This window comes from Peromyscus maniculatus, chromosome 3, assembly GCF_049852395.1.
Source record: "Peromyscus maniculatus bairdii isolate BWxNUB_F1_BW_parent chromosome 3, HU_Pman_BW_mat_3.1, whole genome shotgun sequence".
Classification (NCBI taxonomy): Eukaryota; Metazoa; Chordata; class Mammalia; order Rodentia; family Cricetidae; genus Peromyscus; species Peromyscus maniculatus.
Window position 1 is genome coordinate 168,380,300 of NC_134854.1, and position 72,089 is coordinate 168,452,388.

Genomic DNA, 72,089 nt, shown 5'->3' on the forward strand with positions numbered 1-72,089 from the left:
GATAGAGATAAAGATATAGAGAGGAACAGATACAGAGATAGAGATGTAGAGAGACAGATTCAGAGAGAGAGACAGTCAGAGAGGAGAGAGATAGAGATGAGAGACAGACAGACAGAGACAGACACAGAGATAGATTTCTTTTTGTTGTTTTAAACTTAGTTGTGTGTTTAAAATAAATTATGGACCTGATCCAGAATTTGGGTATCTGTCATAAGTTGATGTTCAAGTTGTCATCTGATCCACAACGTTGCTAAGACTGGAAATTCTTCAGCTGCTTCATGGTAGCTCAAGTACTGGAGGAAATGAAGATGTATTGAGCAATGGAAGACCCTTCTACAGTTGTGAGCATGCTGGCCCCTCTTCCCTTTTTTCATGAAGGGCCCACTTGGTGCCTGATACTGGCCCTGACAGAACTTTCCCATAAGTTACCATTTTTACTTCTTTTGCATTTAGCCATGAAATGATACCTTCCCCAAAGCTTCAAAGAAGTATATTCTCCTACTAAGAGAGAGAGGAAAAAAAAAAAGCAAAGTATGGTTGAATACATCTTAAACTCTATTTCATTTTTTAAATAGGGAAGACCTTGTCACTGCCTGACTATGCACCTGCCCTCTCCTCCTGAGTGCTAAGGGCAGGTGGAGTTAAAGCAGATACCAGTTGCTTCTAGCAGATACCTCCTGCCAACTAGGGACATAGTTTAGGACATGTTGCTGTGTGGTGGTTGAAGTCTGTCTGTGCCACACAGACAGCCTGAATCATAAGGCAGGAGGACAACTCCACCAGGTAAGAAATCCTCAGAGTACAATTTGTTTCATAAGGGATTGAGATATTGAATGAATTTTGGGGAGGATACATGGGTGCAAGGAGAAACACACAAGGAAGAAGCCCCAAGTCTGAAGCGGCCAGGTAATACTGATAGATGTCTATGATGGTCTTGTCGGCTCATGGGGCAAGGGTTGAAATCAGCTCACAGCTAATGGGCACAGGTCCAAGAATTTCAAGGAATTTAAAGGTGGCTCCATAATTGTTGGGGTTTTTTGTTTGTCACATCTTTTCTTAGGTTTAGTGTTGTGGGAATATATTTCTGCCAATGGCTTTGGGGGTACAAACCCTAGGGTATGGCTTTCTGTCTGTGTACTTGACCCTTTAAGTGCAAGGCAGTTGAGTGGTGTGCTCTCTTGGGTGGTGAAGGCCAGGTCAGGCAGCTAGAAGCAGCAAGTGATTGGTCCCCAGCTTTCCAAGGACTCTGCAACTGGATTACCATATCCTGTATTCATGAGTGTATTTCTCCATCTCATATCTTAATAAATTCCTAATATCTCTTAAACAGACTCATGGATTTCACATACAGTTTATGGGTGCAAGTCTGAGCACCAAGAAGTGACAAGGTTCTAGCCTGTTGAGAAGCACTGATGACCTTCCTCCTTCCTCATACGCCAGGGCGGCTCAGATCAGGAAAGTTGCCCCACTACATGGGGTCAGACATTGCATCTTAGCTAGCAGTGCTGTGTGCTATCTAAAGTTCTTTACATATATCAGTTCATGAGACCATCACAGAGGCTGTATGAAGTAGACTCGGTTCTGAATTTCCAGAGCTCGAGCTTAATTCTGCTTTCCTGCCCCTTGGTTTGCTGGGCTGCTCACTAAATGCCGCTGATTCCTAGAGAGCTGGGATTTTCTATGCTACCAACAACTTTCCACAATGTTCAGGTTGGGCTATAGGTAAAAATATACTTTCTCCTCTGCCCTGGCTATCACTTTTTAATAGATATGACCTATTTCCTCTTTCTTTCAAGGAGGATCTATTTCACAACATCTAGGTGACCTGATTAGGATACTGCAACTGAACAGAGGTGAGTGGTGTTACAAGGAACCCAAGCCAAGGCAAACCTTCAAGCCCAACAGCTCTGATGCTTCTCCAACACAAGGCGCAATTCTGTTTGGTGGACCCAGCCATCCAAATAACTTGTCACTGCCTGGCTCACATAAGAGTGCACTGTGTGTGAACGTGTGTGTGCATAAAACTCTTTCCTGCCTCCTTGTATCCTGATCCAAGTGGCTCCAGGGAAATGACTTAAGAGGACTGTATATGGAAACAATTCCAAATTGCCTTTCTATCACATGTTTTCTATGAAGAAGTTTTTGTATTTAAAAAATCACTAGAGAAAAATACTGTCTTTATTTTATATACAAAAATAAGTTATTACTTTCTCAACTTTGAAGCAGTGAGCTGTTGTAAATTGATTATAGCAAGAGTCCTGCAAGTAATGTTAGTGAGCTCTGCTCTGTGCATACACGGCAGCTTGGGAGAATTGGAGTTAGCAGTGGGGGTGAAGAAGTTCACAATAAAAACTCTGCCTTCTTAGTTAGGAAGGACCTAACCCTTTGTGGTGGCTTGAAAGAGAATGTCCGCCGTACACTCAGATATTTGAATATTTGATTCCCTGTTCGTGGTGCTGTTAGGGAAGCTTAGGAGGTGTGGCCTTGCTGGAGGAAGTGTTCCCCTTTGCGTGGACTTTGAGGTTTCAAGGCCTTTTGCCATTCCCAGTTTGTTCTCTCTGCTTCTTTCTTCTTGTTTGGGATGTGAGCTCTCATCTTGCCGCTTCAGCTGCTGTGTCTGCCTGTTGCCAACTTTCCTTCCGTGATGCTCATATGCTCCTATCCCTTTGGAATCACAGCCCAAAGAAACCCTTCTATAAGTTGCCTTGGTCATGGAGTTTTATCACAGCCACAGAAAAAGTATAGTTAATAAACCTTTTCCTGTCTTTGAACAGAGTCCCTGTGTCTTAGTGAAATCTATAATAGCAGATGCTTTTGTCCTAGGAGGGTTTATTCTTCCATTCTTGCCCATCCATATATCCAACATGGTTCTGAGAGCCTGCTGAAGGTCTTGTTCTAGGGCAGGGGATGTAATTAGGAAACTCTTCTAGTAAAACTGAAATGTACAGAACCACAAAGTTCTTGAGTCACTGAGGAGTCAAGGAAGAGGAGTAGGTCACTATGAGGGCACAAGAGGGACAGCAATACAGAGTGCTTCACAGAAAGGGTGATTATGGAATTGCTTCAAAGGTGATTCAAACCTGTCACACAGAGAATGAGGAGGAGGTGCTACAGTCAGACCTGATATCGTGTAGAGAAAGGACCTTTCTGGGGATTGATTATGTGGTAGAATTGGAGTGACTCTGGTGTGGGCTGTGTCAGAATTGAGAGAAGAAAGACAAACATATACAGGCAGATTATGATAACTATATTCTATAGTAAAGAATATAGGTTTTCTGGGTGTGGTGGCTCATGCCTTTGACACCAGGACTCAGGAGGCAGAGGTAGGTGGATCTCTGTGACTTCTAGCCCAGTCAGGTCTTCATAGTGAGTTTCAAGTCTGCCAAGGTTACACAGTGAGTTCCAGGACAGCCAAGGTTACACAGTGAGTTCCAGGACAGCCAGGTATACACAGTGAGTTCCAGGACAGCCAGGTATACACAGTGAGTTCCAGGACAGCCAAGGTTAGCCAGTGAGTTCCAGGACAGCCAGGTCTACACAGTGAGTTCCAGGACAGCCAGGGTTACCCAGTGAGTTCCAGGACAGCGAGGGTTACACAGTGAGTTCCAGAGCAGCTGGGTCTGGGTCTCATGCTGTCTGTTTTTAAGAGTTCTGTGCATGAAATGGAGAGAGTGAGTATTGATGTAACCAACCGTCTTATTAAATAAGAAACACAAAACCAATGTAAAAGAGAAAGCCAAGAGATCAGAGCTCAGAGCTAAAATCTCACCCTTCCTCCTGCGGTGGTCCTAGCTTCCCGAAAGAGAGCTACTTCCTGTGTGTACGTCTTTTCATAGTATTTTTGTTCTGCCTTCTCATTGGTTGTAAACCCAAACACGTGACTGCCTCGTCACTGTCTGTGTGTACAGCCCTTTAGGTCTTAAAGTTGTATGTCTCCAATGCTGGCTGTATCCCTGAACACACAGAGATCTATAGGATTAAAGGCGTGTGCCACCACCGCCACACTCTGTCTATGGCTCCAATAGCTCTGACCCTTGGGGAACTTTATTTATTAACATACAATCAAAATCACATTTCAGTACAATTAGAATACCACCACAAGTGAGAGAAAGTTGGGTAGGAACAGGTAGATAGTTATGTTCTAACAGATTAACATAGCAATTTGAAGCAATGCCAATGAACAGAATACTGCTTTTCTCCTTCAACTTGAATTTCACCTTTTTTTTTACAATGAAATATAGTTTTATGAGATATCTTTCTATTTCAAAATACATATTTAGTCTCTAAAATAGGGAACTTGTAGCCTCCTTTGGTTCTAGCTATAACATTCTGCTTATTATTGATTTGTTTTCTTATCTTCTGTCTGTTATTCAAGGGATTGTCAGGATAAACAGCTTCTCTATGAGGCTGATTCATAGCTAATTTCTCTACTCTGAAACAATGCAACAAGGAAATGCCTTTCCAGATTCTCCCAATAACATCTTTCCCATTTTGGGTTTAAGAATTGTGTTTGGGAATTTTCACACTATGATGGCAAAATACCTGATGGAAACAAATGAAAAGAAAATGGATTGACTTTGGCTCACAGTTGCAGCGAGTTTGGTCTAAGGTGGTTTGGTCCCATGCACTTGGGCAGAGCATCACAGTGGAGGGAACATGTGGCTGATGAGGGAACAGAGGGCAGGGCAGGAGAGGCCAGTGATGATGTGCTCCCAGGGCCTGGTCCCCAGGGTACCCACGTCCTCCAGCCTGCTCCCTCCTCCCAAAGTCTCCACAGTCCCTCACACCAGCTCCACACCTGGGAACCAAACTTTCTAAATGTGAGGCTGTGGGGACCACTTCAGACTCAAGCAGTCACATTAACCAGTGTACCACATGTTGCCCAAAGGTGTCCAGGGAGGGCACATGCCCTGAGATGGAACGGGTGGGGACAAACAGAATGGCAGCACCTGCTACCAGAACGGCCACAGTCAGGAGCTGCAGGGAGAAGAGTGCCAAGAATGAGCTTTAGAATGTTAAGAAACATCTCCATTGTGATAAAATGTATGTTACACAAACTTTACCATTTTGTTGTTTGTTTTTAAGAGTACAGTTCTGGGTGGCTAGAGATACGGCTCAGAGTTTAAGAGCACTGGCCACTTTTCTAGAGGATCTGAATTTGGTTCCCAGCAACCACACTGAAGTTCACAACTGCCTGTAACTCTAGTTTCAGGGATCCAGTGCCCTTTTCTGGCCTCTGAGGGCACTGCATGCATATGGTATACAGACATGCATGTGCAGGTGAAACATCTGTATACAAAAAAAAAAAAAAAAAAAAAACACAAACAAACAAACCTTTTTAGAGTGTTTAGTTCTGGGAGGTTTCATACATTTGGCATTCTTGCCTGATCTTAGCCATCTACTTTCAGTCTCTTGTTCATCTCTAAATGAAGTTCTGTACCATTAAGAGCTTCCTGCTCCTCTGTCCAATGAGCCATAGGAACCACCACCCTGTACTCTGTGCCCCTGAATTATGTCACTCCAGGGAGATCAGAGTCTTGGAATCCCATTACATCTGTCCTTCGGAAGTGGCTTGTTTCATTTCCCAGCATGTCTTTGGATCAGAGAACCAATGTCCTCTCCTCCAGTGTGTTCTCTCTGCTTTACGATCCCACCAGGAGCAACAGTTTTTAGGCATCCAAGCACTTGCCTGACTTCCTACCCTAGCTCTTGAAGCCTGCCCCCAAGTCAAAAGCTTTGGGGTTAACAATGCCTGTAGCCAGCTGAAGGGGAGGTTTTGGTAATTAAAAAGTTCTGTGAATTTAAATGTCTCTAAGTAGCAAAGCGCCTTCTCCTGTGGTGTTTGTAATGGCAGCGGGTGGCGATGGAAAAGCCTGCCTTGGCAGAAAGGAAGAAATGGGTTTAGTAGTTTGAAGAGCCACAAAAAGCATTTGTAAATTAACGAATAAATCAGTCAACTTGTATTTTAATTAGCCTAGCCAAAAATACTTCTATAAAAATAAAAATCCTTGCTGGGGTTCAGGACATACTATAAATCATTCGCTAGTGTAAGGTTATATAATATACATAAAAGAAATGAAGAAGTGATGCACATACTGTGCGCAGTCGCAAAGGAATGAAGAGATCCGTGCGACCTCTGTCCAGATGCAGAAAACGTTACTGAAATCCAAGGGGGGTTCTCTTTGACCTCCCCCCTTCCACACCCCCACGGCAACTGCTTTTTTGACCTCCAAGCGCATTGATTAATTCTGTCACTAATAAAACACAGGTGGGTCACATGGCACCTTCCTGCTCAGCTTCTTTCGTTTGCTATCATTTTCTGAGATAAATTCATATTTTTTTTTAACATTCTAGAGGGTTTTTTTTCTGTGTCCTCACCACACCACACAGTATTCTGCTGTGTAAATATACTAACAGTTAATGTACATTGTCTTATTTTAATTGTTTTTGAAGATTCTACTCTACTTATTAATTAGATATATATGTGGGGGTGGGGAAGGGGCATGTGCATGTGAGTGCAGGGGCCCATGGAGGCCAGAGGAGCCAGAGTGGATGTCACAGGTGATTGGGAGCTGTGGGGAGCTCAGGTCCTCTGCCGGAACAACCAGGCTCTTAACTGTTGAACCATCTCTCCAGCTCCCACTCTCTAATCGTGGATAGTTAAGTCAGTTCCCAGTTAGAGCAATTCCTGACAGAACAGCTAGGAATATTCTAGTACATAAAGCTTGGGGACATACTTTTCTGTCTAGGAGTGGAATTTTTATGTCAAGCATTTCATGTTCAGCTTTAGTAAGTGTTGAGACCATTGTCCCAAATCACCGTGCTAATTAATTTCTATTTACAGTGTGTGGATATGGCAACTGTTCCTCGACTTTGTCAGTGTTCAGTGTTTTCTGTTTCCTTATTTCAGCCCTGCTGGTGTAACCTAGATTTCTGTCCTGACTAATAAACACCTTCCTTTGTGAAATCTCTGAATCTTTTGTTCCTTTCTACTGTTTTGTCTGTTTTATTTGTTTATAATGGCATTATATGGCAGATGTAGTAAGTAATTAGATGTGTACATGCAGGCATGAGTGTGGTGGTATTGTGTTCCCCAAAATATTGTGCACCCTAATAAACTTATCTGGGGTCAGAGAACAGGACAGCCACAATATTAAACATAGAGGATAGGCAGTGGTATCACACACCTTTAATCCCAGCATTCCAGAGGCAGAAATCCCTCTGGATCTCTGTGAGTTCAAGGCTACATTGGAAACAGCCAGGTATGGTGACACACACCTTTAATCCCAGGGAGTGATGGCAAAAACAGAAAAATATATAAGGCGTGGAGACCAGAAACTAGAAGCATTTGGCTGTTTAAGCATTTGGCTGGTTAAGCATTCAGGCTTTTGAGCAGCAGTTCAGCTGAGATTCATTCTGGATGAGGACTCAGAGGCTTCCAGGCTTCCAATCTTAGGAAACAGGATCAGCTGAGAAATTGGCGAGGTGAGGTAACTATGGCTTGTTCTGCTTCTCTGATCTTCCAACATTCACCACAATACCTGGCTCCAGGTTTGATTTTTTTTTTTTTTTTTTTTTTGATTTTTCGAGACAGGGTTTCTCTGTGTAGCTTTGCGCCTTTCCTGGAGCTCACTTGGTAGCCCAGGCTGGCCTCAAACTCACAGAGATCCGCCTGGCTCTGCCTCCCGAGTGCTGGGATTAAAGGCGTGCGCCACCAACACCCGGCTCGGGTTTGACTTTATTAATAAAAACTTTTAAGATTCCTGCTACACATGAGTTCTCTGTTAAAGGGACAGAGCTATCTTGCCGCTCTGTGGGTGACTTTTTACTCGGAACAGTGCATTTTGGTGAATATGAGCTTTAAATGTTAAAATAATCATATATTTTATTTGTGGCTAGCACTCTTGAGGTTACTTTAAATAACTTTTTATTTGCTTTATATTTAGAACAAAAGCCACTTGTGATTGGTGCAAATTTTGATGAAAGGGGTTACAATATGTACATGTATGTATGTTTTTCTTGGAGTTATCTACTGAAAAATCGTTCCCCTATTACATTGCATTGGCCCTTCTGCCATTGGTGTGTATAATATGATTGTTTACCTAGCTGATTGATATATTCCAGGTCTTTTCATTATCCTGTGCTCACTCCACACTGTCTTCTTTTTGTGCTCTCCTGTGATTGATCTAGCCAGAACATACTAGAATCACAGTTCATGAAGGTTGTATTTCCTCCATTTGTTTGGTTTTCTTTATCAATTGGGGATAAAGATATTAAATTTATTTTCTATTGATTTGGTACTTACATGTAGAAGTAGCTACTGGAGTTTGCAAATTGATTTCATAACTAGTAAACTTTACCAATCTCCTTCATAGTTTAGATCAGCAAATGAAAGCTTTGAATCATAAAATAATAATATCCTATGTCATTTTATGGGTTGTACTTTTGAAGCCTTTTTGTATTTTCTTCTGACATTCTTTCATATAGTTTTTAGTATTTAAAATGAAATATTTTTGCAGATATAAAAAGACTCCCTCATCAGTAATTTCGGATTTTTAATGCACACAATTTTGTCATTCATTCCTGAGGAATTCTATTTCTACATTTTAAAACTCTGCCTTGCATCTCAGGCTGACTACAGTTATATTCCATGTAATGGTGAACAATGGGAGTTTGTATGCTTCATTGCCAATTTCAAGGCCAAACTTTCAATATTTAATCATTCAATATGTTTGATGTATGACTTTTTGTTTTTTGCTTGCTTGATTGTTTTTTTAAATCAGATCAAGAAACTTCTCTCTGAATCCCTGAGATGCTTTTGAGTAACCATGTCACTGCAGTCAGTGTGCTGAGATGTCATGTCACTGCAGTCTGAGTGCTGAGATGTTCATGTCACTGCAGTTGGTGTGCTGAGTGAGATACCCATGTGACCACAGCCAGTGCGTTTCCTACATGTTTAAGGGTGATGGTGCTCTCTATGTAATATACTGATTACTAATACTAAGCAAATGTTCCTTCCTGGCCTGTGTGCAGTCAGTTTGAGATCTGTGCTCTTTTGCATAGTCATTGCTTCTAATTGTTCTAGCATGCCTGTGTGTAAGTTCCTGGAAGATTGATTAGTGATTTTTCTTTCTTGTAGTATCTTGTCATATGATAGAATCAAGCTGTGTCATCTTAGGAAATGGAATCAAAATTGTTTCTGTATTTCAACTCCCAACAGTTGGTTCCTTCTTAGATATCTGGTATGATATGAACCAACCATCTGAGTGAACATGGAAGTACTTTGGGGACAGGGAAGCACTCAATTTAGTTGTCATGTAGCTATGCAAATTTTCCATTTTCTTTATTTATTGCATAAAGCTCTGTAAGAATTTGAAAAGTTTTTTTTTCCTTTTCAAATTTATTGACATAAAGTAATTATTGCTATCTTATTATTGTCCCTGTAATGTCTACTTGGCTTTCTCTGACAACTGCCTTCTCATTCCTGGTAGTAACTGAATCTCTGTCTCCCCCTTTGATAATATTACACAGATTTTGCATGATATTTATCTATTTTTTTAAAGATTTATTTATTTTTATTTTTGCATATGAAGTTTTGCCTGCATATATGTCTGTGTATCATGTGGCTGCCTGCAGAGGTCAGAAGAGGGTGTTACAGACACTTGTGAGCCATCATATGGGTGCTGAGAACTGAACTCCATTTCCTTGCAAAAGCAGCCAGGACTTTGACCTGCTGAGCCATCTCTAGCTCTGTGATTATCTGATTTGCTGTTGTTATTGTTGTTTCTTTCCTTCTACAGCCTTGCATTTAATCCCTTCTTCTTGAGTCAGATACGCAGACTTTTGTCTTAATTCTTCCCTAGCATGTGACTGGGCAGCAAACATCCCTTGCAGTCACCTGTTCCTTTCACAGGATTTGATTTGCCATTCTTTCTAGCTGCTGAGCATTTTTACCACTACAGTGTGAGTTCTTACATATGTTTCTCAACTTCTAAGGACCTGGGGATTTTCTTACATTCTGTTGTCATTTTTAGTTTAATTGACTCGTTGTACTAGCCATGATTTGTAATGCTAGATTGAAAAGATGATCAATATTGTATTCTTTAAGAATTGTGGGTAATCTGTAATCACACAGAACACTAGTGAAACAGGAATGCTTAACAAGGGAGGGATTTCCTGTTTTCTGCCCAGAAGGCTGAGAATGGATTTTGTTGATGACCTTGTGACCTTTCTGCTATCTGTGGTGGCACACCTCACCCACTTTCACCCAAATCCCCCAGAACGTTTATTCAAGACTCTCCCTCCCTAGACCTTTATCTCTAGCTCCCAGTTAATAGAACCCATCCTTAGGGGAGATGTCACATATACCATGTACTTTATAGCCTGCTGACCTCTATGCTATCTCCATCAGGAACCACCCTCGTAGTCACATGTACTTTGTAAAGGAATTTTTCAGTAACCACAGCTGAAGCTTTATTGTGAACCTGGAATGGGAATGGTTCTAGCCTGGAAACCTGCAGCGGGAATGATTGCTGCCTAGAAACTTTTATCCAAATTGTTTTAAATATGTTTAAATTTTTACTATGTTTTACATATGCTCACAATGAACCAGCTGGCATCAGACTCCTCGGACTCTGATCCAGGTTAACAGATCTGCTTCTCTCCCTGGACATCTGCAGGGTCCTGCTCAGTCTTTCAGTATTTCTCCAACCAGGGTGTCTGTGGGATTTTTTTTTATTATATATGCATTATAAAGCTAAAGAAGGAGAGCCTGGAACTCTAAACATAATGATATATTCCCTCCCATCAAGTGTTTTTCAGAACATTTTCTCTTATCTCATTTGTGAGTTAAACTTGGTTTATTTAAAAAAAAAAAAAGCCTAGGGCTGGCAAACCAGGACATGACCAGTTTCTGAGTTCTCTTCAGTCCCATGAATATCTCTACAAATCACCTCATTGGAAAGAAGCCAGCTAACTTCTTCCTCTAGGTTAGGCTTCACTGAAGGTTCTGAGCTCTGTTAGTAGAATCTCTTCCCTGCAGAGACACAAGCAAATGTCTACCCTCTCCTGACAGAGCTTCAGTGACAAACACAAGTGTGGTCTACCAAAGTCTACACTGGGGAGCCAATGAGCGTATTGGGCTTACAGAGCATGGGTAAAGGGTTACCCCCACAGCATCTGCACCCCCAGAAACTCTCACTTCAGCAGAGATAACACGATGGCTTCCTCATAGCTGCCTAGATGGAGTTCCTCTCATAGCTGAATCGTATATGCACTGTATACTTGACCACCTCTCAAAACCTGACATTAGCTGAAGTTAGGGCGAATGACAGACAAATGGCTGAGAGGTGCCGGAGGGAGCAGCCAGAATCTCAGGTGGCTTTTTCCACCCCTCCTTCTAGGAGGGAATATCAGCTATCCCCATCTCTGGGATCTATTCCAGGAAGCCACAGCTGCTCTGATGGAGATGATGGCTGTTATGCTCAAAGGATTGCACTCTACAACAGGCTCCTTCATGTCTGAGAGCTTGGGGTAAAAAGGGGAAGTTTGAGAACACTGTCCTTCTGTATCACTTTTTCTGTAGCTATACATGTCTGCTCTCCCCCGCCACACACACACACACACACTTCTGCCACTAGAGACAGATGATCTGATATTAACCACTTGGCCCCTACAAGTTAAACCTTTAGTGAAGGACATTTTTTGCAGGTGCCTTTGGAGGCATACTGTTTGTTTTGGGGCTAGAAAATGTGTCACAGAACATCCTCCCCTGCAGGCTCCTGACGAAAGGTATATTCTTCTCTGGCTTTTTACAAGTGAGTATATTTTCTTTCCTGCCACCTTCAAAGGGTGGAGGAGAACATTGGCCTGAATAAAGCATGGAAATAAATATCTTCATTTAAAAATATTTATTTATTTGTAATTACATTGTATGTATGTGGACTTGTGTGGGGTCTATACACATGACTGCCAGTTCTCTGGAGCAGGTGGTTGTGAGCCATCTGACATGAGGGCTGGCAATTGAATTGGGGAACTCTCTAAGAGCAACAAGTACTTTTAAATGCTGGGCCATCTCTCATGCCCCTCACATCCTGATTGTTTTAGATGGCAAAGAAAGGCAAAGTCAGCTGACTCAGGACATCGTGCCTGGTTTTCACTGTGTTTCCAACATTTATCTGTCTTCCCTAATATCCTGATGGTGATATTAGACATTCCTTTTCCACCTCTTCTGTTTATTTCTTAACTCTCAGAGTCCCTCCCATCCAAGTAGGTGATGAGCCTCCCATGACCAACACAGTTGAGTAAAGTGTTTCCTTCCCTCTCAGGGAAGGAGTGGCCATTCCTAGCGATTCCAGGATTCCAGAGAAGGTAGAAGAATCTACTTTTAGCCTTGGCTCCCTCCTAAGGCTTGACGCCAATGGCTTCTGCCCTAGGTGATGTGACTCTACTCTCTATAGAATTTTCAGTATCTTCTTCGAATCATAAAATGTTTCAGCTGTACAGTGTGGTTCAAGGATGATCTGCTCATTAGGTATCCAGGCTATCTATTACAGAGGTGAGCAAACATTCTTTCGCAAACACTGAGTATAAATCACATTCTCCCCAGTTTCTATGAATACATTAGTAAAGTCAATCCCCATGCAAACCTTCAACTCCTCAACCAGGCCAGATTTAGAGCCACCATGGAAACATACCTCTTCGGTGTGCCTATGAAGGTATTTCCAGAAAAGTCAGTTTAATTGTGCAGGGAAGACTCACCCTAAATGTGGCGGTACTGTGCCATGGGCTAGACACAGTAAGAAGCTGGTGAGGTGGCTCTAGACAAAAGTACCCATCACCAACCCTGACAACTAGATTTCAGTCCCTGGTACCCAAGTGGTAAGAGGAGAGAACAAGGTCCCACAAGCTGTCCTCTGACCTCCAGAGGTGACAGTGGCATGCCTGTGCCTGCTCCCAACAAAATAAATAAACATAATGTTCTTAAAGGAGAAAGTAAGTTGAGCACCAGCATCTATCTCTCTGCTTCCTGACCACGGATGAATATGACCAACTGCTTCACACCCACTCTGCCGTAATGGACTGTACCCAAATCAACCATTTTTCCCCTAATTCTGTTTTGTATGTATTGTCACAACAGCAAAAGTAATTCACTTGGGTTAATATTTGTATCCCAAAAATAGTTTTAATGGAAAAACAGAACCATGCGTGCTTTTTTTTTAAGAGCAAATGTTTTGCATGAGACAAAGTGTTGCTTCTGTCCTTCCAACCGTCTATGACTGGGGAAAGAGTCCATGGTCTCCATGATGATTCTGTAGTTTGGTTCATGTCCTTGGCAAGTTCTCTCAGGCCCTTTTGACTCCTCTCTCCTCTCCCCTATCTCTCTCCTAACAAGCATTCAGGACTGTGCATATAGGAGCTGACCTAAGAAAGCTTCCCTGTACTGAGGCAAACACACAGGATTAGTATGGAACGGAGAGGCCAGTGTGAGTGCCAACGTCTGTTCTGTTCACTTCATGTGTATTTCTCAAGAGAGACACATTTGCCTTCAAGATCCTGAGACCACCCAGGCCGTGTGGGGCTGGAGATGCATGGCCTCCTCAAGTGGGCCCTCTGTGAGCACAAGACTCCTTCTTTCTCTAGAGATGGGCTGGGGCACTTCGTCATGCTGCACAGCAGCTTCTGGATACTCAGACTTCAACACAAACAGATTGAGGGCGTGGGGGAAGGTGGCCGCTAGCAATCCCTCTCAAACATGCCTTCCCAGATCCCATCTGCTTTGCCTAACACCCTCTCCCCATTTATTCCTGATCCCACACCCTCTAAGAGTCCCTGCAACAGGGCCCTGACTTGCTTCAGACTTGGTGTGCAGACTTGAGAATTGCAGCCCTGTCCAAGTCTCTGTGGTTGCCACATTCATTACTCATGAAAGAGCCAGGGAGCCCCCACTCTCCGTGGAGGCTTTGGTCTTTATTTATTTGTTTATTGATTTTGCCACAGCTCACCCTGGAGCCCAGGGAGACTCTGTCGTCTGACCAAGTCTGTGAGCTTTGCTAGAAAGAGCCGTCCAGTCTAGCAACTTAATCAAACAGACTTGAAATGTTTTATTTTCTATTTTCTTGAGATGAGCTCAACATCAACCAAAAATGCACATACAGCTTTTCCTGGTTGCTCACACATACATTGCTTTAAAACACTATTGGTAAAAGTGCAGGAAAAAGCCCTTGCATGTGCAACAAGTACTTAAAATAACAATGCTGAATGTAAATAAAAAGGGAAGGTGCTTCCTGTAAGTTGCTGAAAGGTTCTGAAAATAGCTTGGAGCCTAAGCCAGAATTAACATAGGTTCACAGCCAGAATTTGCATGAAAGCCTGGGGACCCTGACTGTTTATTCTAGTAAAGTCTCACAAATATTCACAGCCAGGACGCCTTGCTCACCAGAGCCTGACAGCTTTGCACACAGCGAAATTCCTAGGTCTGCTGTCCACACTGCTCCCCATTTAAAAGGTGGCAGTTATGTACCTTCTGATGTCTCAAAGATTTTTAAAGCCAGGCTGCACTTTACAAAAGAGCATAAAACCTGTTATGCTAGTAAGCCAGTGTCCTCTGAGTGTGTGTGTGTGTGTGTGTGTGTGTGTGTGTGTGTGTGTGTGTACGTGTGTACTTGTGTGTACGTGTGTGTGTGTGTACATGCGAGTGTGTGAATGTGTGTGTGTGCACATATGTGTGTGTCTCTTTGTGGGCATATATGTGTGTGCATGTGTCTCTGTGGTGAGCACCTGGCCCCCGGGATACCACTGCAGTAGGATGAGAGTGAGAAGTGAAGTCCTGTGACTCTCCTTTGCTTACAAAGGTGGTTTAATCAAGCACTTCAAATGATGACCTCCACTTTGGGACGGCATCCAGTTTTCTCTAACATCTAACCCCTCAAAAACAAACAAACAAAAAGGGTGAACAGACTTTAGATGAAAGAGGCTTTAGTGGCAGAGGGATAAGGCAATGTGGGTAATATATGAAGAGTGTTTGTTCATTTGCTTCATTCTGTGATACAAGGGTCTTGTTATGTATCCCAACCTGGAACTCTATGTTTTGTTCAAGATGGCCCCAAACTCAGCAATCCTTCTACCTCAGCCCCAGTGCTGAATTACAGGGGTGTGGAAATCTTGCTCCTGAGCAGGGCTTTTGTTCTTTGATGTGGTTTAGTTGAGACAGGGTCTTGCTAAACAGCCAAAGCTGAGCATGAACTCACATTTTACTATCTTAGTCTCATGCAGGTACGCTGAGCAGGGGTGAGTAAGAGTCGTAGGCAGACCTTTGATAGTGTCTCAGTGCACTGAATGTTCTGTCACTACATATAAAATTGACTCTTGATTTTAATGACATCCAGAGCATCTCCTGAGCCTCCAGAAGAGTTTCCTAAGCCTGGAGTCTTAATCAGGGGGTGTTCTAGTCCATGTGAGTTGTCTTAGTAGTGTGAGCAGAACTTACAGCATCTGGTGTTCTGGAAATTTTCTCTTCAAAGTCTTTCTTCTGCCTTGTCTGAACCAGTGGATATAGAAATTACATTTTCTGCAGCTGGCAAAAAGCCTGCACCCAGTCACACTATAATATTTCGAAGGCCCAGGGAGGATATCTTATAGCCTGCTGTGTTTGAGATTGATCAAAAGAGCAAGGAAATCCACCTTTGAAATGCAGAAATAGTTTTAAATGCAGAAAATATATTAATCATGGTTTGAATCTCATGGTTTGAAGACTCTTCACAAACTATTCTGTAACTTTTCTAACTTTCCAAGTGATTTGATTCACTTTGATGAAAATTATGTGAACTAAAGGTATATGTTAATAAGGAGGACTCTTAAAGTCCTCTGTGTGGCTATGCATCCATTAGAGCAGTGGTTCTCAACCTTCCAAATGCTGCAACTCTTTGTACAGTTCCTCATGTTGTGATGATTTCCAACCATAAAATTATTTTTGTTGCTACTTCATAACTGTAATTTTGCTACTGTTATGAATTGTAATGTTGTTATCTGTGTTTTCTAATTATCTTAGGTAACCCCTGTGAAAGTCATTCACCCCCACAAAGGGGTCATAACCCACAGGTTAAACCACTTTGTTAGACCATCTATACTTTGATTCAATAATCCCCAAAGGGACTCATTATCCTAATGACCACCTCGAGTTTTCCTCCTCACAGCTTCTTAATTCTTCCAAGATATAAGACTGATATCAGGATGACTTCTAACAGGGTTCTCTTGAGACTGAGTGTGGTAATGATCCCAGTACTTAAAAGGTGAAGTTAGGATGGTCATGAATTCAAGCCTACCCTCAGCTGCATGAGGCCATGTCCCAAAATTTAAAAAAAAAAAAAAAAAAAAAAAAAAAAAAAAAAACTATATAAATTGTTCTCTGTCGGCATTGCCTTCTATGCACATCCTTTGCCGTGACTGCTTGTGCCAAGGAGCAGGCAATGGCCTGGCAGGCACTGCCCTGTCGGGAAAACCTTTCTTCTTTTTCAGCTTCATCCCACCAGATACTGTGTCTGGGTTCTGGACTCTCAGAAAGGCCCGTCTCCTTCTGCTATTTTAAACCATGGAAGAATGTGTGTCTCCCTCCAGCTACGGAAAGGCCTCTCTCATGCATGTGGCCTCCTCAACAGCACCCGTGGTGTATCCAGACTTGGGTGGACATCTGAATCATTCACAACTCCTTCTCCCCTCCCCTACCTTTGCCACAGTCTCCCTCCAGGCTGGGTACTGCATATTTCTTCACCTCACTCATCTCCGTCTTGGTGATGCCCCTTGATTTTACCAGAAGCTGTGAGTAGAAGCAGCAAGGTGTTCATTAGAAGTGAATGCTTTCAAGGACATGGCAAGTTCTCACCAATCCTTCTAGGAAATCTTTTGTTAGTGACCAAGTCTCAGGGAGCCATCCTATAGCCTGGGTCTCAAAATGGAAAAAAAAAAATGTGTTCTGTGTCTTGAAGCCTAACCCAGTTAAGACCAGAAAAATGTAGCCAAACCCAGCAAAGAGGTTCACAATCTGAAAACTAAATAACAAGAAAAAGATAGCTCTTGTTGTAAATGCCAAACTCTGTGTTCACCTTGAACTGTCTTCCACTTATTTAACCGGACACTTTCTGCAGATGGGGAAACTTTCCCTGCTTCCTTTCTTCTTCCTGCACCCCATTCTGCTCCTCTACCTTATCCCTGGGTCGAGCCCTCTTCGTGCATGAAGACTTACCTCATCCCCACACCGATCCCTTCAGATTTCATATACACTCAAATGGACACCTCTTTCATCTCTGATTTATTTATCTTTTAAATAATGTAACTAGTAGTTGGGTGTGGTGGTGTGCACCTGTAATCCCAGTGCATAGGAGACTAAGGCAAGAAGATCATAAATTCAGGAGAGATGGCTCAGAGGTTAAGAGCACTGACTGTTCTTCCAGAGGTCCTGAGTTCAATTCCCAGCAACCACATGGTGGCTCACAACCATCCGTAATGAGATCCGGTGCCCTCTTCTGGCCTGCACAGGGACACATGCAGGAAGAACACTGTATACATAATAAATAATAAATCTTTAAAAAATATATATCCTTTAAAAAAAAGATCATGAATTCAAGGTTAGACTGGGCTATGATATGAGATCTTATCTCAAAATGAATAAATTAATGATGAATATATGTATATAAGTAATTCATATTTTAGTTTATGGCTGTATACTGAGAAAGTTGTTTATTAATGTTGTAGAAAGAACTTTGGCATTGGAATGAAAGACAACTACTCAAGTCTTGCCTCCACCATGTGCTTTACAGATAGTTTTCTCAGGGCTGTGACTGAGCGCCCAATGAGATGTTGCTTAAGGGAAGAAAGGTCGAATCTCACTCACAGTTTGAGGCGACAGTCTGTCACAATGGCAGCAGGTGTGGCTTGAGGCTATAGATGCAGGAGTCTTAGGCCGCTCACTCACAACTGTGTGGGTCAGGAAGCAGAGAGTTCACTGGGAATAGGACAGCATAGTCAACCTCAAGCCACATCCTCAATGACCTACCACCTCCAGCTAGGCCCCACTCCTAAAGTTTCCAGATCCTCCCTAAACAATGTCACCATGTGGGGACTGAACACTCAAACTCACAAAGAGCCTGTGGAATTTTTTTTTTTATTTAAATCTTAGGGGCCAGGCAGTAGTAGTGCATTCCTTTAATCCCAGCACTTGGGAGGCAGAGCCAGGCGGATCTCTGTGAGTTTGAGGCCAGCCTGGTCTACAGAGCGAGATCCAGGGAAGGTACCAAAACTATGCAGAGAAACCCTGTCTCAAAAAACAAAAAAAAAACAAAAAAATCTTAGTGTGTGTGTGTGTGTGTGTGTGTGTGTGTGTGTGTGTGTGTCCTTGGAGGCCAGAAGAAAGCATTGGATCTCCTGGTGCTAGAGTTAAAGGTGGTTGTGAGCCGCTTTACATAGGTTCTGGGATCCCAACTCAGGCCCTCCAGAACAGTAAGTGCTGTTGACCACTGAGCCATCTCTCCAGCCCCAAGTCTCTCTTCTCTTTACCCCTTCTCTCTCTTTATTCCTGAGTCTTGGAGACGTGTGGACTTCTGGTCTGACTGCAACTCTTTTATGATCCATTCACACCACACAAATGCCTTATGGTAGGACCTTTGAGTCCAGTGCTTCAAAATTCTCCAGTCTGCCACTGCTTTCTGTCTTCTGTTTTATGTGACATGGACAAGAATCCATCCTGGAAGGAAATGTGTCTTTCTTTCTTAAATCTTTGGATTACTTGTCTTGGATATTGGTAAACTCAGTGCCCACAGGGGAAGAAAGGGCAATGATAACAGAAATGTGGAAGTATGCTCCTGATGGGCATCTCCACAGAATCCACCAAAAGCAGTCAAAAGAGTATAGAGATTGGGAGGGCCAAAGACAAGAGTAGGGTGGTCTCAATTTAATGTGCAAAATCCAGAACTATTGCTTAGAAATAAATGTTTGATGGTTCTTTGAATCTCTTGGAAGCCCTTCATTCCTTCCTTACATTGTTTCTTGACAAGTGCTTGGTCACAGCCCTGAGAAAAGTAACTATAAAGCATGTGGCAGAGGCAACACTTGAGCTGTTGTCTTTCAATTGCATGCCAAAGTTCTTTCTCCAACATTAAAGCAGTTTTCTCAGTATGCAGTCAGAAACTAAGCCATCAAACTAACATGAATTAACTGTATCTCCATTTCTATTATTCATTCATTTCACTGTGTCAAAGAATTGAATTAACCTAATTGCCTATCAATATGTAATGAAAATTTGACGTGTGTGTGTATAAAGAAAAAGGAAGTCAAAAAATTTGTAATAAAATAGATGAACTTAAATGTATAATATTATTAAGAGAGGTCACACAGTCTCGGGAAAAAACACATATTGTCTCTCATATGTGCAACCTAATTAATAATATGTATGTAAACAAATGTATGAGTAGGTATAATAAAAAAATGAAGAAGAGGAGAACAGAAGGGATAAATGAGGAAGAACTGAATGCCGGTAATAAACATGATTTAAGAAAGATTATATACAGGTAATTGGTTTTCTAGTTCTAACTCTATCATGGATTTTTGTTTGTTTGTTTTAGTGGTAGATAAGTGGATAAAATATATTTGATACTGATACTGAAAGTGTAAAATTTAATGTAAAATAGGCCTCTATTTTACTTGGACATACATACTTGAACATATATACTCAAGCTGTATATATGCTTGTTGAGTTGTATAGAGTTTGGGTCTGGTTAATTTTGGTATGTGAAGTTTTTATTTATTCAAATGTTTTTACAGAATAAGGTTTATATAAATTTTTTAAAGAATATTTTAGATGTAACCAACCGTCTTATTAAATAAGAAACATAGAACCAATGCAAAGAAGAAAGCCAAGAGGTCAGAGCTAAAAGCTTAAACCTTATCCTTCCTCCTGTGGTGGTCCTACCTCTCTGAAAGAGAGCTACTTCCTGTGTTAAAGTCTTTATATAGACTTTCTGTTCTGCCTTCTCATTGGTTTTAAACCCAAACACATGACCGCATCGTCACTGCCTGTCTGTACAGACCTCCAGGTCTTCTATGGTTGGTATTGAGATTAAAGGCATGTGTCTCCAATGCTGGCTGTATCCCTGAACACACAGAGATCTACCTAGCTCTGCCTACCAAGTGCTGGGATTAAAGGCATGCACCACCACCACCCAGCTTTCCTATGGCTTGCTAATAGCTCTGACCCCTGGGCAACTTTATTTATTAACATACAAATAACATTGTAGTACAAAATAAAATATCACCATAGAATATGGATTTAGAATTGGCTTTTAGTCACTCCACAGAGGACATGAACTACTACTATCCCTGGTGTCAAATTCTTTGTGAGACAAGCTCAAGAGAAGCCTTAGGGAAGGGAGGGCCCCACACTGAATGTGAGTGGAATACGGCATCTATCAGTGAAGACACTGGTTCAGGCCCCCAGTGCTCACCTTTCCCCAGGTGAAGCCCCTCTTTCCAGCTCATTTCAGTCTGGCCTCTTCCATGACTCTCAGAAGCTCCCTCTCTGGGTGTCGCTCCTGCAGATCAGCTCTATCCTGGTCTTCACAAGGTGTAGATGACACTCCCATTGCTCTCCATCATTTTGGTTTTTAATGCATTTGCTCCAATAGCTGGTTAGAATTTGGCAGGCACAGCAGAGAGCCATCATTTCCCGAAGGAGTTGATCATCACAGAGCCAGAATGAACTGAGCTTCTTGAAAACCAACTCTCATAGCAGGCGTCTAGTCTAGACAGGACAAACAAATCCATCTACTGATTGCAGGGAAGCCAGGGAAGAAGGAGCTGTGGGGGAGCAGTTCGAGTCTCATGACAGCCAAAGAAAGCTGGAGAGTGAACCCTGGGTGTCCAGTGGCAGGCAAGACTCGGCAAATGAGGATTGACTGGGGAAGCGTTCAATACCAGCAGTCCGTTTGTCATCTTTGGGCTGTGCACACTGGGGTGAATCAAGCACTGAACTTATCCAGAGGCCGGAATCAAACATACTCTTACAGTACTCTTAGATGAACACAGGGCGACAGCTGTGGAACTTCCCCTACTTCACACAGTGAGATGCAGTGGCTCAAGGGATAGATACCAGCATGAAATAAGGAAGAGGCACAAGACCAGGGCTGCTGAGTGAATAATGGATGTTGACAGTTCATACCCTGAGTATACATTCATTATGTAATCTATTTGTGTGTGTTGTGTGAGGATACTGATGAATCTGTGTGCAGTGGAGGTCAGAGGTCAACACTGGATGTCTCCTCAATCAATCGCCACCATTTTTTGTTTTGTTTTGAGACAATTTCTCTCACTGAACCTGCAGCTCATTGATTTAGCTAGACTGGCTGGCCAGTGAGCCGCCCAAGTCCTCTTGATTCTACTGGGATTCCTAGTACTGGGATTGCAGATGTGCTCCACCACACTCGACATTTTCTGAGTGTGCTGGGGTGCAAAACTTGGTTCTTGCACTTGTATGGCAAACACTGTACTGAGCTTTCTCTAGCACCACAAGGGTAGTGAGTAAACAGTTTTCATGCCATTAGGAAAACAGAAGTCAGTGTGTCCTGAGAACTTGTCCATCTCTATTGGTGAAATTATTAAGGCCACTCCATGTAGTTAAAAGGATATTTATTTAATGGTGTAACATACAAATTAAGGGATAGGTAGGTCACGGGGTCTGGGGAAGGTGTATCGCAGTCCAGCGGTGTTCTCTGGAGCTCTGCTCAGTCAACCTCCACCATTCAGGGTCCCGGAACAAGGAGAGCGCTGGCCCATCCAGCTCTCGGGTCTCCAGGCGCCTCCCCTGGCCCCTCCTCGCAGGTGTGACAGTTGCCAGAGTCTCAATGGGGGTTGGAACTTCCAGATCAAAGCTGGAATGGCTGCCCACTACACAGCTCCTCTTTTCTACCCTCTAACGCTTAGTTACTATTTCCTACAGTCACATCCACGCTGATTGCATGTATATCATGATTAGGTTATTTCATAGCTACTGCCCTCTTGAGGAGGTACAATGCCTCTCATCATGGCAGGGTGGGACTCTGGAGTGGAAAAAGATGACTGATGAGATAGCGATGTCTGGCCTGTAGTTGATCGTCACTGCCACTGTAGGTTTTCACTGTGACCAGTTTGTCACACTAATGGAAGATCCTAGCAGGCCTGGCTGGATTCTGACTATGTAAGAACTCTGTGGTATATTTGCTGACTTTTGGGAAACCAAATCTATCCTAAAATAAAGAGTCCACTTAGAAAGAACCATGGCACAGCGTCTCGTTGTTTATCTTCTCATGGCTTATCTTCTGTAAAACCTGTGGAGCCCACCTGTAATCTAGCTACCGTTAGTGGAACATGTCTACCTGGACTACATAGTCCTTTTTTGTGTTACTGAGCTCTGACTCCTGTGCTGGTGTGTGTATGTGCACATGTGTATGTTAACTATATCTCAGGCATGAATCATGTGATCAATGTTCTAAGTCAGAAAGAGACTTTACAGTAATGATCATATACCCAAGAAGAGAAATCCACTGGTACCTATCCCAGTGATGTTACTGCCACTCCGGCGGCCTTGGTCAGGACTCTTTTCTACAAACGAAGGCAGCAAAGCTGAGGTGGAAGCAGAATTTATACTCCCAAAGCTGAAGCTATAAACACAGACAACTAACTTCTGCTCTCATCAGATAGAAAATAAATACATAAAACCCCACCACCACCCACACTGCTGTGGAGAGTGATCCTTGAAACTTGCTGAAAAGTTTGAGGTGCTAGGATGCTAAAGTCTACTAGTCTCGTGTAAAGAAAATAAGAACAGAGAAATTCTAGTCTGTTTTCCCAGAGCAGTGTATGCATGGAGGTTGTATTTATGTGCAAAAAACCCCACATAGCCTAGTGCTTAGATATTCTCTTTAGTTGTAAAAAAAAAAAATTACAGTGGGGAAGACCTTCCTTATTCATGAGGCATCGGGGGCAGATAAAGGCGCCGTTGACTGAACTTTAATGACCCTGATTGAAAAGCCAGAGCTTGGTGCCTTCATTGATTTTAGTCAGAGCCGAGATCTCGTCTTTCTCTTTAATGCCACCATGCCCAGAAACTACTCTGGGAACAGCCATTTAACAAGAGGAGAAACAGAATTTTGTTTAGAAAAAAATCAAAGAAGTAATTCCCCAATGGTTCCCACAGCTCTTTGGAGAAGCCTGAGCAGCCACAATAAGTTTATCGCACTGTTGATGGAGACAACACCAGAAACCACCCAAGGGTCTGTGGGAATCGGGCCCCACAGGGCAGGGGAGATGGGGGCTTTCTGGGAGAAATTCCCAGGCAGCTTGTGTAAGCATAGTTCTAAATGAGACTAGTGGGAATTTCCAAAGGAGAAGGCACTTTGGGGGGCCAGGGCAGGGCTGAGGAATGGGAAATCTGTTGCTTTTGGAGTGAGGTTGGTAATGTTTCTTTTGAGCTCAAGGACCCTCCAGTTGGCCTGGCTTCTTAGAGTTATAAATGATTAATTCCCACAAGGAAATGAAGCAGTGCCTCCTTGTTGAGCTTTGTATCGGGATTCTTACGAATTTGCGTAAAATATTATGTGGGCTTAGTGTGGCCAGCCAGGAACTGAGCTGTAGCAGCCAAGATGAGGGTGGGAGCTCGGCCAACAGGAGGAGGGGGAGATGCAGAGGGGGAGCCTGCCAAGCAGGCAGAGGCGACTGGAGCTACAGAAGTGCAGGAGAACCTAACCGTCTGAGGGCGTTCCTGAGAGCATGGTTGCTATTGTGTATAAAGTGAGTTTCCGTGAGTTTCCTGTTACCTCTTCCCATCAAGTGAAGTGCTGACTTTTTTTTTTTTTTTTTTTTTTTTAGTGTAGTGGAACATATATATGGTGGCTGAAGATGACAATGAGATCTGTTTGCTTTTTAGATTCAATTTGGCCCAACAGAACCACATAAAGCTTCAGTGAGCTGGGAAGTAGAGAGGTAGGAGCAAAGATGCTGTTCCAGTCCCCAAATGTCCCAAAGGCAGAAGACAGAGAAGGCAGGGAAGAGAAGAGATAGATGATAGTTAGATGAGAATGGATTGATGATAAGTAGATAAAGATGGTAGATGATAAACAGATACAGATAGATCACAATAGCTGGCAGATAGAGGCTAGATATATGATATATAAATGATAATATGTAGGCAGATAGATAATTGATAGGTAAATAGATAGTAGGCAGATGATAGTAGACAGATAATATACAGTAGGTCAATGATAATAGACAGATTATAGCTAGATATATAATAGATAAATGATAAAAGGTAGGCAGATATAGGATAGATTAGATAGATAGATAGATGATAGATAGATAGATAGATAGATAGATAGATAGATAGATAGATGATAGTAGACTGATGACAAATATATGATAGACAGGTAATAGACAAATAAATAATAGATTGATAAATGATAGGAAGATATACGACAGATAAATACATAATATGTAAATGATAGTAAGTAGGTAGGACGATGGATAGATGACAGTCCACACCCTCTGTGTCAGTATTCCATGTTAGTCTCACTGGCTTTGCCCAGAGAACATGCATGTTTCTACTTCAACTTATTGTATCCTTGACTTCTTTCTTCATACAGTTTTCCAAGCATAAACACTACTGGCAGCTTCAGCCTCACTGTCCATAATTGGGTTTCTCAGCCATATTCATTGGAATAGAAACACAAGGGATTGTAGAAAACCTGATGCTAGGGGCCACCGTCTAGTGCATATGCAAGAAGCCAACCAGTGAGTCCTAACTGGTCGGAACACAATGTATACCCACTTACCATGGTGCTGTGGTCCTTTGGGGGAAGCAGAGCCTTAGAGCTGCAGGTGTGTCCTACCCAGCAGCAGCATGGCCTTCCATCTCTCCCTCCCACAAGCTCCCTCCTGCTCTCCACTGGGCAGCCTGAACTGAGAGTGCCCCAGCAACCTGTCAACAGCAGCTCCTGCAAGGCTCTTGAAAGGGCACCTCCCCCAGACTGAGCCAGTAGGAGCTGCCCTCTGTCTCCACAGGGAATTTTTCCTGGCTCATCCTCCAAGTCCTATGCACAACATACACAGTGTACCAGTGCGAGAGGCAAACCCCAGCTCTGAGGCCATCATTCCAGAGTGGCTCCTAACTGGCGCCCCCCACATACAAACACACACACACACACCCCAAACAGCTCCACACCCTCAACAAGGACCAGAGCTGCTGAGGGTGACATTCCCTTCACCTCCAGCTGGGGTGAAACCCATGCTCTTCTCGTAAACACAAACTGAGAGATTCTTGTTTTCTGGAAAGAGACAGGGTGAAGTCTGGACTTGTGCCTTAAGCCATCATGGAGGGAGTTCCCCTTTTGGAAAAGAGCATCCTGCCAGCAAGGGTTAGCATCACAAATACTAGAAATGGATGTTTCCAACCAAAGTCTCTTTGCCCAAGACATTTTCCCCCATCTGCTCCTGCTTCCCCCATAACCTCCTGCTCTTGCCTTTGGTTTGCAAGAGTCCAGGAGGTTAAGCTTTCCTGGTCTGGTGATCCGGAGATGAGAGACCCGTGAGCTTCCTGTGAAACATGTCCCAGCCCCACAACAGCCCTGAGCAAACACTGGGACTGACTGAGGAGTGTTTGCATGTGTGAGAGGAAGCCATGATGGTCTACATACAGCTAGCTACTTACTGAGAACTGAACATTTGCTCATTTCTTGTTCATTCTTATGACAACCCATGAGATAAAAAATAGTATTTCCTTAATTTTTATGGGTATACATATGTGTATGCATATGTTTGAGTGCCTGTCTCTGTGTATAAATGTGTGCATGCCTGTCTGTGTGTGCCTGTCCCTGTCTGTGTGTATAAATGTATGTATGCCTGTCTCTGTGTGTGCATATGGGTGTGCCTGTCTTAGTCAATATTCTATTGCTGTGAAGAGACATCATGACCATGGCAACTCTTATAAAAGAAAGCATTTAACTGGGGCTTGCTTACAGTTCAGAGGTTTAATCCACTATCATGGCAGGAAACATGGAGGCACACAGGCAGACATGGTGCTGCTTGAGCTGAGAGTTCTACATCCAGATCTGAAGGCAACAGATTAGGGAGACAATGGGCCTGGCTTAAACTTTTGAAACTTCAAAGTCCACCCCAGTGACACACTTCCTCAAATAAGGTCACACCTATTCCAACAAAGCCACATATCCTAATCCTTTTAAGTAGTGCCACTCCCTATGAGCTTCTGGAGGCCATTTTCATTCAAATCATCACAGTGCCTATCTCTGTATTTGCAAGTGTGTGTGCCCATCTGTGTGTGTGCATGTGTGTGTGCCTGAATACTGAGGCCACAGGCCAGCCTTAGGTTCCATATTCAGGAAGAACATCCCCCTTCATGGTGGCATAGTTGTAATTCAGCCCTTGATGACATTGTGTTCATCAATATCCAAGCGCTCTACCTTACATGTCAGCAATGCTGGGTTCATGGCAAATAATTGGTTAAATGGGTGATTATAGAGCTTTGCTCTTTGACCAGAAAAGACCCTCAAAAAGGCAGTTTCACCCTAGTAGATACATGAGGTCAAGCTTTTCCATGTGTAGAAAAGAGTGCAGAGCCAGACTAAGTTCCTCAGGACATAAGACTTAGACTGTGAGGATTATATTTAGTTAGTTACTATTCTCATAGTTTTGAGAAAATACCTGACAAAACAATTTAAGGTAAGAAGGTCTTATTTTAGCTCCTGGCTCCAAGTATATCCATCGTGGAAAGAAAGGATGGTGCCAGAAATGGCTCACAGCCATGTGGAAGGAACTTGCTCACATCTCAGGGGGTGAGGAAGCAGAAAGGGATGCTCAGATTGCTGTCTCCTTTTCCTCTTTTTATCTGGTGTGGTACCCCAGGCCCTGAACAGTGCTGCCCATACTCAAGGTAGTCTTTCTCTTTAGTTAGACCTCTCTGAAAAAAATCCCTTGCAGAAACACCCAAGGTGGTTTCACTGATCCCCAAAGGGTGACTTAATCTTATCTAATTGACAACCAAGTAAACCATGATATCATTCCTGTGCTATGTGGGTCTTAGTTCCATTAATGTAATTGAGGGGAATGTCGTTGTGTGTGTGAGGATTATGGCTCCAACAGTAGTGTTATGAAGTCTGCAGATGAAGACCTGGCCTCACAATGAGACTTCTTCAATGATATGAGAAACACAAGCAAGAAGCCTGGTCCCTAAGTGAAACTATCTTCTGCACAGCACTTGGGAAGAATAAGGCTGCCTGGCTAGCCGGCTTCAGCTTGTCTCTCATTTGCCAGTTGTGGAGTCTGGGCCCGTGCATGGATGATATTTAGATTTGAAGTGTACACAGAGGCATGTGTGAAAGTCTTAGTTCCAAGACTATGGTGCTACAGAGAGCTGAAATAACACTGGGGAAGTGAGACCTCATTGGAGGAAGTTAGGTTTTGGAAGCCATGCCCTTGGAGAGGATACGGAAACCTGGCCTCTTCTTCTGTCAAGCTACAGTAAAGTAAGTTTCTTCACTCCACCTCACTGTCCCTGCCATGTTACTCTGCCTTGCTACAGGCCTCTAAGCAATGGAGCTAGCTGAGCACTGAAGCCTCTGAAACCATGAGCTAAAACCAGACCTTTCTTCTTTCATCTGATATTACACAGTATCCATTGACAGCAGTGGAAAGCTTTCTTATGGTGATATTTTATTTGTACTAAAATGTTATTTGTATGTTAATAAATAAAGTTGCCGGGAGGTCAGAGCTATTAGCAAGCCATAGGAAAACTGGGCGGTGGTGGTGCACGCCTTTAATCCCAGCACTTGGCAGGCAGAGCTAGGTAGATCTCTGTGTGTTCAGGGATACAGCCAGCATTGGAGACACATGCCTTTAATCTCAATACCAACCATAGAAGACCTGGAGGTCTGTACAGACAGGCAGTGACGATGCGGTCATGTGTTTGGGTTTAAAACCAATGAGAAGGCAGAACAGAAAGTCTATATAAAGACTTTAACACAGGAAGTAGCTCTCTTTCAGAGAGGTAGGACCACCACAGGAGGAAGGGTAAGGTTTAAGCTCTTAGCTCTGACCTCTTGGCTTTCTTCTTTGCATTGGTTCTGTGTTTCTTATTTAATAAGACAGTTGGTTACATCTACACTTTCTAGTGATTCTCTTTGTAGCATGAATCTTAAAAGTTCTTATTAATAAAATCAAACCTGAGGCCAGTTATTGGGGACAATGCTGGTAGATCAGAGAGACAGAACAAGCCACAGCTATCTCACCTTGCCAATTCCTCAGTTGGTCCTGTTTCCTCAGACTGGAAACCTCTGAGTCCTCATCCAGAATGAATCTCAGCTGAATTGCTGCTCAAAAGCCTGAATGCTTAACCAGCCAAATGCTTAAACAGTCAAATGCTTAACCAGCCAAATGCTGCTAGTTTTTGGTCCTCACGCCTTATATACCTTTCTGCTTTCTACCACCACTCCCTGGGATTAAAGGCTCGCTTTCTGGGATTAAAGGTGTGATGAGTCACCATGCCTGTCTGTATCCTTGAACACATAGATTTCTGCCTCTGGAATGCTAGGATTAAAGGTGTGTGCTACCACTGCCTATCCTTTATGTTTAATATTGTGGCTGTTCTGGCTCTGAGCCCAGATAAGTTTATTAGCATGCACAATATTTGGGGGAATACAATACCACACTCTTATTCACTTTATTGGTCCTGTTCTTCTCACAGCAATTAAAGTGAATTTGAAACAAGTTTACAAGCTTTTGGGTCACAGGGTATAGTTTATGTGTATGATGTGTTTAATAAACAGCATGCAGAAGTCTAAATGGCCTACCAAAGCAGGAAGGGCTGCTGTTGTTTATATTTGGCTCCTACATAACCAGAATTCTCACCATAGAGAATTGAAAGTCTAAGAGGAAGCAAAACCCCAAGGAAAAATTTCCAGTCCTTTCCTAAAATGAATACAGATTATATAAAAAATAAAAACAAAGGGAGAAAGCAAAGAATTATTAAATCCTAGGACAGAAAAAAAACCCTCCATTCATTTCACTTGACTGTCATTGTAGAATGAGGAAACCAAGGTTCATGGGGAAAAAAAACTCTCAAAATGTAGGGTGGACACAAGGTGATTGTTGATGTTTCTGCCCATAATTCCTTTTCTTTGACTTTAGCACAACACTTTCTCTTTTGCTATAGTTGCTAAGATCACAGAACATTGATTGAGCATTTGAAAGCCTTCAGAGAAAACCAAGTCAAGGGCTTAACTTACATACCTCACTGCTATGGCAAAATACCAGACAAAACCAACCTAAGGGAGGAAGACGTATTTATATTTGGCTTAAGGTTTAGAGGGTACAGTCCATTGTGGCAGAGAAGTAATGGGGGCAGAGTGTGAAGCAGCTGGTCACATTGCATCTGCAGTCAGGAATAGAGAGATGCGAATGTTGACGCTAAGTTCCTTTCTCCTTTCTATTTAGTCCAGGACTCCAGCCCATCCAATGGTACCACCCACTTTTAGTGTGGGTTTTCCTATCTCAATTAACCTAAGCCAGATAATCCTTCCCATGCATGTCCAGAAGCGTATCTCCTAATTGCTTCCAGATCCTCTTATGTTGACAATGTAACCATCTCAACAAGAGAGAGAGAGAAGTGGGGGACACCAGAAAGCTGGTGTCTGAGGGACAGCAAATAGTTTAAGCTGTGAGGCATCTCTGGCAATGAGGAGAAAGATGGAAAGAACAAGAAGGCAAAACTTGCCTTTCTTGGTCAATTCCTGCATGAAGGGTGATGGTGTAGTCAGATGAAGATGACCCTGCATTCCTTGGAGTGGTTGACAAAAAAATAGCAGAAATTGAAATTGAGAAAGGTTGAGATGGTAGAGTCTGGCTTTCCTTGGGGGTACTTCCAGACTGTGTAATCTAGAACTTCACAATCTAGAAGGAAAGAAGGGAACACCCAAACCCGTTACATGTTCTGAAGAACATTCAAAAGAAACTGGAACTCAGAGAAATGGGTTTGTTCTTTTCTGTTTTTGTGGATCTTTGTTCCTTTCTTGAACAATGAGTTTGAATAATGGACCAAAATGTCACAAGTCATGTGTAACTTTCCCCAGAACTATAAAGGTCTTTCAGGTTCTGTTTTTCAGTGTAAACCATGACTGTAAGATTCTAGAAGTGTAACTGAACAGTGGCTTAGGCCGTTGTTACGCTTTGGCTTGATGCTCCCAGTGTTTCCGAAATATGTAAGCAACATGCTTTTATTGGTAAATTGGATTTTAATTTATGTTTATGCTTTGCAGCTGATGCATTATGAGACTAGTAGTTTTCATAATTGAAGAGATTCAAGACACCAGATCTTCTAGTATATAATTTTTTATGTAGACCCAAATGCCTTTAGACAAAACAAGAACCCAATTTAGCCATTCACCAGCCACAAAAGCATCTGGGCCACATAATGTTTTTCTCTGGGGCCTGGATAACTGTCTCTTGGATTTGTTTATTTGATCTGGAAAATACAACTTGCAAGCAGCATCAAGATTTTAGAGGTTCCTATATTTGCTCCAGAGTCTTCCTCCAGTAGGTGGTGTCCAAATGATTCATCTTCAAGGTCAGACATTTGAGTCTCTTGGCAGAGACTGAAACTCAAGACTCTCTGGATGCTCTCTGTAACCAACAAATCCCACAATCTGGGGATGTGGGGCATGGGAACCTATGTGAGGTTTTCTCAAGCTCACCAGGTTGCGGGGAAGAATATGAGCTCTTGTAGCCAGATGTGGGACGTCAGTTCTAAAGGGGGTTGGAAGGACCCTAGAAGGGATTACTAACTGGTTTACTTCGTTTAAAGAATTCCCTAAAAGAAGTAAGGGTGGAGTGAAGACCAAGGAGAGGAGGTTTTCTTTTTCTTGTTTAAAAGTGTGGCTGAGAACAAGTAATTTCTGATGACATGTCTCTTCCTGAGAGTCCTCACAGTTGGAGGCTTGGTGTGAGACACTGATGAAAGTTAGTTTTCAGAGGGCTCTGAGACTCACTTCCAGAAGGTCTGCATAGCTTAGAACAAGTGAGGAAATGACACCAAGAGGCTTTTCTTGAGCCCGTGTGAATCAAGGCTAGAACAACAGTGTCAACTTGACCTGGAGCTCTGAGAAACCCACGAATTAAGGTTTTTAATCTTTTGCCTGGTCCATTATTTCCTTTATCATATGATTTCTGGAAGCAGACCACCTGCCAAGCCCACAGAAACTGCCACTGGGAATGTTAGTGACAGGAAATCAGATTCCAAGACTGATTTATTGTATTGATCCTTCCCTATGAAGACATAACTCAACACAGAAGTCTTCAAGGAACAGAAACAACTGCTGTTTTCATAAATGACTCCAGGTATACCCAAGTCTCTGTGTCTCAGGTCCCCAACCCCCATCTCTCTCTTTCCTCCTTTCTCCAGTGTGTATTTGATGTGTTCTGTGGTTTCATATTGTGTAGGTGCACAGCACATGTATGTGGAGGTCAGAGGTCACCCTTGGGTGCCATTCTTCAGATATTCTCCATCTCATCTTTTGAGTTGTATCTCCCACTGGGACCCAGTTAGGTGAGGCTAGGTGACTAGTGATCCTCTCTCTCTCCATCCTCTCTTCCCTTCTTCCTTCCCTCCCTCCCCAGTGATGGAATTACAAACAGGCATCATCATGCCTGACTTTTTTTAAACAGGGGTTATGGAGACTGATGGCATGTTTTCAAGTTTTATGATAAACACTCTCTAACTGAGCTATCTCCCCAGTGTTCTTCATTCTTACTTATAAAAAAAAAAAGGTAATATAAGTAAATGGACTCCAATTATTTTGCACTTTGTGAAACCATTTTCTAGATCTTCCTGAAGAATTTTGTGAATCTATTAAGAATTAGAATAGTGCTGCATACTCGAAATAAAGACAAGGGAATTGAGCATGGTGGCTCTTGCCTGGAATACTAGGACTTGGAAGGCTTGAATAGGACAGTTGACTCAATTACTAAGCTACCCTGGGCCACGTAGGGGACAGAGATGAGGGAGGAACAGATAAAGAAAGGCAAATTATCAGAAGGTGTTATCTACAGAACAAATGCCTATACATCCCAGTTTAGGCCTTTGTGGTGGTTTGAATAGATATGGCCCCCATAGACTCATGTGTTTGAATGCTTGGCCAATAGAGAATAGCAGTTAGGAGGTATGGCCTTGATGGAAGAAGTGTGTCACTGTGGGGGTAGAATCTGAGGACTCCTATGCTCAAGATAAACCCAGTGTGGTACACAGACTCCTTCTTGTAGCTAGAGTTTCCCTGCCTTGCCCACAGTCTGGACAAATCTTTGTCATCTGCCAGTCCCATAGCCGCTCAGACCCAACCAAGTAAACACAGAGACTTATATTGTTTATAAACTGTATGGCCATGGCAGGCTTCTTGCTAACTGTTCTTATAGCTTAAATTAATCCATTTCCAGAAATCTATACCTTGCCACGTGGCTCGTGGCTTACTGGCATCTTCACATACTGCTTGTCATGGTGGCAGCTGGCAGTGACTCCTTCTGCCTTCCTGTTCTTTCTTTTTTCCTCTGTGTTAGTCACTCCTATACTTCCTGCCTGGCCACTGGCCAATCAGTGTTTTATTTATTGACCAATCAGAGCAATTTGACATACAGACCATCCCACAGCACCTTCTTCTGCCTATGGATCAAGATATAGAACTTTCAGCTCCTTCTCCAGCACACGTCTGCCTGCACATTGCCATGTCCTGCCATGATGATGATGTACTAAGCCTCTGAAACTGTAAGTCAGCCCCCAATTAAATATTTTCCTTTATAAGAGTTGGTGTGATCATGGTGTCTCTTCACAGAATAAAACTTTATCTAAGACAGTCTTTCTTGTGGTATTCCAATTATTGGCATTTCACGAGTTTTTCATTTTATAGTAAAGTCTTATTTTTGACACCTGATATATTAGGGAACCATGAAGAGGTGAGGGGAAGCTCCTTTAGTGCTGGCACCCTGAGCTCTTAGATGAATGTCCAAGGCTCATGGACTCAAAACCCAAAGACCTCCAAGGCTCACTCGAGACAACTGGGTAACTGGGGAAAGCATCTAACAGCTGTGATCAAGCCACTTGGCCATGACAGCTCCCATCATTCAAAAATAACAGCATGAGGGCTGGCGGGTAGCTCAGTGGGAAAAGTGCTTGCTCCAGAAGCATGAGGAACTCAGTTCAGATGCCAGCACCCATGTGAAATAGCTGAGTGTGTTAGCCCATGTCTAGTGCTGGGGGCAAGAGACATGTGGATCTTGAGAGCCCTATGGTCAGTCAGTCTTGACAACATAGCAAGCTCTAGGTTCGATGAGATATTCTATCTCAAAAAATAAGGTAGAGAGCACAGAGGAAGGAAGACCTCTGAAGTTGACCTCTGACCTCCATATGTACACAAACAGGCAAGTACATCTGCACAGACACATGCATACACTTACAAAATACACACATACACACACATGCATACACACACACATACACACACACACAGGAACCACATTAAAGACGTCCTGTTAAAGTCTTACAGTGAAGATTTACCATGGCATTAATACTAACAAAATGATTTATCAGTGTTTGACCCTAGGCAAATACCTTAGGGAAGAATCTGCCATCTGGTCCATCTCAGTAACACCCTTTCTTTTCTCATAAATACTTCTGAATGTTAAAGTGAGCACTTAATCACTTTTGATGACAAGCACAAAGCACAAATTATTTGCATACTGTTCAGTATGGGGGTCTCAGTATTATTTCTGACCATACATGGGAAATGACAGTTGACAACAATCTGCTGAAGAAGAGTCTGGATGCCATCCAAGGTCATTTCAGTCAAGAAGGCCATTCCTGGGGATGCAAGCTGTCACAGCAGGCTGTGCAAGGTGAGTCTGTGTGTCTGTGTACAGAGTGTGACCTTTCATCCAAATCAAATGATGGGGCTGAAAGAACACCACGCATATGATGAGATACATTTTCTTGTCCGCATATAAAGAAATGGCAGTGAACTGCTTACTGTCTTAGTGACTTTCTAGTGTGTGACCCTGTTTCTGATTTATGTCCCCAGTTGCTCAGAGGGAAATTGGACAATTCCATAATGCTGCAACTGTTCACTTAGAGTCCCTTTTATTTGAAAATTTGCTTTGCCGCAAGTCAAAATGTTGTGAATATTATGGAAAATTTAGTTAAAAGTTTAACTCTAAAATCAAAATTACTTTATGGGAAAAGTGCAATTCTTAATGAAACAGACACCAATCTAAGACAATAATCTTACTAAATTTGAAATTTTTATCTTAGTTGTTAGTTATGACTCACAATTGATATTCATACCCAAGGAATTTGCTGTTTTCTTTTATATTGACATTTGTGGCAGGTAGTGTAGGGTTATATAGACAATGTTGTTAATGTATACCATGTATTAGACCATATCCTGTCCTTTTTATCCTTCCCTCTTCCCCTTCTTCCTCTTGCTGGTCTCCTCCCCATGCCCTCATCTTTCTAATTCCATGGTGTGTGTGTGTGTGTGTGTGTGTGTGTGTGTGTGTGTATTCTGAGGCCCACAAATTAAATCACATACACAGTAGTTTTCATTTTGCTTCTGATTTAAACATTTTTAATTATTCGTTTAAGAATGTCTCCTGTTGCACCCACTTTACAGCAAATGATATAATTTCATTATTTTTTATGACCAAATAAACTCCACCGTGTATACCACTGTGCTTTCTTCATCTGCTTCATCTGTTACCTGGCACTGGGACTGTCAACAGATGTTCACATATCTCTACAGAATGTTTTCTTAGAGTCTTTTGGGTATAGAGTTCTCTTGGTTTTAGTTTCCAAAGAAACCTCCATACTGATTTCCATAATGATTATTCCAAATATAAGATATTTTTGAAGACCCTGATATTAAATAATAAAAAATTCAGCAACACAGCAGGATATCAATGGTACCTTGGTACTTGATATCAATCAAGAATTTGAAATGTTTGAACCTTTGAGGACATGATCTGCAAGCCCACCTCAGTATCCCATAATGCTTTTGAAGTTCTTTGTAAACACAACCTCTAAAACCTGCTTTTATTTTGTTTTTTCAGATCTGGTTGGAAACCTTTAGTGAAAACTCAACAAAAGAGGCAACATGAAACTTCAGCTCTCAGAGTTGCTAACTGCAGTTAGACAATAAAGCTTCAATGAGACATGTACAGTTATTTCTTTAAAAAAAAGAAGAGGAGGAGGGGGAGAAGTAAACTAGGAAACCTCAAAGAGTATAGAAGACTTAACTTTAAAAACACTGTAATTGAGATTTGTGATATTTTAACTTGTCATGAGACTCTTTTGATGCAGTTCCCATTTTTAATTGGATAGATTTATATTCTGAATGGGAGGTAATGAAGTTGAAAGACCCACAATTCTGTAGCATATAAATTTAGCAAATGCTCAAACGAACCAAAACAACTTGTTTGATTAATTTTTCCTTGTAAAAATATTTTTTCAAAGAAATGCACTCTGCATGGAAGTACAAAGACAGAACCTGTGAAAATATTTAGTCTGAAATATTTATACATTTCATTACAAAAAAATAATAAAATGTATTCCAGAAACTTACTATGAGGTTGGCCTGAAGAAAGAATATTCCCTCAGTTAAAAATATTTTAAACTACAAAGAGACATCAGTGTTAAGTGTCAGTGATTCCAAACTTAGAAATACAGAATTCAAATATGAAGGGCTCTGGAGGCAATTACATGAAAAAATTAACACCAGGATGGATACTAATAGAAGATGAGTTCTTTGGTATAGTAACATTGGTGGTAAAGACAGCCAGAATACTAATTAAATGGCATGGATATTACCAAAAATAAAATTTAAGGAATGAAGAGATGGCTCAGCAGTTAAGTGCACTGGCTGCTCTTGCAGAGGACCTGGGCTTGGTTCTCAACACCCACATGGCAGCTCACAACCCCATCTAACTCCAGTTCCAGGGGATCTGGCCCCCTCTCCTGGCCTTCAAGGGCACTACAGGCACATGGTACATATGTACATGGGCAGTCAAAACACTCATTACACATAAAATAAAACTAAATAAATAGCTGGAAATGTAGTTTAGTGGTAGAGTGCATACCTAGCAGGCACAAGGCCCTGAGTTCAACCCTCAACTCCACACACACACAAAAAAAACTTTAAATAAAAACATACTTAAGGTGATTTTTATATACTCAAACTCCATATATAAACAAGTTTGTTGTGTGTGTTAAGAAAAACATGGCATGCTATTTGTATTTTACAAGATGGCTTTTTTTCTCCTGGAAAGTAGACTTTCTATAAAACTGTTTTACAAGCACCATAAAATAATAAAATCAATTCTAGGTCAGTAAATGAACATTTCAAAGGTTACATTATTCAACTATCTGTAGTACCCCTCTTCCTCTCAAAACTGTCCAGTGGAGATTATTAATTATATGGTCACTAAAGTTAGAAACAACTTAAAGAAAAGGAACCTTGAATTTTACATGAAAAACACGGCAAAAAAAACCCACCTAAAACATATGATTGCCAAAGATGAAAAGAGGAGTGAGAACTGTAGATGATGATGTCACTGTATCTTCAGACCAAGAGAGGTCACCACTGAATTTCAGCAAATGTCTAGGAAGAAATAATATCATTTTCAGAGTACAGAAAATATGGAAAACTTCCCATTTCTAATTTATGAGGCCAACATAACCTTGAAAACAAAACTTGACAAAGATGTGAAGAGGAAACATCACAGGCCAACTTGACTCCCACATAAAGAAGCAGGAACGAGAAACACTGAGCTGTGCTGAGGTTTACATAGTCCCAGCCGTTCCATTTACACCAAGGAGGAAAAGCTGATTTAGCTGCAGAAAATCCATCACTGTAGTTCATCACAGTAAAACAATATCGGAGAAAATGGTACTTATCGAAGCATTTGTAGAAAAATACTTGAAAAAGTCAATTATGTTAACAAAACTTGTAAGTCCTAGCTAACTCAGAATATAAGGAAATGTGTTTAAATGGAGGTGCCACAAGTCACCTGTGAGGACACTGAGTATGAATGGTAATGAATCTGAAAGCTTTCTCCTTGAGATCAGAAAGTTCAGTAATAGACAAGAAAAATAAGAATTGAAAATCAACCCTGATGTCTGATTATTCACAAATAATGTGATCACGTGTAAATGTGCAGTGATAATCCACTTTACTAGAATTTCTGGATAAAGATCAATAGAGAAAATATCAAGTGTGTTCAAGTTAACTGCAGCAAATGGAAATGGAAATCAAATGGTGGGTGTAGGGTGGGGTGGGGTATGTGCATGCGTTTTTTGTACACAGGTAAGTGTACACATGAAGAGGCAAGAGGAGGGTGCCACTTTATTCCATTCCACCCTAGTCCTCTGAGATAGGGACTGACACTGAACCTGGAGGTAAGCTGGTGGCCCAGAAGTCCCAGTGATCTTCGAATTTGCCCTGAACAACACTAAAGCTACAGACGCCCGTGGCCATGACCAGCTAGTTTAGGTGGATACACCCTTGCCAACTAAGACACCCTCCACCCCTGGAAATTAAATTTAAAAAAATGATATTCATCATTTTCAAAACATTACATTTTTCGGGATAAACCTAAGGAAAGCCAAGTAAAACCAAGATATGGGAATTCTTGGTACCAGAGAACTGAAGAAGATAGGTGGGAATGATCTTCATGATTCCATGCAACTCCTTTCAAATCCCTAAAACTTTTCATGTAATTTTGGTGGATCATAAGCAGATTCTAAAATTTACACCAAAAGTTAAAGAAAGCCCAGACTATTTAAGATTGATTTGAAAAATTGGGCAAGGGGATTGTCTTGGCCATTTATTACACTGCAAAGTGATAATAACTCAGACACTGTGGTGTCTCAAGGATCAACAGACAGGTCATTGCTGATAGGCGTCTAGGTATGTGAGCTCTAGACTTACAGTCAGTACTGTGCCTCCCTGGGAAAATGATCATCTCCTTAAGCTGTGCTTGAAGCCCCGGCTAACTGCAAAACAGACCACACTCAAACCACACCAAGTGTCTATTCCAGCTGAAATGTAGATAATGGCAAATAAGCTTTCAAAGTCGTTGTATTGAAGAGTATGCTCACTACCTAAGGAAGGGGGGCATGCACAAAACATTGAAGGAGATTACTAATAAATTGAACCACATGAAAAGAAAATATATAACTCAAAACCATGAAGAGGGTGAGAAAGACATGCAATGGGGTTGAGCATTTATGAGAGAATGGTGAAGTCCTAAATATCTGTGGTGGTTCATTTAGTGAGAGAACAGCCAGAATCTTATGTCACAGAATGGGACCTGCAGCTGGCCAATGAACACCGAGAAATACATAGCCATACCATCATCTAGGAAGTGCAAATCCATACCACAGTATGGCAGCAATGCTACAGCCAGTACCTCACTGGCAAGGATCACAGTGAAGTGGCTGGGACTGCAATGTACTTGCCAGGGCTGCAGTTCACTAAACAGGAGTTCTCTGTGCACTGGCCAGGGCTGCAGTGCACTGGATAGGGCAGATCATTGACAGGAGCTGGTGAGGTGATAGAGAATGTAGGACTCGCTGCTGGTTAAAGTGTGAAGATGGGCAGTATCTACTAAGGCTGAGAAAATGCTCCCTCTTAAGCCATGACACACAAAGACAAGCACATTTGAGTCTCCAGACAGTTAAATCCACTATTCGCCATGAATTATCAGAAAGCCTGTGTGAATGCCTGGCTCTGGCTTGTTCATCTCTGGGAGATCTGTTGCTAAACACAAATGAATTGCATCTACACACATCCCTTAAAGATGATCACAGATACAGTTTGATAGAAAGGCCAGATAGAACATGCAATGAGGCACATAATATGAGTACAGGGGTGTGTGTGTGTGTGTGTGTGTGTGTGTGTGTGTGTGTGTGTATTATACACACACATACATATATATACAACTACATACATGTGTCTGATGGGAGCAGTTTTTCAGTTGAGGCCCCTTCTTCTCAGACTAACTAAATTGTGTCAAGTGGATAGAAATCTAACCAGCATAGAGCATAGATACAATGGTGAGAAAAGGGTGTTTAACTAGTGGGCTCTTCATGAATCACACTAATGGTCTTTGCCACACTCCCCATGTATACCTATTAACCCATACCTTTCTGTTCTTACTAGAGATGGGCTTAAATTAGCCTCTAAGTGCAAATGAAAGCTTGAAGAATGACAAGCCAAAGAGCCAAGATAAAAGAAATTTAAAGAAACAGAATCCAAGGCCAATAAATTGAGTCATGTATGACCATTTTCACTTTGATTAGGAGAAAGTGAATGTACTGTTTGCTTCTAGGATAGGTGCTGGGTGTGAGCTGCAGGAAACGAGTGCTGGATGGGTATGGAGAGCTACCCAGTGGGGCATTAAAGGGACTCAGGCATGGCTTTACCCTGCAAAAATAAGGAAAAAGGAGCAGTCAGAACCTACCTCACCATGGGTAACAACTCTACTGGATGTCAACACAGAGCTGTGGAAACAAAAGGACTCATTTTTTGGTTTCCCAAAGCTCCTATAATCTCTATCTGTGGGAAATGCGAGATGTCAACTCTTTCATCCTGTATTTTCAGTAGAAGAAAATGAATCATGCCATTGATCACTCAAATTGCATAATAACTTTTAATTAAAAATAATCTGCCTGATTATTTTGTTAATAGAGTTGTAGGTATCAGAGACCAAACAAGTACTAGGTTTTTGTCACACATAAGATTAAAATCTGGAGATCTTCAAGTAGTTTAAGCCAATCAAAGCCCTAAAAACAGACATTTTCAGAACAAACAGATCAGTAGACAATTATTCATTTGACAAAAGTCTGTTTTTCTAAGGCCTCTATCATAGAATTCTTTTTGAAGTAACAGAATTTTCTAGTATATTTATGACTCATTTTTTTTTCCATACCAGGGACTCAAACCAAGTGAAATATCAGGTCAGGTCAGACTGGGTTTGGAGAGTATTTGATGTTCTGGTTTTGTTCCATTTCAATTTCCTTAGAGAAATGTGTAATATCAGTTGCAGCTCAACCTGACTCAACAAGGCCTTCGGAAGAGAGGGCTGCTGAGACCAGAGCGGGCCCTGTGGTCTGTTCACGGTGCTTTGGAAGGGATAATTCAGGGCTTCAATTTCTTTCAGGCTTGAATTTGCTAACGGAATTCTTCCTCCTCATGGTTTGATTTGGCAAACACTTGATTTACATGTAATTTTTTAGAAAAGAAATTTTATTTGCAGGAAATGAGGTCAACCTGAAACCCACATGGATCCCTCTAAAAGGTAGAAGCTGATAAAACTGCAAATTTATCATGATATGAAGTGCAGAGTGAGCAGTACCTTGATCCTTTCTCAAAAGTGATTACCCCAGGCATCACGAGCATTGCTCCCAACTCCTGACTGCAACTTCTGTCTTTTGCTAATTTTCTCTAAAACACCCTTAATGTCTCCATCTCTTCTTCATTGAAAAAAGCAGACCTTCAGTTAATCCATTGTTAAAGCCTATTGGAGTCTGAATATATGAAAAGCCTTCATTTCCTGGATACTATTCTGTCCTATGCTTCAGACCTTCTAGCTCTTCCTTGTTTCATTATCGTTCAAAAGACAATGAAGTAGTTATGGACTTTGTCCCCCAGGTCTTTGCTAGATTCGTGTGTGTCAAGTACTCATTACCTTCTAATGCCTGAATTAAATCCTTTCATTTTTCCTGTCAATTACCACTAGCCACACATTTCTCTTTTATGACGAGAATCTTCTGAGGTATTCCGAGCAATACAGAAGTTAAATACCATCCAGACATCCTTTGAGTGATTTCCTGTGCTTATCACAGGTGTCAGTGGAAAGGATCAAGTACTAGCAGCTTCCGAGTTGGTCAAGCCCTGTCCCTGCTCCTCCAGAACAGGTCAACCAGGAAGTCACAATGCTGCTGCTTCACTGGAAGAGACAGCATCTCATGCCAGAGGGCATGGAATTGGAGCGAGGAGTTCTGCATTTGAGTCTCAGCCTTAGGCATGCTCACTGTGTGTCACTGAGGCATCTGCCTAGCCGACCCCAAGCCTGTGTCTGCGTCTTTAACATGGGGTCAATGAACCACAATAATGAAGAACTTTGACCATTATGGAAATGGCTTGGTGTACACGTGAATGACCAAGATGCCCATCTGTTGTTTATAACCTTCTTTTGCTCTGTGAAAAAAGTCTTGAATTGTGAAAATGTGTAGGCTGGGCAGAGAGGAGGGATGGTGATAGATAAAGAGAAAGAGAATGAAGACAGGATGTTTTTGCTACTTTAACATGAAGCTCCCAATGGAGCTTCAGACTCCATTTCCCTGCCCAGTGATTTTCAGCAGAGAGCAGACATTTCTATTCTGATAGCTGAGTGGCAATAAGAAATTCTTTGAGTGACTTGAATAGTGAAAGATGATTGTTTCTGAAACTTTTGGGAGATTTTAAATCTTCAACTGCTCCAAAAGTGCATTTTCAAAACGATAACTGGTCAAATTTAATGTCGTAGAAATAATGCAGTATTGTTACAATTATTACAATTCAAAACATCAAGTGCGGGCTGGGAGGTGGAAGGAGGGAGGAGGGGGGATCTGTGGATAGTATGTGGAGCGAGTAGAAAATTTCTTAATAAAGAAAAATGAAAGAAAAAAAACATTGAGTGCAAATGGTGACAAAAAAAAAAAAAAAAAAAAAAAAGCTCCTAACTAAATGATGACTGCCAGATGTTCTCAGAAGCAAGCGGGAAAATATTCTTACATCTGAACATTACTGCTGGAGCACCAGACGTGACCAAAAGTCAACACACCTGCTCCTGTGAAAGGACTGAAGGGACCGTGGAAGGAAGATTAAACAAAGACACCAGCAGGAACTTAAGGTCTATGATCATCCAGAAGGCCCTGATTTGAACACCCTGGTGTGGCAGCTGATGTGGGAAGTCACGATTCTCCATCAGCTGGAGGCTGGATGGGACCATGGGTCTCAATAAGAATTGTCATCCCTCAGCCGGGCGGTGGTGGCGCACGCCTTTAGTCCCAGCACTCGGGAGGCAGAAGCAGGCAGATCTCCGTGAGTTCGAGGCCAGCCTGGTCTCCAAAGTGAGTTCCAGGAAAGGCGCAAAGCTACACAGAGAAACCCTGTCTCGAAAAACTAAAAAAAAAAAAAAAAAAAAAAAAAAAAAAAAAAAAAAAAAAAAAAAAAAAAAAAAAATTGTCATCCCTCATGGAAAAACCTGGATTTTGAGGGGCTTTCATCAGAACTACCAATCAAGAACTATTCAAGTATTTGAAAAACCTAACGGTGATGAGACTAATATTCAACAAATGTCAATTAACAGATGGACATTACTGGGACATGAAGAAGGAACTATATAGCCAATAGTGTCCAGTGATTGGACCTGATTTTCATGCCTGACACCAGGCTACACTTTCTGCTCATGGTGTGGTCTCTGGGGCCTTGGAACTGAATGTCCAAACAGTCTGATAAAGTACTCTGTCACTGAGTCCACTCCAGCCTCCATCTCTGGGGTCACACTCAGATTTTATTTCAGATTCGATACTTTTAGAATATATGATACATTTTAATTCAAATCCTATTATTTAATGAAAAAGGAAATAGAACCAACTCTATTACAGAAAGGTGTAAAACTGTGAAAGTAGAAATGCGCATCTCATCTCTTAGGGATGATAATGGTCTTCAACCTCATTTCCTTTTCTTCCTCTCACTGGTTTGTGCTGCTTTGGAGCAAAGGCCTTTGCTCTCTACCCACATCCCTGTGCTCTGTCTCTTGTGCTCCCAAGCCTGGCTACCCTTCCCTCTTTTGGTTTGTTCACATCTTGTTTATGCTTTATACTAAAAGAAATAAATGTGTTCTTTCAGAGAAACTGTTCTGTGACTGTCCCACTTCCCCAGTCGCAGAGAATCATGTTTCCCATTTCACCCCCTTTCCCACTTCTCTGACTTACACTCAGTGTCACTTGTGCCACAGGGTTCTTAGCAGTGGTGGTGAGATCTCAAGTAGGGCAGGGCAGGGAGGCTTCTTCATGTTTTGGCAATTCTTTGACATGCTAGCAGGGAAAGCTGGAGGAGGGACAAGGGAAATGCACACAAGCTTGCAACAAGAAGCCATGCCCAGGTGCTATGGAGTGATGTGAGAGGAAACAGAGTGAGGAAAAAAAGTCTTCTGAGCTTTTGGGAGAATCTTGAGCCTGTTTAACCATGGAAAATCCCAGATACACTTGCAGACTCCTTTTCCCCTTTGAACTGCAACTCTTGAAGGCAAGACACAGATTATCTGCATGTCTTTTCTCTTTTTCTGAGTCCTGTTGTGTCTATAGAAGCTGTTTAGAAGAACACCAGTTGGTCATTTCAATCATCTTCATGAATATTCAATTGTTGAGAAAGTAACTTTAATGTTTTTCTAGGAGTCAACTTAATATGAAAATCCTGTGGTGGCTTTGAACATGTCTCCGGCTTGCTCGTATCAGGACTGAGCCAACCAGAAGACAAGACCCTGCAATGCTTGCTATTCCTTCCTGTGGGCTCGAGCTTCATTTCTGATGGTCAGTGTCTTGTCTTTTCTCCCAGAATTACTTTAAGAACACATAGCTATTTTTGGCAGAGCTCTGTGTACTCAGAACTTTTTATCTGGCTATGTATACCAACCATTTTATTAAATACCAATGTTCCTAGTTTACATATCACCTTACATTTTAATGAGCAAACACATTCTCTCTTGTGATTCTCAAACCAACCTCTTCAAAGAAGTGAGGTAATTATTGTTGAGCCCATTATCTATGTGGAAAGCTGAGGTCATTAGAAAGAAGCTGGTAAGTCAGAGTTCAAACTAGGTCTTCCCTCTGCCTGTTTCTCTTCCTCCCACGGTACCAGGACATATTACATCCTGGTACTTTTCCTCAAACTTTACTCTGGAAACATCTAGAAAGCACTTGTGGGCTCAGGTTTCCTATGTACCACCATCTCTCTCTTTTTTAACCACATCCCTTCAAAATGCCCTTTGCAGATGTTGACCTCAGTGTGTCTCTGGACTTACATAATCTATTTGTTCTTCCCAGGGTAACCAAGTAAATTATAACAAATACAAGGAACAGCAGAGTAGGCAGACACAGATATGTGTTAGCCCATTAAATCATCCCCTCCCAAGAACAATGCTTTACAGAAAGGGGCTATGAAGTCATCTGACCCACCCCCACGCCAAAGCAGGTTCAAGGCCAGAACACTGACTGCCAAGTTGCCCTTTGGCTTCCAGCTCTGACTTTTGATGTTCTGAAGATCATATCTGCTGCTGGACCTGCTTCTAAACAGTGAAGTGATCCCGCAGTTGGAACGCTAGCTGTGTTCCATGGACCTTCATTGCTCTGCAAAAAGTCCAATGTGCATGTAATGGTTTGGGTGTCCTGTGACGGATGCTGCCCTCATCAGAAGTTATTCCAATGGGCTGGTTCCCAGTGAACTGGCTAAGAGTGAAAACTCAGATTCATGAAATGCTCAAGAGCTCAAATCCTTTCTGAACATAGAAATGGCCCATAGGAATGTCATAACACACAGAGTGCTTGAGCCACTAGGAAACAAGCCAACGTTATGCTCTGTTTTTTTCTCTATTATTTCCTAATTAATATCTGAGTCAGAACAGGCAGCCAGTGGGAGTGCTGAGAAATGCCAGAGGTTCCCAAGAGTCTCCCAAAGTCATCACTATTTGAAGAGCAAAATTAAAATGTTGATGTATCCATTACATGGAGCCTCTTTCTTCAACTCTCTTCCTGTGTGAAAGAAGGTTTCAATTCATGCTAGTCTTCGTGAAATGTTACCCCCCCCCAAAAAAAAAAGCTGCTGTGTGCATGAGGAAGAAGAATATGTTAAGGGTATTAAAAAAGTATGACACAAATCACTGTTACATGACAATAAACAATCACTTCCCTGTTTATGATATAAGAGCATGAATGATAACACCTCCAAGATGATTTCTCTTTCTCATACTGAATGAGCTCAAAATAACTATCTATTTTAAGCAAGGTTTGTGGAAAACAGCTTCTCTCTTTTCTTTTTGTCTCCTTCGCCAACAAACATTGAGCCTGATCCAGAAAGAGACCAAATAAGAGAATGGGCTTCCTCCGACACTCTGGCTGTCCAAGCTTTGTTTTGCCAGCCTCATTTGTGAAGTGAGACTCTGGGAAACAATGGGTTTGATGCAAGAGGGATCAACAAATGATAAGCTGGTCCCCTGCAGAAGTTAGCTCCCAGGGCTCGGCGCCATCCTCTGGCTTTCCTTTCAGGTCCCCAGCATGTCAATTTTATACCTCCTTTACCAAAATTTTTATATTTTGTTCTCTCAGATCCCTTAAGGGGCTCCTCATCAATCTCTCTTCTCCTTTAGCTACTTCAGTGTTCCAATGGTGGCCCCAGTAGCAGTCAAAATGTAGGAAGTTAAATAATCGATCTTGGATCAAAATTACATATTTAAACTCAGCTGCATTTGAAGGATAAACTGTAAATTCTTCCTTTCCCCTCTCCCCTTCCAGGTCATCTTCTCCATCTGCGAGCACCCTAAATCTCAAAGCCTCCACTCCTTCCCAGTATCCATCACTGCTTCTGCTTCTATTCTCCCCTTCCATCTCCTTCCGGGGGCCTTCCTTCCACTCACCATTCATCAGGAGGTAAGTTCATATGTACTCTATGTATTCCCCCAAGGCTCCAAAGTTTCAAGGAAGGTTTGCCCACATCAGGCCCCAAGTCTCTACTCCTGAAACCGTTAGCTGTGGCGCTCACTCTGGCCCTCCCTTCACTGGTTGTCACAGACTGATGCCTTCATCCACAGTTGTTTTTACTATAAAACAGCAAGCAGGATGGGGGTGAGAAAACAGGACAACGGGAGGAAATGGAGCTGCTGTTCCTCAGTTTTGAGCAAATTAAGAGAAGCTGAATTCATGACTTTGTCCTTGACCAGAATCCCTCAGGGATTAACAGAGATTCAGTTAACTGGGGATCGGCTCAGTGGAGTAAGTGCTGGCTGTGAGAACTCGAGAACCAGAGTTCAGATCCCAAGCACCCATATAAAAATGGCACCACAGGTGCATGTGTATCCCGGCCCTGGCTGATCCCAGGTCTATCTGGCCAGGCAGTCTAGCTGAAGCAGTGGCCTCCAGGTTCCCTGAGATCCTGTCCCAAAACATGAGGTGGAGAGCAATAGAAGACACCTGACATCAACCTGTGTCTCACACATGTGTGAGCACACCTGCACTCACATGGGCACACACACACAGGCAGCCTCCCACTAAATAAATAAACAAGTAAATAAATAAAAATTTAAAGGCATATAATGTTTTCAGTAAAGTTTCACGGACCAAAACTCAGGCAATATCTTCTATGGGGACAATGTTGGGACATGACAGGCTCTGAGGACAAAGGTCATCTTTCCCAAGTACTAAGTGTACCCAGAAATGAATTTAAAACTTCTGAGGAAAAGGGAGCTACCACAGTTGATGCTGGGCCAGGAAATGGTCTCAGCAAAGCATCTGAGTTCTGGGCTGCAAATGTCTACAGATAGTGTGGTGGAGCTGTGGCCGCATTAGCATGGCTCATTGGATGGATGTGGGAATGTTAGTACCTGTTATAGGTGGGAAGAGATGTGTGCTCTGGATTAAGACATCTCTGTCTTACTCACTGACGGGGTTGGCTGACACCTTCAACCCAGCAGAGGTTTGTGGATTAGGACTAAGAAATCAAGGCTTGGATTTTACTTTTCCAATTCATCCATTAGATTTGAATGCAATCATGCATCATGATATCATATTCTTTTAGGAAGATGGCCATAGGTTATGTTAGTAGTGACGTCAGAGGCTTGTGTGAGGGTAGTCATGAGGCAAAAATCATCCAGTGAAATCATAGCCTTATGTGAGCAGCCCCAAAAGACTATATGGTCTTGTGACATCACAGGTCTATGAAAGTGGCTCTGTAAGACTGTATCACATGGTGACAGCATAGACTTCTTAGTGTGTGCACTCCCCACAATGTGTGTGCAGTGACAGTCACCTACGATGTATCCTCAGGATGGGACCCTGGTGTGAAGTAATACATGACTTTATTTGAAAAGAAGACAGATATCAGGCAAGTGTTACCATCCCTGTTCATTTACACGTGCACACGCGCACACACACACACACACACACACACACACACACACACCTGCACAAAAATACCAACATGCACATGCATACACACATGTGCGCACGCTTGTACATATATACACACCCTAACATATGCACACATACAGGGATTGGTTATGCTCCACTTTCCATCTAAAAGTTTGTCTCTGGACCTGAGATCACATGGCAACCTGTTAGCTATGCAGACAAACTCTTTAACCTCCTAGAATCGCAGGCTCAGAATCTGCACCTGAAGCCTAATTGAACTATTTAAGAAGAACTACCCCAGAGCCACCTTCAGAAGGACTAGCTAGAGGAGGTACGATGTGCCGGCATGGGAGAAACCTGTAAACCAAGAGTGGAAAGAAGGTGATGCTGGAGAGCGCCTCCTTCCGAGCTGAAGTTCTGATTGACTTGATGCTCCCTATGCCACTGACTCCACAGTGAAGCAACCATGACTGGTGCTTTAACGAAGGGAAAAACCATGTAGGGTTCTGGAGTTCCCAGGAGGTATTTCACAGCCAATAGGGGGCATGTTGGCTGGACTTGCCAACATGAGGACATCTCACACTGAGGCTCCCCAGCAGCCTGTTTGAGGGCATTGTGTGCAGGACAGCCTCACACATCCCATAAGCTTTGGACCCTGGCTACTGAGGATTTCCCAGATGAAGACTGGGGTTATTTGTGAAGTGAGTGTAGGTTATCTGTGACTGCTGTGCTGGCGTAGAGGCTGACAGCTGGCTCTATGTCCAAAGAGAACAAAACAATCAGAGTCGGGGCCTGGGCTGCACTCCTTCCTCGGAGACCAGACAGCTCACAAAGCCATGGTGGGCTCTGGAGAAATGACCCGGACAAGTTTCTCTTCGAGGGATACAAAGTTTCACTGTGAAATGTCCTCCCTGGGCCCATGTGTTTGAACACTTGTTCTCCAACTGGTGCTGCAGAGCCCTTGGACAAAGAGCCTCCAAGTGGAAGGGTCTCTGCAGGACAGGCCTCTGTGTTTAGCCTGCCTGGTTTCCTGTTCCATCTCTGCTTCCTGAACTATCAAGACGTGATGAGTCACAGTCACACCTTCCCTGCCACCAAGGACTCCTCTGCCTTCAAACCATGAGCCAAAAGAAATCCTTCCCCATGTACGCCACTTTTGTCATGTATTTTACCAAACCAATGAGAAAGGTAACTGATTCGCTGAGATCTGTAAGGTGAGGCCCACATGTCAGGAAGACCCCTGGCCTAGTCCTCTAGACATTTCCATAGCCTCCACTTGCTGCAGGAACCTTCTAGACCTGTGTGTTCGGTTATCTTACCCTCAGGTGTCCCTCTGAAGAGCATTCTCCTAGTCAACCCCTGTCTGGCTGCACACTCCTCCGAGAAAGGGAAAGACAGTAGTAGTCAATATGTTTGACACTTTGTATTTTTAAAGCGGCTGTGAGTTATCACCATCTCCTGCGGTCACATAACTACTTTGACAGACAACTGCAAAGAGCATTCAGAGGGTCTCCTCAGACAACGTAGCCACTTACCCAGCCCAATCAACGCTACTTTCCCAAATATGTAGGGATATGTGTAATTTCATATAATCAAACATAAGCATTGCCCTCTAGTTGCTAATTAAAATAATAATGTGCAATTTAGTGTAAAATGAAAAGAAATGGTACTTGGTATCTTTTTCACTAAATAGTTTTCAATTGCTATTTAACCTAATGGTTCTGTTTCCATAGAAACAAAACTTAGCACAGGCTTTTCCATGAAGTCAACACAACTTTCCAGAGATCTATGGCTGGAGCATCACTCAGAAGCTGCAGCGCAGTTTGCCAGCCTCCTTTAGTCTTCTTATAAGGAAGAGCTACTTGTGAAACTTTATCGGGGCAGGGCTGCACTTACAGCAACCAGGTATCCTCAGTGTTCCTCCTGCTTCTGTTTAGAAGCTCAGTGTCCTTCTCTGATGAGTGGAAATTCTGTGGCCAGAGAGAAGGGGGACAGACTGGATGTGGGCCTGGGGCCTCCCAATCTCCTTCCTCATAGTGTGGACAGGCCACAAGAGGCTCTTTATGGATGATGCTGGGAGAAGACCCTTCTGAAACAACCTGACCAGGAAGACACACGTTTGCCTGTCAATCATGCAGTAAAAGCTCCTAGAGAAGCCTGGAGTCTTCTCACCCTCCGTGCCCTCCAAGAGTCTGAGCCCTCTGAGGTTCCACTGCTGATTTCTCCACCAACTTCAGTAGATGTCTGCAAACTTCTCCGCTTTCTAGATACTTTGTAGGTCTACATTTAATGAAGAGAGACGAACTGCTCCCCCCCAATGAGTGTTGTAGGCTTTCACAAATCAGCCTACACAGTAGCTTTTCCACGCAAAGACAAAGCCCGTTTGTATGAAGACACCCCTGCTGGCAGCAAATGTAGACATGGCAAATTAGAGGGAAATGTTTTTTGTGTGTGATTTATGTGATTTCAACATAATTATTTGCTTGTAAAATACATGAGAGGAAGGAAAAGGCATGAGGGTATTTTCAAGATCAGAGGAGAAAAACCAGAGGCGGATTGGATTGTCCAGCATAGAGATGAAAGCACTTAACTGCCTAGGTTCAAAGCCTGGCTTTGCCAAAGTATGTTGGCAACTGAGCAAACTACTTATCAGTGCCTTGGTTTCCCCATCAGGTTAATAAAAGAACCTACTTATTAATGGTGTTATGAAGACTGAATGAATTAGATGCATAGAAAAATCTAGAAGTGCCTGGCGTATGGTAGGCACCACAGCCTAAGTAATGACTATTATTATGTGTAGACAACCAGGAGGCAAGAACAAGGTAAGTCGCCCAGCGTTCTCTGAGCTGCGCTTGATTCCACATAATTCAATAGTGTGGTTTATTATATTTTTAAAAATCTGACATCATTGCCCTTAAGGAGTTTGAAGCATTCTGAATTGCCCTCCCAGAAGTTATTTGGTAATATTTAAAAGCATCCTTTCTGGAATATGGAGAAACTGAGGAACTAATTGTGCAGATAGGTTAATTATGGGGGGAAGGCCAAATGATCCCCCATCTCTTTTGATGCCCATCCTTCCAGCTGAAGCCGCTTTGGCTTTCAAGCTATTTCAAAGCCGTTTGCTGTGGAAGTTCTGACTGTTTTGGTTTCAGCTTTTATTTTATTTTTTGTAGCCCCAACACATGATGGAAACTTCTGGAAATACCTCAGAAGACCAACAAGGAGCTGAAGAGACCCAAATAAGTGCCAGGCCAAGTCATATCAGTCCACACATCAGAAGCCATCAACATTCTTTCATCCATCCATTTATCTGCAAGACACTGGCTGGGTTATCGATAACCAGGAGCATAGCGTGTAGCTGAGAAGAGGAATGTCTGAGAAGACCTGTGTCGTCTTCCAGGAACGCTAACAGGTTGCAAGAGAGGACATCTTTCTGGCTGTGGATGTCCTAAGTTCACTGAAAAGAGGGCTATGTGCTGCCCTGAACTCCTTGCTTCCTTTCCAAAGCAACTGTTTTCCTTTGGATCCACTTTTCCTAAGGTAAACTGCGAGTTTCGGGAAAGACCACTGGCCCTCTCACCCCTGCAGAACCATGAAGTTCTGTGACATCTAGCAGAGACTTTGCCCTAAAGACTGGAATTGTTAAGTCTTGCAAGAGCACACTTCTGAGATGGCTTGTTTGGGGTTGGTTGGTTGTTTGGTTGGTTGATTGGTTGGTTGGTTGAATTTGAGACTTTTTACTTCTGTTCTAAGCAAAGACCACATGGAACAGAAGCAGGAACATGATCATGAAAAAACCAGAGCCCTGTGCATCTGGGTGGACATTCCTATTTCTGGCAATTGGTCCAATTAGGGTTGGAGTCCAGGTTTCAATTGTTTTATTGGGATTTGTTTTCCTGAAGTCTGTACACAAAGTACCATATTTTGGTTTGATAGAGTATTTGCCCTGGCATGTACAAGAGGCTCCAGCATTGCATAAACCAACTATACTGGTGCACACCTACATCCTCAGCACTTGGGAGATTAAAGGTCATCTTGTCTACATAGAGAGTTCCAAGCCAGCCTGGGCTACATTAGCACCTGGGGGTTGGGGAGGAAGCATAGGTTGTTGTCAAGTTCTTAAGAGCACAGGCAATGGGCTGTTCCAAGTTTGGACAAGCAATGCTTTGTTTCCTGTCACAGTGAAGCATCTGGGCTACAAGAAGCCTGCCTATGCAAAGACCAACACTTCAGGGAGCAGGTGTCTGTCCACATGTGAGCTTACTGCTGCCATCCTGGGTGGGCCAGTCCCATAGGTTTGGACTTAAACACCTCCCAGTTCCTTTTCAAGTGTTTGGGTTTCTAAAGTGTGTCTGGCCTGCCTTCTTGCATCCCACACTCAAACCCTGAGTGTTTTAAGGGAAATCCAATCCACATGTCTCTGATATGCTTATACTTAACATATCAAAATATTGTTTTATGAAAACCACTGGGCATCCAGGTTCTTCAGCAGTTCTTTCAATGGACCTTTTTAAAAGCTCACCCCTCCCCTAGAAACAGGAAGTCCTGTGTGTGCCAAAAGTTAAAAAGAACTTGAACCTCAAAGGCAAAGGGAAAAAAAGTATTTGGCATCCTCTCTGGAGCTCCGAGTCCACAGGGTTCCAGAGGGTTCTACACTGGCAAGTCCTGCCATGTTTCTCAAGCTGAAAATACTCCAGGCACACCCACCTTTACATGAGGTGAGCTGTGAGACACAAGCAGTCAGGGAACCGTGGATCAGGCTGCACATAACAGAAAGCCCTTGGTGCTGTGGTAAGACATCAAAATCTGCAGTAGGAGCCAGGCTGCATCCCTGCCTTGGGGTGGATTTGATGACTCTAAGTGCTTTGTCAATTACAGGCTTCCTAGGACTCTTAAGTCCTTTCTTTTTCAAAAATAGAAAGGGAGAGGTTTGGGCCAAAGGTGCTGTGTTGCTACAGAACCCAAATGAAAGCAAGGCCAGAAGACTTAGCTGTAAACCCGGGGCTTACAGGGTGCAGGGAGAGAACAAGTCCCTTTCCTCCCAGGACTGTAATTACAAGGGCTTTACGTGAAGACCTCGCCAAGGGTACAGCTCAGGGCCCTGCCCTCCCGTGCTCTTGCTACAGGCTTTACTTTTCTGCCCAGGGTCTCCAACCTAAGCCCATCAGAGAGACGTTGAGTCATGAAAGTTCCCTTAGCATTCGTGGGTCCTCTGCCAGTTTTGTACTTTAAGAATCTCATAAAAGCTTTCTCCTGTACTGTCTTGACATGATTTTCTATAGTCACCTGGAGATAAATGCTCTCCATAATAGCCTAACACTGGTGAGTCCTAGCTACTGCCCCCTGGGGTCCATGAACTTTGTATGTCTGCCTTGGTGCTCTTCAGGCCGGCTCCCGCAAACGATGCCTTGACAAAGATGCAGTTGATCAAGTGCCTGCTGTTCAAGCATAGGGACCGAGTCTAGTCACATGGGCGGCACACTCGTAACCCCAGCTTAGACAGGAAGATACTTGGGGCTCACTGCCAAGCCTAACCTAATTGGTGAGATTCAGGCCAATGAGAGACGCTGTTTCAAAAACAAGAATATGACTTGAGAAATGACACCCAAGGGTGACCTCTGTATGAGTGTGTGTGTGTGTGTGTGTGTGTGTGTGTGTGTGTGTGTGTGTGTACTTGCATGCTTAGAGAGTGAGGGGAGATGGAGAAAAAGGGATGTGTCCTCAGTGTGCTATTCAATGGGCCTTTCTGTTTACAGGCTTAGACTGAGGCAGTTGAGTGGCAGCCTTGGGAGCTCCCAAGTTCTTGGCTCCACCCTGTACTCTCCACAATGTTGAAGGTCAAGTTTCTTGCATAACAAGTAACTCTCCTCTGTCTTTAGGACACAATGTTTGCATGCTCCATGTGATAGACTTAGCTTCCTGGTCCCATGTCTCATCCTCTCCCACCTGTGACTCAATACCACATGTGTGGTCAGTCCACAAGGTGTTTCACTGTCCCTCAGCATCCAGGCCTTTTTACTTAGTGCAGTGGTAGCAAGCATCGTCATGCCAGGCCTTGGGTGATACCAACATCATTGTTCACACCAATTCTCATGCCTCAGGCTTTAAAACTGAACATACCGCAAACAACTCTAGAGCCATGATGTTCTGAGGACTCCTCTAGGAGTGTATGTGTGTGACTCCACATGAGAATCATTCTCATGTGCACACAGATGCCTGGACTCTGACAGGCTTCGGTTTGGGAAGTCTCTGCCTGGGAGACATCCCTGGCACTGGGGCATGCTGGAGTTAGAAAAGATGTTCAGCTTTCTATTGGCTTCCTTCCCCACATGCAGGGCCCTAGTGGCTGCCCATAGAGAGAAAAGGCCTATCTAGGACTCGAGGCACCTTCCTGTTCCTTGGCTGCATTTGCAAAACCTCTGTGAATAATCAACCATTTCTCGTTTCAGCCTCCTCTGGGGAAGGCTCCGGCAGTCCATGGAAGTGTAGTCATGGGGTCTGTAAGGGGAGGGGAGAACCGGGGGCACAGTTTTGGCTCAGGCTGCTTTCTGTTAACTTTGGGTATGCGCTGCTGATATGAAAGCAGGAAGAAAGAAATGTCACATTACCCCCCACCCCCCACCCCCAGCTTTGCCTGCCCTGCTTGGCATGGAGTCTGTCAGCTTAGACCACCTATAATGCAGACCTGCCTCGGAAGAAAACACTCTCTGATGATGAACACACCCTGGAATCTGTGAGGCAAGGATGCCCTCTAACGGAAGCACAAAGGACATCTGGGGTTCGCCCTGTTTCTACTTCACTGGCAATGATTCTGCCCCCTGTTTTACATCTTGGACTCAAAGCTCACGTTTATTTTCAACTGCTTCTATCAGGGTGAAGACTTAAAATGTTCACTACCTCCTCCCGCCTCAGGCCCTGGACCTGGTAAACTGTGGAAAGATTCTTCTGTGGCTCTGGTCTCCTATGAATCCCAGCCTCTGTAACGGGCAGGCTGTGTGACCATGTTGTGATAAAGTGGTACTACAAACCAGCAGGGTAATTTCTCTAATACAACTGCACAAGCACAAGCCTTATAGCGAAGAATTTCATCGCCCTTATGTAGATATTTCCTTAAAGTTTTACCCTTATTTATGGTTGAGAAACGTAGGGTTTTCTGGGATTAATTTCTCTCAGGTTTTGCTTTCAGCCCCATCTTCCTTTGAGAAGTGCCCATGCTCTTTCCTAAAGGCATGTGTTTACCATTTAGCCAATTCTACTTGGCTCAGAGCTCCTTGAAGCCCTCTTATGATGATGCAATGTCACAGAGCAAGAGTCCAAGCAGAGCTGCGTGGGTCGGCATAGGCAAGTTCTGTTCAGACTTGCTGTCTGTACTCACTGAGAAAAACCCACATAGGCATGTTCCTGGAACACTACGATTAGCTCAAATTGAACCCAGGATAAGGCTAAGCTTGTTGGGCATTCCATGCCTCTCTCCTCAGCAAGTGAATTAAGTCATTAATACTTAGAGGGCACAGACAGCTGCTTGGATGCTGGCTATGTCTGAAGGGCCTTTCCACTCGTCACTTGACTGTGAGGGTGGCTCTGACAAGAAATGAGATCCTGCTAGCTTTCCATGCCACCCAAGCAGAGCCAGGTCATGTGTAGAACGTCAGACCATGGGCTTCCAAGAGCTACCAAGATTGGTGTTGGGAATGTACTGTCATTAGAACCAAAACAAATAGACCAGAACTTCTGCTCACTTCTCTGTTAGACTGCAAATAGCTGTCTGGCCTATAGGTGGGTGGGCTTATGGTGAATTATAACTGGACTATTAACCTGAGTCAGAAGGGACATCCACTCAGTTGTCCACTCTCAAGTTTTGTCTCTCACTTTTGTGTTTCATAACATTAAATCACCATGGGGCTAGGGAGATGACTCAGTTGGGAAAATACTTATACCATAAGCATGAATACTGAGCTCGATCCCCAGCACCATGTTAAAAAAAGGAAAAAGGGCACGGGGGGGGGGGGAGCTGAGCTCAGTGACACATACCTGTAATCCAAGTGTGGGGGAGACAGGGGCAGCAAAACCCCTGGAACTGGCTAGCCAGCCAGTCTAGCCAATCAGTGAGCTCCAGGTCCAGTAACAGACCCTTGTCTCAAAAAAATAAAATGGAGCTGGGCAGTAGTGGCACATGCCTTTAATCCCAGCACTCAGGAGGCAGAGGTGGAAATCTCTGTGAGTTCAAGGCCAACTTGGTTGACAGAGTGAGTTCCGGGACATCCAAGACTACACAGAAAACCCCTGTCTTGAAAAAAAATAATAATAAAATAAAAATAATAAAATGGAGAGCAACTGAAGAAGACACTGGACACTGACCTCTGGGGTCAACATGCATGCTTACACACACACACACACACACACACACACACACACACACACTTCTAGTAACTGAGACTGATCTCATGCCATAGTCTGTCTTAGTACAGTCTGGAAGACTCAGAATCTCTTTATGCTTAGATACAAAACTCTGCTGCTCACGTCTCTTCTGTGGTGCTCAGAATTGCATATCTCTGTATTTTAAACTGCAAATGCCCCAGGCAAGGTAGATGCCCATGAACCAGCAAGAGGGAGGTGCAGAACACTGAGAAGTCCATGTGTCTATGACCCTAAACCTTATTCGCCCTTCTTGTGAGTGCTCCCTGCCTTAGGACAGAATGAGACTAAAAACCCCTGGCAATCCCCTTTGGGGGATATTCCAAGGCTTCAGCAGGGAGTAAATTCAGTCCTTGCCTGGCTTCTGGCACAGAGTCCAAGGTGAAACTAGGGAGGGGCTGGTGATCCGTGCAGCTGGCATACTGCACATACAGTGCTGTGGGTCAAGGGGCAAGTGGATTGAAGGAGGTATGTGTGGGCAAGACATGTCCACAAAGCATGGTGTGGGTGGAGTGGCCTTAGGGTTACATAGAGAACTGTGTGGCAAGGTCCTCATGTGACCTCTGCTCAAAGTTGACTCAGTCTGTTTCAGCCAAATGTTATTCATCTCTCATTCTTAAGAGTGACGTAGCCACTCACCAACTCCCCAAATGCCTGGAGCTGATCAAACTTCAGAAGGAGCCAAAAATCAAACAAAAAATCATGTTTAAGTAACACCTGGTGACTGTCTATAAGCTTACCTTTGGGGCCCTCCAGTGGTTGCCAGAAAAACTGAGCTCAGGCTCCAGTTCTTCAGAAATGTTCAACCTCACTTACCTGCTCATTATCCCAATCACGTCACAGTAGCTAAGATGAAATGTCTCCAGAGGAGAAAGAAAAGAGAGTCTTGCTATCCCAAGGCTGTAGGGAGACCAAGGAAGAATACATGGGATGATATACATCCCAATTTGTTCTGCTTCTGCCTCTTCTCAGATACAAGGCTTCCATGTTCTTCTCTAAATGCCCCCCAGGCGTGTGTGTGAGTGTGTGTGTGTGTGTGTGTGTGTGTGTGTGTGTGTGTGTGTGTGTACGTGCACTCATGCTTGAGTGCAGACATACTGTTTGTTGAGAGCTCAGTGAGACGTAGCCAGGTATCTGGGACGACTACTTCTGCCTACCTTTCCCACAACTATAGTTTATAGTCGCATTTATGAAGCATGGTTTTGTTAGTTGTTTTCTTTTGTGGCGTTCTTCCCCATTGTTTGGTGGCTGCCTCTTTGGTCTTCTTTGAATTTCCTAACTGGTAGTCTCTCTCTAACACATAGTCTATCAACACTATGTTGATTACATCCAATGATTTCATGACTAATGTTTCCTTAGGACCTGCTATGTTCTCCTGGGGTATAACACATACAGAAACAGAAAGCAGAGTTAATACTCCCTTTCCCTTCTTCTTCTGCCATGTTTATATTCATAAAAAAATCTCTCACTTCATATTTGTCTGTGAAGATTTGCCAATTGGGATTTTCTTTTCCATTTTCAGGACTGAGCTGGAACCCAGGGCTTTTCAAGCTTTTCAAGCACTTGGCCATATCCAGTTCCATTCAGATTTCTCACCACAAAATCATTCCTCCAACATTTTGAGTTCTGAAGCCTTTTCCATGGTTCCCCAGTAGAGGTGACATTTGGATACTGGAATACTCTGAGAATGCTAAGGAGAAGTAGAGTAGACAAGAACTTCTTGGTGAAAGGACAAACAGGTGAGGCAGGGAACACAGAGAAAGAGGAAAGAAACCAGAGTGAGCTGAGAAGAGAAACTGAGCACTGCCCAGCACTGAGCCAGCGTCCTGGTGTAGCTCTTGAGTCAAACCTGCTGAGTGTCAGATCCAGTGTAGAACCACACAGTCCAAGTTCAAGGTTATAGTTTCTTTTTTTTTAAAGTGAAAGTGGTCTGGTGTGGGGTCTCATACCTGTCATCCCAGCACTGTGGAGGCTGAGCCAGGAGGATCATCATAAGCTCCAGGCCAACATGAGCTGTAGAATGAGACCTTCTCTGAAAAGCAACAACAACAAAAAGGTGGGTGGGTGGGTGGGTGGATGGATGGATGGATGGATGGATGGATGGATGGGTAGGTGATGGATGAGTGAGTGATGGATGAGTGAGTGGGTGGGTGGGTGGATGAGTGAGTGGGTGGGCAGGTGGGTGAGTGGGTGGGTGGGTGGATGAGTGAGTGAGTGGGTGGGTGGGTGGATGGGTGGATGGGTAGGTAGATGAGTGAGTGGGTAGATGGATAGATGAGTGAGTGGATGGGTGGGTGAGTGGGTGGATGTGTGGGTGGATGAGTGAGTGAGTGAGTGAGTGAGTGAGTGAGTGAGTGAGTGAGTGGGTGGAAGGGTAGGCGGGTAGAAGGGTGGGTGGGTGGGTGGATAGATGGATGACTTTAGCCAGGTCATCATCCTGCTACTGGTCCATGCATTGTTTTCTGTCTTACTTATAAGGGGCAGATTGCATTTTAAGTTTTTTATCCTGTTACTGTATCATTTTCTCTTTTGCACTGTGGCTCGCCCTCCCTTATCAACTGATGAAATCCACTTCCTTCCTTTGAATGTGGGTTAGCTCATGACCACAGCCAGGACTGCACTGGGCTGCTAAGGCCAAGTCATAAAAGGCAGCACTATTTCCACCATCTTTTGGGATCTATCCTAATGCGTATCTCTGAACAGCATTCCCACAGAGACCTGTCAAAGAATCCAAGTAGGGTATGTTCTTGTAGTGGGGACACTTTAGGCCACAGATGGCTAGCATGTGGATTTTCCCCCTGTCCGAAGTAGGGCCTCTTAAACTTTTCCCAAGAATGACCCCTTTTTGCATGATAAGTTTTATATGACTCCAGGTATATATTACAAGTATATAAAAATAAATATATAAATTAGTGGGGTGGGGGTAGGTGGGGAAGGTGGGAGGAGGGGAAGAAGGGGGAACTGTGGTTGGTATGTAAAATGAATAGAAAAACATTTAAAAGAAAATAATAAATAAATATATAAATTAAACATTAACTAATAACATCATAAAATGTATTATTTTAAAGTAACCCTTTGAGATTTACATCTTTTAAAGATGAAGGCAATTTTGCATGCTAACAGGAGAGATGTGCTTACTCTTTACATAAACAAATCTTGGCTGATATTTGATGCTGCAAGACACAGAGCATCAATATTTTTTCAGAGTTAATCAATATTTTGATTTCAGAAATTATGAGTAATAAGGGCATAACTTCATGCCTATAGCTCTTACAAAACAGCAAAAGAAGTTCAGAGCTATTTTGGAAATGGTTGGAGATTCTGTCCTAATCCCAAGCCAAAATTAATGATACCTTGTAAAACTCTAGTCAGCATCTTTAACAATGATTTTTTAAAGCCCTACATTCTAGCATAACAAGACCCAAATATATACAATTTGATAAGTAGGAAAATATAAAAAGCTTTTGTTTCCTATAATTAAGTCATTATGTTCCCATAAGAGCAGCAAATTTTGTATGCACAGTAAACACATTGTAGTTTGTAACATGCAGTGTTCTGGGGTCTGAGCTGAGGTGTTTCAGACCGGATTCATCAGTATTATGTGGTGTGAGGCATATACACGGGGAAGTATGTGTGGTGTGTGTTCAGAACCAAAGTTGTGGTGAAGTCATTTAATGCCACATGGGCAAGTGCAGTCAGATGCACCTCGGACTCCTTAGGTGCTGTATTTTGAATTAATGTTTGGTTATTATACATTCAGAAGCCTTTTATTGTTGCCGAACTTTTCATGACCCCTCACTCAGTTGCCAGAGTCCACATGAATATGACCCACAGTTTAAGATGTTAAAACACCTGTCAATAGAGTCGCTGGCAGTCCCCACAGAAAGAGCACCAGGCCTTTGCAAATGCCCACATCTGCTGAAGGATGCTGCTTTCCTTGCAGCATTTGAAGGTGGTGATTTCTGGGGTTTTACTGTGAAGTTTGGACTCTGGAAATTGCTACTGTCCTGCTGAACTCCCATTGAAGACCCATGGAGTGTCCCATCCTTTGCTTTCAAGAGTTTACTCACTAAATGCTTATTTTTACAACAGCATAATCTTGGTTTATTGTTGCTTGATTTTCTAAGATGATGGCTTAAAACTTAAAGGCAGTTTCTATTACACGGGTAACCATTTGGTTCTGAAGAGCAATTTCTTCTTCCACACTTGTTCCCCATCTTGAATACATCCATCATAGTACTCATTACTTCATACCATTAAATACATGTCCACGGCTTTCCCTAATCTGCAAGAGAAGTCAAAGAACCAAAAACAATGACTTTTTCTAAAATTAGTGGTAATATTCAATGCATAGTTCAAGCTGTTTGGTTTGCTTTATGGTTCGTCTTTCTTCAGCTATAAATTTAACTTATTCATTCAACAAAAATATCTGAGTATTATTTTTATGACTTACTGTAAAAATTTATTTTAAATTTTACCAATTCAGAAGAAAGTAAGCAGAACAGGGAATCACAAAAAGTGCAAACAGTTGACAGAAGCAGTATGTATTTCTCATGCAAAGAAAAGGAGCCGATGGACATTAGGCACTGTACAAGCTTGAGAAGGACTTTCATATGAAAAACACATGGACAGGACAAGTTCTTTTTGACCCAAGTGGAGAGATGATCATGAGGACAGATGCAGATGGGCTGACTAGTACAAACCAGCTGGAGAAATGATCATGTGATCATGAGGAGCTGACTTGTGCAAACCAGCAACCCAGAGCAAGCTGCTTCTCAAGAATCTCAAGTCCAAACTCAAGCTGGGATTGTCAGAAGGATGGGAGGAATCTAAGGATGGGCATATCATTCTTTCAAGGTCCTCTTGAGGTCCTTTTGATTCTGAAACTCGTGTGATGACAGGACTAGATTCCACCTCACAGATGTCTTCTGGGAAATCATAATTTGATTTACAGTGTTCATTAACAGTATCTTTGCATTTTGCCTAGAGCCAACAGGTGTCATTGTTAATGACTATACAATGAGGTTCTGTCTTGATGGCATTCTGTTTTCTAAATTAGTCACTCCACTCGTAAATCAACTTTAATGAAAATATATTCGAAATATTAGCGACATATATTTGAAAGATTATATTAATTGCAACTTTAAGTCAAGGAAAATGGAGTAGATTTCAGAGTCAACTTGCATAAAGTTTGATAACTCGGGAGAATTTATACCATTGGGTCAATACTTTTTAAATTGTAATTGAGATACAAACTGAGTGGGGTGAATAGAGCTGAAGGAGTAAAATGAGAGACTCGTGCAGAAAGCTGCAGTAGCTTTGAGACATTGTCATGTCTGAGATTATAGACCTGTGTAGTATCCTTCTCTCCATGTGTGTCTTTGACACAGCTACAAAACTTAGAAAATGGTGATGGTTGTCTCCATTTAAAGAGCAAAGTAAATCAGAAAACAGCTTTGTTTCAAGATCTGGCCAGAAATCAAACTTAAGGTTGTGGGTAGAGTCTGAAATGCTTCAAGCTCTGTTCAAATCTGTCAACTCTTTTTAAGTTGTTTTGAAGCAAACACACTGACAGAGGAGAGGAAAATGTGGAGCCATCAAACTGATGCAGAGGCGCTGATCAGTGAGAGCCAGGGATCCTCTAAGGCAGCGGTTCTCAACCTGTGGATTGCAAGCCCTTTGGGGACTAAGCGACTCTTTCGCAGGGTCGCATATCAGACGATGTTTACATTACAATTCATACCAGTAGCAAAATTACAGTTATAAAGTAGCAACAAAACTATTTTATGGTTGGGGATCATCACATGAGGACCTGCACTAAAGGGTCATAGTATTAGGAAGGTTGAGAATCACTTCACTAAGGTTCGTAACATCTTTGTCTATCTTTACCCAGTAGTCAGCCACCTAAGCCATGAAGCAAAGCAGGATCCGTGGGGTTTAATGACTTCATAGCTGTTCCAGCTTACTCCATAATGCTTAAGGTTGGTCATTAATAAACACTTAAATGTTTCACTTTTGAAATCTTCATCCAAAACATTCAAAGTTTTTTTCCCTTTTCCTTATAAGCATTGTTAGTAGAGGGACAGAATTAAACATATAAAACCCATCAAAAGAAGACTCTAAAAGCACCTATGTTGTCTATATTATCCTAGTACTAAAAGACAATATGGTGGCACACACCTATAGTTCCAGCACTTAGGAGGTAGAGGTAGGGGGATCAGGAGTTCAAAGCTAGCCTTGGCTACACAGTGAGTTCAAGAACCAGCTAGACCACAGGAGACCCTGTGAAACAACAACAATCAGCCCAAGAGAAATGGTTCCTCTTCACACGGAATCATAATAGAATCAAAGTGACACAAATGATGTTCTTTATTCAAATGCATAGATTGTGATGACTTGTGTGGGAGCTCCTGTCCTGTATAGCTAAGGGTATATACACTTGGCTAACGTCCTTAATTTGTAGCTAATAGAATGGCTTTTATGAGCTTTTCTTGGGTATCACGAGACCCTAGGATGACTCCCTGTTATTTGCATAGAAACTTCCATGAAGACATGGAAAAGAAGTAAAACTTCCTTTCAAATTCCTGATCTAGGTGTTTCTTACATTTCAATTCTTTAGCAAAACCTCCAGGAAATTGTATAAAAATGCAATCATTCACATTTTGGTATTGATGTTTAAGAAGCATATCTCCATGGGGTGTGAGCAGGAGCTCACACTTTAAAGCTGTCTCCCAAATACTTCCTCAATTGTCAAAGTTGAAGATTTTCTGTATGAAAATCTAACACCCAAGGCTGAGGAGATGCATGGTTGGTAAAGGGCTTGTCATGCAAGCGCCAGGTCCTGAGTTTGATTCCTGGAACCCATATGAAAAGGCTGTGTCATGGAAGGTGATTAGTCCCAGCATCAGAGAAGTGGAGACAGATGCCTCACTGGCCAGCTAGCCTCCATGGAGAATTCCAGGGCATTGTGAGGCCAGAGACCCTGTTTCAAAGAAGTGTGTAGTGCTTGAGGAACGACCACATGTGGTTGACCTGGCTTCTACACATCCTGGGGCACACCTGGCACACGAGTGTGCATACAGACACTAACATGACTTCCATTTTCTTACCTATGTAGAATCCAAGGTTACATTTATCCTTTGACATGTATCAATGCTTAAAAAAAAAGAATAGAACATATACTTTCCAGACCTTAAACATCAACAGCAAGGTGATCTCTGAGAAGGCTGCCTTCTGATTGCCCAGATAGTCTCCAGGAGCCTACACAAGCCCGGAGAATCCGGAACAAAAAAGCTTAGAACTCTCCCCAAGAAAGATAAAGTCAGAGTTCTAGAAAAGAAGACATTCTTTAAAAAAACATTGGCTTTCAAATTGATTCCTAAATCCTCAAGTGTGTATAAAAGACCCAATTTGGCTCAGAAAACCTTAAAAAAAATGAATGTTGGAAGGCTTTCAGTTTTTAGTTTCAAGACTTACCTAAAGCTTTTAAAAATCAAAATCATGTAGCAGCATTGGCATAAAAATAAGCAAATAAATCAATGGAACAAAAATTAATTCAGTAAGGGTAGTCATGCATATGGTCAGTTGAGTTAGAACAAATATTACAAAATCACTCAATGGCTCAACAACCTATTCAGCAGTGTAGGAATATCAGATTTCCACGTATGAAAAGTGACCCTTAGTCCTCCCCATGCTTTGTATACTAAAACTAACTTGAAGCAGGTCAGAGACGTGAATGTAAATGCTAAAGCTCAGAAAACACCACAGAGATGATGCAAAGGAAAGCCAGAGGAAAACTATTTTCAAACCATATGACTAACTAATGACATGTGTCTAGAGTATATTAAGACCTTTCATATCCCAGTGAGAAGACAAATGACCCAAACCTAAATGGACAAATTATTTGAGCAGATATTTCACCAAAGAAGATTTATAGGTGACAAACAAGTCCAGGAAGAGGTTCAACACCTTTTCTCATCGTGGAAGCAAGGTTATAGTTTGTACTGTGCACCTGCATCTGCCAGAAAGAGGGACCATGCATTGACTCTATTGAATATAGAGAAGGGTGTCAAACAACTGGATCCTTCACCCACTGCTACTGTGGGCACATCCATACATAAGATCTAGTCATTACATAGATGAAAATGTGTTTCTACACAAATACTTAGACATGGATATCCACACTAAGTCTAATTGTACTATCCCAAACTACAGATCACTCAGGTATCCACCTCATAAAAACATAAGCAAACCATGACTGCAACATTTCAGCCATAAAAATGAGTAGCCAATTCTATGTGCAGCAGCATGTAGGCAAACTAAAATAACCATTTCCAGCACAGCCATCAAGATAGAAAGGAGTGGGAGAGCAGAGTTGTGTTATGGAGAAAGAAGGCTTTGGTGACAGACATTTCCATTGTCTTGATTGTGGTGATGATTCCAGTGTTAAGCTCATATTTAATGTTGAACTGAACCATTTAAAATGTGGATAGTTTATTTTAATTAATTAGACCTAAACACCGTTGGGGGTGTGTGGGAACCAACAAATCCCACCACCTACAAATCCAGGCATGTTGACTGAGTTGTTCTGTCTGGAATTCCAGGATTCCTTAAAGCCTATTGCTGTTCTCTCACTTGGTCTTTATGTGTCTCCACACTTTCCCATTCTCTATGTCCACATCCCTCATTAGTACTGCTGTGGTCACCACATTCATTGACTCTTCTTTCAATGCTGATGATGGTGATGAGTCAGTTAATGACAGTATCTGTGACCTAGCCTTCTGATGTCATGAATTATTGTATTCTCTGTGTTTAGGTTTTCCTTGACTAAGTCTGTCTCCTAGTTAGACTACATATTTATTGAGATCTAGCAGGAGACTTTTTACTCTGTGTGTTTTTAGAACATCTAGAAAAAAATGTTTTGTATAAAGGAAGAGGTCCATAGCATTAAAGCAAGGAACAAGTAAGAGCTATCACTGTTTACATGCAGAAGGGCTTCTAAATGCCCAGCCAGCCACTCCCATGATTAAACTGTCTTAACACAATGACTGCTACATGGCAACAATACCACTGAGTTCCACTGGCACTGCACTGGGCAAAAGAAATCAGAGGCGAGGGCACTGGTGGCGCACACCTTTAATCCCAGCACTCAGAAGGCTGAGGCAGGTGATCTCTGTAAGTTCAAGGCCAACCTGGTGTACAGAGAAAGTTCCAGGATAGCCAGGGCTACACAGAGAAACCCTGTCTCAAAAAACCAAACCAAGCCAAATAAAACAAAACAAACAAACAAACAAACATCACAAAAACTACTAAGGAAGGAAGGAAGGAAGGAAGGAAGGAAGGAGGGAGGGAGGGAGGGAGGGAGGGAGGGAGGGAGGGAGGAAGGAAGGAAGGAAGGAAGGAAGGAAGGAAGGAAGGAAGGAAGGAAGGAAGGAAGGAAGGAATCAGAAGCGAGTTGTATAATTCCATTGTCAAAATGTCATGAAGAGGCAAAATTAGCCTATACTTCAGAACAGTGGCTGTAGTTTTGGGTTATTATGGATGAGGTAATGCTCTAAGCCCAGGCTGCCAAATTCATCTATGTTTGTATTTAAGTTGTGGTGCATTTTTTTCTTTGTTGGAGCTTGTTTGTGAAATTACCCAAATGAGAACTACATAATGCAATTAGCTGTCTCTTAAACCTCTTAATCTGAAAGCCCTCAGTCCATCGCTGACCTTGGAATTTTATGTTGAAGGGAGTTGATTGTCTTGTGATTTTCTCACAGTCTGGGTTTCACTGATTACATCTCCCTGGTGGGAGTAACAAGTTCTTCTCTGGCCTGGATTCCATGAAAGCTGTTTGTTCCAAATGTGTGATCCAGTCAGGCTCAGTATTTGGGGGCAACACAGAAGATGCATACTCTGTTAGGAGTCACACAGTTAGTATATGTGTGTATGTGCATTTTCTGTACGTGTGATCTTCTATGTGTGCCCGTGTTTGTGCACATGGGTATACATGCATGTGTCTTTGACTATGAATGGAAGCCAGAGGTCAATGTCAGGTGTCTTTGTCAATCACTCTTCACCTTATTTTTTTGAGCCAGGGTCTCTCACTGAACCGGGAGCTCATCAGTTTGGCTAGACTACTGGTCAATGAGCACAGGGTCAGCTTGTTTCTGTCTGCCCATACTGGGGTCACATAGTCACATCCAGCTTCTTATGTGGGCTGTGAGGATTCAACTCCAGTCCTTGTGCTTTTACAGCAAACACTAACAACTGAGCCACTTCCTCAAATCCAAGAGTGACACACTGCTTCCCTTCCCTTTGCTCATCAATTAGTATTCCCAGGAGTTGCTGGGAATGTAAAATGAGGATGTTGTTAACTTATCCTTTATTTGTTAAGAAAATTACTGTACTTCCAAGGGGGAGCTTATCTTTTTATTTCTTGAATCCATTGGTGAATGTTCATGTATGTCGCACCTCGACTGTAACCTATTAGGGATGGGTGAGAACAACATGGAAAAGTAAAGGGACTGATCAGCCTCTGGACAGATGCAGACTATGTGATATTTGCACACTCAATCTCTTGACTCATTCATCCTTATATGGAAACTCTACATCTTTTGATCAAGTTCATGTATATAGTTTTAACCATATGGTTTCTTTGTTTACCTTTTATTCCCACTGTTTGCTTTTTTGCATGAGAGTCTCACTATGTTGACCAGGCTGGCCATGAACTTAAGGCAATCTTCCTGCCTCAGCCTCCTCAAATGCTGAGATTATAGGTGTAAGGCACCATACCTGATGGCTTTCAACCTATTTTAAACGAGATATTTAATCCAATAAGTAGGCTATGGATGCATCAGCCCCATCTTAAAAGCCCTAGAAAGTGTGTGAAACACACCCATTCGACCAGAGCAGTGCCCCCCCACACTTTTCTCCACTATGATCTTTAACTGTCTCTATAAGCAGACACTAAGACACACAGTTGGTGGCCTCAAGGACAGTGAATTTTATATTTTATATTTTTACTTATATGTATGTGTGTATCTGTATGAGTGTACATCAAGTGTTGGGGGCATATAGGCCAGCAGGACATCAGATCCGCTGGAGCTAGAGTTACAGGTGGGAATAATTTGAAAGAAAAATCCCCATGTAGTCTCAAGCATTTGAACAGTAGGTGGTGCTGTCTGGGAGGGTGGTCTTGGGAGATATGGTCTTGTTGGAAGAAGTAGGTCACCAGAGATGGGGTTTAAAGCCTTGCCCTACTTTCATTTCTTTCTGTTCCATGCTTGTGATTACGGATGTGAGCTCTTAGCTTCCTGCTCCAGCTTCCATGACTGCAACTTGCTGCCACATCTCCTTGCCATGATAGACTCATCCCTCTAGAACTGTAAGCCTAAATAAACTTTCTTTCATTAGTTGGCTCAGTCATCACAGCAACAGAAAACTAATACACCAGTGGTTGTAAGCTGTCCAACATGGATGCTGGGAATAGTACTGGGGTCCTCTACAATAGCAGCAAATGTTCCTCACCTCCAAGTCACCTCTCTAACCCTAAGGTTTGGATTGGTTTGAGATAGAGTCTCATGTAGCCCAGACTGGTCTCAGACTTACCTTTGATTTGTGATCTTCCTGCCTCTACCTCCCAAGTGCTGAGATTACAGGTGTGCATCACAATGCCGGGTTCATGCTGCAAGTACTCTATCCACTGAGCTACATGTCCTGCCCCATGGATCCAGGTTTATTCACATAGTCCCATTGTTTCAACACTTGGTCCCAGTTCATAGTGCTGTTTGGGGTCGGGGGGGGGGGGTATGGAACCTTAGGAGATGCAGGCTTTCTAGAGAAAGAACATCATTGGGCACTGACTTTGGGGGTTTATAGCCTTGTCCCAATTCCAGTTCATTCTCTTGGCTTTGTGTTTGTTGTTGAAGATATGATCTCTCAGCTTCCTGCTTCCCCGCAGTTATGGGCTCTCCCTCTGAACCATAGACCAAAATAAACTCTACTTCCTATAAGTTGATTTGGTCATAGTGTTTTAGCACAGAAACAAACAGTTACTAACACAAACCCCTTAGTATAGCTCGTGCTCCACTGAAGCCACTTAGCTTTCTAATCAAGCCTGAGGCATATGTCTGCTGTGGAATATCATTTTAACTAGGCAAAGATGTGTTGCATTTGTTATGCTGTGGAATATCACTTTAACTCACACTTATTATTATCACTTGATGAGGAAACCAAACAGAATGATTAAACACAGGATTCTACTTTCTATTTTATACCCTAATTAGATGTGAAGCGTATTACATTTGGTTCTGCTGCCTTTGTTAATTATGTAAAGATGTGTTACATTTGTTTGTGCTGCATGTGTCTAATTATGTAAATATGTGCTGCTGTTTCACCTTGCCTGCCTAAAGCGCCTAATTGGTGTAATAAAAAACTGAATGGCCAATAGCTAGGCAGGAGAGGGACAGGCAGGGCTGGCAGGCAGAGAGAATAAATTGGAGAGAAATCTAGGCTCAAAAAGAACGAGAGAGAAGAGGAAGAAGGAGGAGAAAATGAAGGAGAAAGGGGCAGGCCTGGGTCTAGAAGCCAGGCAGCCACCAGCCAGACATGGAGACAGCAGGAAAGTAAGATATACAGAAAGATAAAAAGATAAAAAGCCCTGAGGCAAAATGTAGATAAATATAAAGAGATTAAAATAAGAGCTAAGCTAAGGCTGAGCATTCAAAATTAATAATAAGTCTCTGTATCATGATGTGGGAGCTGGTTAGTGGCCCAAAAGAAAAAGCCTGATACATTTGGTGTTTGAATTTCCACATAGGGCCTGAAAAAAGAAAGGAAAAAAGAGAAAAAAACAAACAAACAAATGGATACGGCTCCTTTAAGTGGCTCTGCCATACAGCGAGTCTTTGAACAGCTGGCACTCTAAGTAGAAACAAAAAGCTAAGTGAAAAATGCCAGCTTCCTAGAGCTGGGGTAGTAGAATGCAGTCCCTGGTCAAATGCAGCTCCCAGCAGTGGGCTTAAGTTTGGCTTCCAGGGACCCAAGAGGGGGGCGGGGTCAGCCACCAGAGGGGCAGAGGGCCTAACTGCTGCCGCTTAGCAGTTTAAAGTTTGAGAAAGTAGGAAGTTGTCTTGAACGCATTGGCATAGGAGATCACTTCCTAAATATAACACTAGTAGTGCAGACACTGAGATAAACAATCAATCAATGGGATCTCTTGAAACTGAGAAGCTTTTGTAGAGCAAAGGATACGGTCAACAAGGCAAAGCGACAGCCTACAGAATGGGAAAAGTTCTTCACCAACCCCACATGTGACAGAGGACTGATATCCAGAATATATAAGGAACTCAAGAAATTAGACATCAAAATGACCAACAGTCCAATTGAGAAATGGGCTTTAGAACTAAACAGAGAATTCTCAACAGAGGAAACTCAAATGGCTGAAAGACATTTAAGGAATTGCTCAACATCCCTAATCATCAGGGAAATGCAAATCAAAACAACTCTGAGATACCACCTTACGCCTGTCAGAATGGCTAAGATCAAAAACACTGAAGACACTTTATGCTGGAGAGGATGTGGAACTAGGGGAACTCTCCTCCACTGCTGGTGGGAATGCAAGCTTGTACAACCACTTTGGAAATCAATATGGCGCTTTCTTAGAAAATTGGGAATCAATCTCCCCCAAGATCCAGCTATACCACTCCTGGGCATATACCCAAGAAATGCTCAATCATACCACAAGAGCACTTGCTCAGCTATGTTCATATCAGCATTGTTTGTAATAGCCAAAACCTGGAAACAACCTAGATGCCCTTCAACTGAAGAATGGATAAATAAATTGTGGCACATATACACAATGGAATACTAGTTTTCAAGAACTAGAAATTTAGGATAATTAAGAAATGCAGGTTAGTAGTTAGTCATCTATAACAATCAAATTTGTAGTTATGTTAGGTATGTTTTCAAGGTCACACAGATATATTTTAGATAGATAGATAAATGGTCTTTAAACATTCAAAGACCTATAGAATATGGCATTTAAAATGTTTTGTTAACATAGGGCTTTTCATAACAGTGAGATATGTGTATTCCTGGCAGCATCAATCTACTTCATAAAAGGGTGATGGGCATCAAAGAAACTCCATATGGAGTTTGCTTTCATTGTGGCAAAATTAGCCACTGGGCAAAGAAACTGCCCTTGCCTCGACTGCTGACAGTATGCTGTACAAACTGGACAAGCAGGACATAAAGGAAAAAGACTGCCAAACTTTGCCAAAACAAGGCAGGACAGTCTTTTAAAATCCCTGCTTCATGGAAAAGCCTGCCAGATATTCTAGACCTAAAGGCCAAAAAATAGATGCCGCAACATTGCAGAGGAACCTTGAGTGACTGTCCAAGCAGCCAGCTGTCTCTGTCATTTCTATTGTTCTGGAAGTGGCTTGCACTGTACTTTCTGTTTATTCAGGTAATATTATATCCTTTGGGGTCTTTGATGGAGTTGAAGACTAGATAGTTATAGTTTTCCTTAGTTATAATAGAAGGTAAATTAGGCACAAAACTTTGGACTCATCAAGATAGTATTAATAATGGAGTATTTTCTCTGAATTTGCCAAATACAAATGAATAAATGTAATTCTTATTCAATAACTCTTCTTATAGTATATAGTCTTACTCTGTTAAAGTTTAAACCTTTCTTTTTATTTAGATAAAAAGGGGAAAATATTGTGGAGTATATTTTAACTAGGCAAAGATGTGTTACATTTGTTTATGCTGTGGAATATTACTTTAACTATGTGAAGGTGTGCTACATTTGTTTCTGCTGCCTTTGTTAATGATATAAGAATGTGTTACATTTGTTTATGTTGCATTTGTTTAATTATGTGAAGATGTGTTGCTGTTCCACCTTGCCTACCCAAGGCACTGGTTGGTGGGATAAGAAGCTGAATGGCCAATAGCTAGGCAGGAGAGGGACAGGCATGGCTAGCAGGCAGAGAGAATATATAGGAGAAGAGAGAAAAAGAGATGTAAATGCCCAGGACCAGAAGCCAGGCAGCCACCAGCCAACTAGCCACAAGAACAGTGAAAGTAAGATACACAGAAGGAAAGAAAGGTTAAAAGCCCTGAGGCAAAACATAGATGAAGAAAAACAGGTTAAATTATCAGAGCTAGTGGGACAAGCATAAGATAATGCTGAGAATTCATAAGTAATAAGAAATCTCCATGTCATGATTTGGGAACTGGTTGGTAGCCTGAAAGAGAGCCTGTTACATAAGTCAATCTGGTGTTACAGCTTGACAAAAACACTTGTCACTTATATACCTGTCACACTGTGGCTACCGTCCCCTGTGGGACCCTGTCCTCCAGGCCATCTTGGTCTGGAGCCATGGCATATTTGTTGGGGCTGTGATTCTTTCAGCATCCCTCCTGTGTCTTCTTGGGCTTCCTTTTGGAAGGTTCTCAGCTGCCTAATGCTGTGACCCTTTAATACAGTTCTTCATGTTGTAGTGATCCCCAGCCATGAAATTATTTCATTGCTACTTCATAACTGTAATTTTGCTACTGCTAAGAATCGTTTTATATTTATATATGATACGTAGGATATCTGATTATCTAGTACGCAGGATATCTGATATGCAACCCCCAAGAGGTTGTGACGCACAGATTGAGAACTGCTTGGCTAGAGGCAGCCATCATCTTACATAATGTTCTGTTGAGCTAAGCTTGCATTCCTCTTTTTAAAAACAATTTTATTTTACATGGCTACCTGTCCACTTATTATTGGGCATCTGTTTCAGTGACTACAAAGTAGAACTTATGTATTGGCCATTCCACTCCTCTGCCAGTGACAGTCTTTGACAACACTTATACTGTAAATATTCTGTTAAGGGAATGAACCCCTTGTCATCTGGTTCAGAGAGTGAACTCCATTTAATGGGGACAGGAGTAATACATTTGGCTGGCTGAGGGACCCAACCTTTCTACATTCTCCTGCATGGGCTAGCCTGCTGAAAGGCTTTCTTGGATGTTCTACTTGGCCATCCAATGGAAATGTCATTGCCACAGTCCTACCTGTGCCTTTTGCCCAGCACACTACAATTCTCAAAAGATGTCGAGTTCTGTTCTAACCAACCAGCTATATCCCTAAATTGAAACCTGTGCACAGGGTCTGACCAACACCCCTGGAGACCTGGCAGGAAGCTGGGGCCACTGGTCATCCTCTATCCATACAGATTTTTCTCTTTGTCCTTACACTGCCCCTAGACTTCTTATTGCTTCTTATTGCTAACTAACACAATGTTAGTCTCTCTTGTGTATGGGTACCTACAAACTGCACAGGCATGGTTCTTTTTATTTGAAGAGTACATTTTCCCACAGGTCACAATGATCACTTTATGAA